At 37.9% G+C, this 72,089-nt stretch overlaps 1 protein-coding gene and 1 long non-coding RNA gene across 4 annotated transcripts; one reads left to right on the plus strand and one right to left on the minus strand.

Annotated features, from left to right (window-relative positions):
- Positions 1–13,022: 13,022 nt before the first annotated feature.
- On the minus strand, positions 13,023–23,497 carry NABP1 (nucleic acid binding protein 1). Of its 3 annotated transcripts, none has more exons than XM_033112878.1 (6): positions 23,362–23,497; positions 22,376–22,514; positions 19,759–19,830; positions 17,721–17,796; positions 17,201–17,267; positions 13,023–16,132 (listed from the first exon to the last, which is right to left on the minus strand). In XM_033112878.1, the coding sequence occupies exons 3-6, from the start codon at positions 19,818–19,820 to the stop codon at positions 15,963–15,965; spliced, it is 375 nt and encodes a 124-aa protein (XP_032968769.1). In that variant the 5' UTR covers positions 19,821–19,830; positions 22,376–22,514; positions 23,362–23,497; the 3' UTR covers positions 13,023–15,962. The 3 variants fall into 3 exon arrangements, with proteins under 3 accessions (XP_032968769.1, XP_032968768.1, XP_032968767.1); XM_033112877.1 differs by having other exon boundaries at positions 23,274–23,491; XM_033112876.1 differs by lacking the exon at positions 23,362–23,497 and adding an exon at positions 22,792–23,076 and having other exon boundaries at positions 13,024–16,132.
- A 5,814-nt stretch (positions 23,498–29,311) lies between these two features.
- On the plus strand, positions 29,312–52,492 carry LOC117026169 (uncharacterized). The gene is made up of 3 exons (XR_004423713.1): positions 29,312–29,404; positions 34,306–34,439; positions 51,990–52,492. It is a non-coding gene; the product is annotated as an uncharacterized LOC117026169 (long non-coding RNA).
- Positions 52,493–72,089: the final 19,597 nt, after the last annotated feature.

Raw genomic sequence — 72,089 nt, forward strand, 5'->3', positions numbered from 1 at the left:
AGACTTATGCTTTGTAATTTATATAGCTAAGTTCAGGTCCTTGTGGCAGCTTTATCACATTTCTACCCATTACTATCTGGTCCCCTTAAGATATGAAAAGAGGAAACAATCCAAGATGGTGAAGTAGCCATAAACACTGTGCTTGCCTCATCTCATACATCAAAATTACAACTAAATTATAAAAAAAATCAATCTGAAGAATCATCTGAAGTCTAGATGAATAGGAGTTTTGCAAGTAAGGATATAAAGAAGCCACATCAGGACTGGTAGGAGGGGTGGAGACGCAAAATAGGCTGGCCCCAAACCTCCATGTGGTGGATGAAAAGTGGGAGGAATATCTCGGCTGCAGAGGTTCCCCACGGAGAAGCAAGGGACACCAGCCCCACACCAGGCTCCGCAGCCCAGAGTACTGGTGCCAGGAAGAGGAGCCCTCACAACACCTGGCTGTGAAAAATAGTGGGGATTCTGACCATCCCTGTGGGACAGAAGGCTGCAGGAAACACAGGCCTCCTCTTACATGGGCCAGACAGACTCGTTCACAGGATCCAGTAGAGGGACAGTGACTCAGGGGGCTTCGGAGACATACAGGGAGCAGGCTGAGGTGTGTGGCTTCAAGTGAGGGCTAGAAGATAGTCATCATCTTCCCTGTGTTGGGTCATCTCTTGTGCAGCCAGCAGGCAGCCACCATCTTTCCTGTGTTGAGCCCACACCCACAGGCCAAATCTGAATCTAATTGGCCTGGTGAGCTTTGATTCTCCACCCTGCTGCCTCACCCAACTTTCATACCACAGGAGGCTTTATCAGCAGCCGAACCTTACAGGAGCCAGCTGCTGAGAGCAGACCTCAGAGTTACTCCCGACCCAGTACTGGTGGCAGCCTTCCTTGGTTCACAGCATGGCTTTTCCCACATGCCTCCAGGTCTAACATAGGCAGCAACCAACTGTGGATCTCTTTGTAGCCTCTACCAGATAGTCCTTGGCTGATCACAGGCAGTGGCTATCCTGGGCCTGCAACCAAAGCCCCTCCCAAGAGTCCTCAGAACCAACGTACTTGGAGTTTTGCTTTAGACAACAGTAGAGCACTGCCCAATTAGCCCCACAAGTGGCACACACAAAGGGTAGTCTCAAAAGGTACCAGAGCCCACTGGGGTGAATCCTGCGCCATTTGGTAAGCTCCGCCTGCCCCAGACAGCAGTCCTGTGGATGTGGCCAAACCCCATAGCCAGTAAGCCTGAGAGTCAATCCCACCCACTAATGTACCAATAGCAATCAAAGCTCAACTATAACAGGAAGGCACAAACAGCCCATACAAGGGACACTCCTGGAGCACCCACCACAGGTGACCAGGGAGACTGTGCCACTGGACCCCACAGGGGACCTACTACATAAGACCGCCCAGCAAGACTGGCCGACATAGCAGATCTACCTAATACATAGAAACAAAACAGAGAGGCAGCCCAAATGAGGAAACAAAGAAATATGTCCCAAATGAAAGAACAAAACTCCAGAAAAAGGACTAAACAAAATGGAGGCAAGCAACCTACCAGATAGAGAGTTCAAAACAATGATTATAAGGAGTCTCAAGAAACTTAGTGAGAACTTCAACAAAGAGATAGCAAGCATAAAAAAAGACATAGAAACCATAAAAAAGAACCAGTCAGAAGTGAAAAATACAATAATGGAAATGAAGAATGCACTAGAAGAAATCACCAACAGACTAGATAAAGCAGAGGACTGAATCAATGAATTGGAAGCCAAGGTAATAGAAAACCCAATCAGACCAGCAAAAGAAAAAAAAAGAATAAAAAAAAAATGAGGATAGTTTAAGGAACCTCTGAGACAACATCAAGCATAAAAACATTCGCATCATAGGGGCACCAAAAGGAGGAGAGAGAGAGCAAGGGATTGACAACATATCTAAAAAAATAATGACTGAATACCTTCTCAACCTGGTATTGACATAAGGAAATAGACATACGAGTCCTGGAAGTGCAGAGTCCCAAACAAAATGAACCCAAACAGGCCCACACTAAGGCACATTATAATTAAAATGGCAAAGGTTAAAGACAAAGAGTGAATCCTAAAAGCAGCAAGAGAAAGGCAACTAGTAACTTATAAGGGAGCTCCCTTAAGACTGTCAGCTGATTTCTCAACAGAAACTGTATAGGCCAGATGGGATTGGCAGGAAATATTGAAAGTGATGACAAGCAAGGATCTACAACCAAAACTACTCTACCCAGCAAAGCTATCATTTAGATAAAGAGCCTCCCATATAGGAAAAAGCTAAAGGAGTTCATCACTACCAAATCAGTATTACAAGGAATGTTAGAAAGGACTTCTTTAATACAAAAAAAAAAAAAAAAAGATAAAAATATACCTGTCAACAATTACTTTCTATGTAAATAGATTAAACACTCCAATCAAAAACATAAGGTGCCTGAATGGATAAGAAAACAAAACACTTACATATGCTGCCTACAAGAGACTCACTTCAGATTGAAAGATATACACAGACTGAAATTAAATGAAGAAAAGAGATGTTTCATGAAAATGGAAACAAACAAACAAAAAAGCTGAGGTGGCAATACTTATACCAGACAAATAGACTTTAAAACAAAGACTATAACAAGAGACAAAGAAGGACCCAGTAATCCCACTTCCTGGTATTTATGTAAAGAAACCCAAAATGCTACTTCGAGGGAACGTGTGCATCCATGTGTTCATTGCAGCATTGTTTACAATGGCCACGATGTGGAGGCAGCCTGGGTGTCCATCACTAGATAAAGAGGAGGCAGTACATATATACAATGGAATGTTGCTCGGTCATGGAAGGGAATGGGTTCCTGCCATCTGCAACAACATGGATGAACCTGGAGGGCATTGTGCTGAGCAGAGTATGTCCGACACTGAAAGACAGGTGCAATGTGATTTCACTTATATGTGGAATCTAAAGAACAAAATGAATGAAAAAACAAAGGAGAAACAGACTCAGATACAGAGAATGTTTTGATGGTTGCCAGATGGGAGGAGGTTGGGGGTGTGGGTGTAAAAAAATGGGAAGGGATTAAGAAGTACAAATTTGTCGTTACAAAGTAGTTATGGGGATGTAGGGTATAGTATAAAGAAGATAGTCATTAATATTGTAATAACTATGTGTGATGTCAGAATGGTATTAGACGTATCGAGGTTAGATGGAGGGGGTTTGGGGAACAGGGTGAAAAAGGTGAAGGGACTAATAAGTACAAATCGGTAGTTACAAAATAGTCACAGGGATGTAAAGTAAAGCATAGGGAATACAGTCAATAATATGGTAATAGCTATGTATAGTGCCAGGTGGGTACTAGACTAGTTAGGGGGATCATTTCTTAAATTATACAAATATCTAACCACTATTCTGTACACCTGAAATTAATACAAAATAATATTGAATATGAACTGTAATTCAAATTTAAAAAGAGGGAAAAATGTGAAGGGGAATGAGAGGGATAAGAGGTTCGGATTTCCAAGTATAAAACAAATAATTCATGGGGATGTCATGTACAGCATGGGGAATATAGTCAATAATATTGTGATAGCATGGTACAGTGTCAGATGGTTGCTGGACTTATGGTGATCACTTCCTTAGGTCTATAAATGTTGAACAACTATGGTGTACACCTGAAACTGATATAATATTGTACGTTAGCTATATTTTTAAATAAAAATCTTTAAGATAAAGATATGAAAAAGGTTGTTTTCCAGTAATCTTTGACCCTTTCTTCTTTCCCTAGATGCTACATTTAAGCTTCAACTGCACTTGTCAATGCTCAAACCATCCTGTTCTTAAGGAGCTGTTGTTGTTTTGTATGAAACAAAACAATAAATATTGAATTTTGACACACCCTCTTTGCAACACTGATTCAACATATTCAAATGAGGCTTTGGTTTTGATTCAGTATGTGTAATAGAAATCATACAGAGGAGTCATGTTTTATGTAGCGATGAGGATCTAAAGTCAGCATATGTAGCGCCTAAATTTATTGAAAATTCCTTAATTTGGAATGCATAATTTTGTGTATGCAGCCCTACACAGTAATATGTATCACTTTCAAATGATTCCACTTAATATAACAGACATGAAAAATATAATTTACAAAGTGTTTTAATTTCATAAGAGAGTGAGAAGTTGGTATTCTTCATTGAGTTCTGGATGAGGCAGCTGGTTTGCGTTTAGAGTGTTCTATTTTAAATAAATAAATAAATAAATAAATAAAAAAGCATGTCTTTAAGGGCTTGTGTGATTCTGAGACACACAAGAACTGAAACTGCCTACGGGAGCCCCAGTGTTGGTAGATGCACTACGAAAATAATATTTTTGTCTTTCTCTCACTTCTGTCTTGTTTTTATTGTTTTGCAGGCTGTTTGTTTACTAAGCCAAGCAATTTTAGTTGAATTCCCATAAATTAAATGTGTATGAAATGCAACTACACTGTACAGGGAAAAATATATATCAAGTTGATTACCTAGCAATGTTCACTTGTTCATCTACTTAATCTAAATATGAAGTTTGACTCTTTTTTTTTTTACCAGGGGATTGAATCTGAATCTTTCTGTTGCCACTGCTGTATGCAAACAGAGGTCCATATACACATGCATATAGGCGTGCTCATGTCGCACAAACACACACACACACACACACACACACACAGACACACACACACACACACACACACACTCCGCCATCCCCAAGGGGGCAGTAGATGAAAGACCTCCCTCCAACATCTTCAGTCAAAGTTCAAACAACTTCCTCCCACTAGCTGTTAAACTCTTCGTGCCTACAACACCCACCTCACCCTCACCACGTGGCAAGATGTCTCACCCACTTTCCTATGCCCCTGTAGGTACCTACATGATGACCACACTGTCCTTGCTGGTTCTGAGCTCCTCCGGGCCCCCATCAGCACCTGCTTCCATTCAGGGCCTTGCTGTGCCCTGAGGCTCTGGTGCCCATGCTGCGGCCTGCACTTTTGCAGTCGCCACCTTCCTGCCCTTGGCACTGCTGGCAGGCCCTCTATTATTGCTGCATTTGCTGAGGCAGGCAATGCCACTGCTGCCTCTTCCCCAGTAAGACAAACAGAGGGAAATGGGACACTCTTAGGTGATAGTCAGTTCCTTTAAGAGTCCAAGGTCTGAATTCCTGGGTTACCTACTAGCTCAAGACAGGAGGGACCTCACCAGCAGTAGGGCATATTTCAGGCTGGCTGATGGTGGGGAAATCATTAACGTGAAATAATAACAACAAACACTTACACAACAATTACAATATTCTAGGCACTCTTTTAAGTCCTTAATACACAGGAAATCATTCAGGGCAAATTTTGGCCCCTTTCAATGTTAAGAATATGTGTATACCTATATCGGCCCCAGCCCCGACTTACCAACAGGAGGGAAATCTCTTTCTCACCCATAATCAGGCAGTCTGCGTATATTCAGGTTGCATAAGATTGACAGACTAGTCCTTGATTGGTAGATTATAATAGAAAGCTTAAGCTTCCTAGAGACAGATAATATGTCAATTCACATTTTTTAAACGTTTTTTTATAATGAAAATGAGTAGGGAATATTTATATATACATGCATACAAATGCTTTTACATGTTTTTCTCATATGTATGTGACAAACATATAAATGTCTATTATATACAGCTTTCATACACATAAACATATGTATACCTCATCTATATGAGATAAACATATATAAAAAGTACAGAGAAGAGTATAAAAACCCTTGTATGCCAGTCCTCAACAATTATCAACATGTAAATAATCTTCTTTCGTCTATATGCCCACCTACAGGATTGTTTTGAAGCAAATTAGAGACATCCTTTCATTTCATCTATAAATACGTCAGTATTTGTGCCACTCATCAATTTAATCCTCCTTAGCTCTAAATCCACCCTTCTTTGTTCCTTGTGTGATGCAGAGCTTGACCCTATAAACATTTCTCTTTTGCCTGCTGGCAAGATGTTAAGCGTTGTCAGTAGACGACACCAGAGGGACTTTAGAAGAGGAAGGAGCATTCTCCTCCAGGTCCCGCTGTGCCCTCCCTTGCTTGTTCTTGAAAGCAGCTCCAGCTCTTGAGACACACGTGGCACTCACCTCCCAGAGAGTTTCAGCAGCACCCAATGGGTGGCTTTCCGGGGAGTTCTGCTGCCATCTCAGCCAGCTTCCCAGTGGGCCTCACAGGTGTCTTCCCATGGAGTTGGGTGGCCACCCCTAGCCTGTACCAGCGCAGTGAACTTCTCTGCCATCCAGTAGGCCCAGGAACTCAACGTCTCCGAAGAGATCTGGATCTCATCACTGCGGTGGGAAAGGTTGAGGGGAAGGGTTGTTCTTTACTTGGGTGTTCTGTCTCAGCCCTGGAAATATTGGCTATTCCTTGTATCTCCTCTTCTCTATTCTTTAGTGCTTGCTGTACCCCTTCATAGTTAATTTCCTGATACTAATTAATAATTATGTATATTAAACTTTCTCTGTTCATAGGACTGTGTGGTTTCTTTCCTGACTACATCAACTGATACAGAACCTAACTCCACAACATAAGGACTCTTTGAACATAGCTACAAAACTGTATTAAGAAAGGACTAAATTCTTAATACCAACATCTGATCACTGTTCAAATTTCCCCAAATGTCTAATAAATGCTTTTATCCAGTTGTTTCTCTTCCAGTCAAAATTCAAATAGTCCACATATTACATTTGATTGATGTGTCTTTTAAGTGTTTTTACAATCACCCACCTTCTTCCTTTGTTTTTCTCACACTTGATTTATTGAAATCGGGACTGTTGGGCTTGTAATTTCCCATGATATTGTTCAACTTGCTCCTCTGTACCCTGTATATCCTGTAACTAGTAGTTAGATCTAGAGACTTAAATAGACTCAGGTTCAATTTGTTTTCAGGTTCAATTTTTTTGAAAGAATACTGGTGTTAGTACTTCTTATTGCTTCATATCAGAATGTGCAAAATGTATGGTTATCTATTTTTTTCTTATTAATCAAGGGGATCCTGAACTGTCAACTAGATCTCTCAAAAAGTTTCTCACCAATTCTTCCAAAATTATTTTGGAAAATGTCACTTTTCTTAAGGAAACACAATATACTTCATAGTGATATTTCCAATTCAAATTTGTAATTATATTTAGAATTTAGAATTTTACTTAGCGTCTTTGATTTTATATTTGTGTGTTTTCTTGATTCCTAACACCATAAACAAATCGTGCATTTTATCGTGAAAAAATATATATAATCGATTTAGAATAACATTACCATTAATAATATTAATATTTCTTCCTAATTCATTTTTACTTTAGGATATATCCAACAAGAATGTATAGACAAATGACCGTGTTTTTAAAATACTTGAAATAATTCTTCTCTGTGAGTTTAAGCCATCAACAGAATTTTCATTTTGCTTTTGCTTTATATATGAATTTTTATCTTGGTTTTATATGTGTGTGTATATACATCTATATGTAAAACATTTCCATGAGTCTAAAATTACATCTACAAAACAAGGAATATTAAGTGAATTCTAGCTTCCGTCTGTGTCCCCTTCTTTTTCCTTTAAGAAATAATTTGTCAATTCTTCCATTTAAAAAAAAAGCAAAATGATTTACATTCCTCTTCTTGAATAAAAGGTAGTACATGCTATGTATTAGTCTATACCTTGTTCTTTTCACTTAATGTATCCTAAACATCACTTCAAAAAGTATGGAAAGAATTTCTACTGCAGCTGCTTAATATTCCACTGAGTGAATGCACTGTAGTGTATTCAACCATTCCTGAATTGGTAGACATCTGAGTTGTTTCCAGTCTTTTGCTATTATAGTCAATGCTTCAGTGAACATGTCTTTTCATATTTTTGCCCGTGTATCTTTAGTATTGTATCAGTTAGCTTTTGCTACATATAGCACACTACCTCAAAATTTGGTGGCATAAAGCAACATCATTTAGCTCAAGATCCGGTAGGTCAGCAGTTTGGGCAGGGCTCAGCCCTGTCCTTCCTTCTGCTGCTCATGTTCCTATTACTGAAGTCACCTGGCAACTCACTTGGAAATGGATAATCTAAGATAGACTCATTCACCTGTTGAGAGGTTGGCAGGCTGTCGGCCAAGTTGCCTCAAGTGGCCTCTGATCCTCCAGCAGGCTAGCTAGCACTCATTTATATGTTCCACTGGCACTCTCGGGGTTCCAAGGACATCAAGAAAAAGCAAGTCCCAATGCACAGTACCTTTCAATGTCTGCTTGCGTTAAGTTTGCTACAGTCCTGGGCGCAGGGTCAAGCCCAGTGTCATGGAGGACATGCGTACAGGCAGGAAATTCTAACAGCACTGGCAAACAATTTGCCACAGAGATAGGTCCCCAGGGGCAAGATCGTGGGGTCACATGGCAAACTCAAATGTAAAACTTCCAAACCCTCCCCCTCCACCAACCCTAGGGATTAGACAGCTTGCATTGCCTCCACTATGAATGAAAATGCCCGGTTCTCATCGTGTCACCAATAAAGTATGTTTTCAAACTTTTATGTATTTTGCCAATCTAAAAATGAGTAATGGCATTTTAATTTTCATCTCTCATTATGAGGTTGAGCATTCTTTTCATATGTTGGGAGCCATTTTAATTTTTTTCTATAAATTGCCTATATTTCTTGTCTATTTTCCATGTGATTCGTCTTTACTTTTACAAGCTTTTACTGTCTTAGAAATAATAGCCCTTTGTCAGTGGTATAAATTACAAATGTTTTTATCACTTGTCTTTATATTTTATTTTTTTAACCATGCAAACATACCACATTTCCCCAAAAATAGACCTAGCTGGACAATCAGTTCTAATACATCTTTTGGAGCAAACATTAATATAAGACCGGGTCTTATTTTACCATAATGTAAGACCCAGTTTTGTACAATATAAGACCGGGTCTTATATTAATGCTTGCTCCAAAAGACGCATTAGAGCTGATGGTCCGGCTAGGTCTTACTTTCGGGGAAACAGGGTAGTATGTCCCAGGCAGCCAACTCATTCCAGCACAGTCCTAGGACTGCAAGTCCTCTTGCTCAGCAGTTTCTGCCCCAGTCTAGGGTGCCAGGTGTAAATCTTGAGGGGAAAAATAGATATTAAGGGCAGAACTGGTGCTAATTGAAACAAGGGAAAAATAAAATAAAGCAAGGTCTTTGGGATTCCATTTCTGATGTGTGTGAGGTGGCTGGTTTGATCTTACTCTGGCATGGTTGGAGTTATGCAACTCAGTGAGCTCACGTTGGCACATAGGAAACATCTCCCTTTAGTTAAGAATGTTGTTTTTTTGTTTTTTTTTTTTTGAATATCAGCAGAGTGACCACCAATGGGGCTGTGGGGAAGGGTTTGACTTGGGAAGGCACAGGAGGGAAGTTTCTGGATGGCAATGTTTTGTATCTTGATAAGGGTTTGAGTTACACAGGTGTGGACATTTGTTAACTCACAAATGTCCACCAGATTTGTGCATTTCTTTGTATGTAAATTTTACACTAAAACCTGAAAAATATTGAACTCTAGTGAACAGGCATGCTGAAATATTTTGTGTACTGATGTGTGCAGTTTATTTGAAATGGATTAAAAATAGATGAATGGGATGGATGGATGGATGTGATAAAACAGGTCTAGTCAGCTGTTAATGGTAAAATCTAGGCGGTGAGCACACAGGTGCTTCCACTAAAATTCTTTCAACATTCCTATGTTTGAAATATTTTTCATAATAAAATGTTAGGAGTTACCCAATGCTTTATCAGAAGTGAATTAGTCTGCACTCGGGGTGTGCAGCGACCCTGAGGGCTGACACCGGGAATACAGCTTCCTTCCACTGTACCCCGTGCCTTCTCCTTGACCATCGACCTCCTCTCTGGCACAAAACCTGTCCTACACGTCCTCCCTCTTCCTCTGTACTTTCATAATCATGCCCTCACCCTTTGGGCAAAGGTGAATGGAAAAACAGCACAGGGTACTCAGCTACTGAGCAGATCTTTGTAAAGACAAGTCTGCATGCGGTCATGCTAAGAAGTCATCAGCATACCTGTCTGTGGCCAGAGAAGACTAAGAAATTGATGTGTTTTTTTTTATCCTAATTTCAGTCATTTATATAAATTGCTTAAAATTTCAAATTGTAGAAGAGATCATCTTCTAACAATGGTATAATGACCAGTATTTGCCTTATTTCCATTGCTCCTGGGAAAGAGCTTGCCATTTATTTAGCCCTAGAAAGGGAGACTTTTTGTATATTGCCTCACGGAGTTCTCATAGCTGTGGGAGTATGTAGCTCCATTATCCTCATTTTATAACGAGGCTCACGGTCATGGAGCCAGTAAATAGCAGATCCAGGATTCAAACCTAGATCTCATTGGCTCAAAACCATGTTCTTTTCACCAAGCACTGTCTCTAACATTTAAAATAGGTTATGGTCTGAAAAGCTAATACAACAAGACCAACAGTCATTTGGCCAGGACTTTACAAAATCCTACTAGTAAAGAAAAAAACCTATCCCACTTCGTTTTTACCAAAACATCACCCAGTGAAAGGTATTTTTAAGTTTGTATTTCCACAAGTGTTGACAAATGTTACTGAAAATACATTTCACCTTTTCCATTTCCTGTTGCGTTAGGGGCAGTTCAGGGTTTAAGGAATCTGCTGAACTGAGGGGAGTTTTTTGATGTCAGCGTTGCTTGTTCATAACTTAGAATTAAACAGATGGTCCAACTATCCTGTAATGACCTTTTGTATCATGCTTAAACCATCAGACAAAAACTCTTATCTAATGGGACAATGGAACCTTTTCCCATTAACCCAGATTCCTGAACTACGGAAACTATATAGTCATCACCCAGTAGATGGCACTAGCTGTGCTGACTACCGTTTTTATTCGTTTTCTACCTTTAGTCCGGGGACTTAGGTCAGAGATCTACTAGGGTTTTATTTTAAACAAAACCAGCACCACATGGCAGGCAAATGCCTTGCATATTGTTGTTGGTGGAAAACACTTATTGCAGCTGCCCATCTAGACAGAACAGGATGAAGATCTCTTAAGTGATGTTCTCAGTAATGTTTATCATACCTCCTACCCAACTACTTTCCGATTTGACCAGCCTCTCTCCACATAATAAAGCAGGGAATAGAAGAAAGCTCTGAAGGAGAGGAAGGTAGATGATGATGCAAACATATGTGCTGAGATAAGCAACAATAAAACCTATTTAATAAAATTTTAAATAGAAACCGAGGGTGAAGTTTCTTACTTTGATCTATATAGGCCTAGATAGAAATAGCTTGACTCCACTATAACAATTTTAACATTAATATAATTCTATTTTAACCCAATTCAAAACTCACAGGACTCACACCCAGAGGCTATCCATCCTGAAACTTGATTCTGTTTGGGACTACCTGGCTTTACCAAATTCTGCCCTTTGGAGGCGTATGCTTTTAAGTTTTCCATGTTTTACAATCCAGAATTTTGGTATATTCTAGCCTCACAAAGGTAACAGGCTCAGGAGCTATATACATGCTTCAAAATAAAGTTATTGCTGTGTTAAGGGGAGATGTCAAGGACAGGAGACAAAAATTCTTCATTCTTTGTTTTAAGTGCAGCTCATAAAATTCTTTCTAGTACAGCAAAGAAGCAAGTCACACTTCTACATTTCTAAGTTCCTGGGGTGCATCTCATATAGGTGGTTTATAAACCATTCTTTGAGGATTTTATTTCACACATATTCGATGTATGGACCAAGAACTGGACCATCTCTTTTATGTCCAGAATAAATTTTAAAGGAGTAAAATACACAAAATATACTTGCATTTCTGACTGGAAATGGTTAAAGAACTGGTTTTTGAAGACATGTCAATAGCCCTTCAGTTGAAGTTAAACAGTAAGTACAGCATGAAGGTGAGAACTGCAGTGTCAAGTATCGATTGTTACAGTTCAACAGCGAGTCACCAAGCCTTGGGTTGGCACACTCTTAAAACCTGGGGAGCCACAATCAAGTTGTGGGTTACCTATCAAGGACTTCCAGAAGGCTTAAATGTCTACTAGTCAAACTTGTTAAAATGTTCCTTTTCTTTACATCGCAACAGTTATCTCCTAGTGGTACATAGCTCTTATGTCCTTGATGAGAAAAAAAAAATGTAAAATAAATGGCTTGTCAGATATTCTGGACTTGATTTTCTCTGGTCTGCTCCTTAACCTGTGCTTTGAGAAACCATCATTAGATCCTTTTAGCTCAGAAACCTGAAGTACTTTGGTTCCAGTATTCGAATGCGAACTCTGGTGTATCCCTAATAAAGCAAACTTCAAGGAATTTGGAGAAAAGTTGAATATGCCTGGAAAGTACAATGTTTTCCTAGCTTCTCCCTCAGGGACTAATAACAGTGCTGTATTTCAAAGGTCACAACCTGACTTTCTCAGAAGCATACCTTAACTGTCAATCATTGTAACTACTTTGTGAAATGCAGACTGTTTAATTACCCCGAATTTAATCACTGGCTGGAACCTCAATACATAGATGTAGCATGACCAAATATATCTCTCTTTACCTATCATAGAACCCATACTAGGGAATAACTGGGAACCTCTTTAATACTAGAAATGTTCAGACTCTCATCAGATAGCATATAAAATTAAGATCAGGAAAAATAGATTTTTTTTTTTAAAAAAAGCCATCATAGGGCAAGTAATCCCAAGAATAAGCCTAGAGGAAAGAACAGACTTAAGTTTGGAAATGGGTTCCATGTCGATGCTGTTTTCAGGTTTGCTGTCTGTAGACTCTTTCCAGACACATTGAAGGATCTTCAGATTAGTAAGAGTCACAGCAGCCTAAAATTGCTTGAGCAGTCATTACCTTAATGACACCACAAAAGGGAAGTCATTTCTCTAACTAAACTAAAATGTCAGATCTATATAAACTTCAACTAACAACTGCAACTGTTGTCTTCAGACTGATATAAAACACACTCAATCTGTACCTTCTGAGGACTCTTTATAGGGCCAGTTAATCACCTCACTATCAACATTCTCGTATCATAAACTGTAACTTTACTAACTTCACATCTATTTGTGTTCAGCATCATTCCCTTGGCATTATTACTCAACCAATAAAATTAAACATTATTTTAAAATATTAAATGATAAAATACAAGTGACAAATACTCAGCACTGCAAATATTCCAGGTATCCTCAAGTTAATCTGTCCTCACATTTAAAACAGAATCCCTAAACCTACAGGAGCAAAGCAAGAGTTGGTACACTATAGGAAAACCTAACTGTTTAAATGCTAATGGGAAAACACACTGCAGCCTTCACTATTACCCATCATCATCATCTGGACTTAGGGTTTCATGTTTCCACTTCTGTACCATAGCAATTCCCTACAGAACCTGACCCAACAGGAGGGGCCAGCTGGTCCATGAGACTTCAGGCACTTCAGAACTGTTTTGTAGAAATGAAATGGGACTCAATCCTAGGAGTGTGTATTTCTAAACTAAATGGTTTCTGATTCCAGGAGGTGTTTAAACTGATTTAAAAATAAGTTGAAAGCTGAAAGCATCAGGAAAGAGGAAGGCAGGGAATTTGCTTCCTCTTAACTTCTTGTTGAGTACTGTCCAAGCAGGCTGGTAAGGCAAATATTCATTATGGATTGTAACTCACTTTGCTTTGCTTTTGGAGGCTCCCCTTAAGAAAACAGAAATTTGTTAATAAAGAACACAGAACAACAAGGTTAGATTATCGAAGCAAGTGTCAATTACAAAAGTAAAAGCTTAGGTTTTTCTCTATTTAATCTCAACATGTTAAAGAGTAACAATACTTCTACACCTAACCTTGCATTTTTTTCTCTTCTTGAGGTATGACTAGACAACAAACACACAATATTCAACTGCTTATTGTGTGCCAGAAATCATTCTATTCACTTACATGGAAAATCTTAAGTAACTCTATAAGATTGTAATATTACTTACTTGCTTTTATAGTTGTAGAACCTAAGGCTTACAGAGATTTCAAAAACAATAATTTGCCCAACATCACAAATGAGGAGATAATGAGGCCAGAATTGGCAGCTCAGCAATTCACTTATATTTTAATTTTCCAAAACTCCAAAATTCTTTTAAAATCACCTTTAACACTCTCTTCTCCCATGAATAACTTAAGTGTTATTGTTCCTCCCACTACTTAGATTTAAAAGAGAACTTACATACTAATTTGATTTTCCTTGACTCCAAATGTCTATAATTTTGTAAACATCTTAAGAAAATATTAGTCAGGAAGCCAAATTAACTATAATCATCAGTATATAAACAAAGGAAAAACTTCTTTCTATAATATGGAAAGCCATTACTGAAGTGCTATAAACCATAAATGAGCTCCTTGAGATCATTCATTATTTCCTCTACCCCTAACTCTCCTCATAGTACCTGATACGTAGCATGGACTCAAGTATTTGTTAGATGCTCGGACTTAGAGCAAACAAATATTATCGGGTACAAATTTTATATTCAAAAACTATGGAATCTTCAGGAAACAAAGTCTACTTAAATTATTTGGGGATTTGAGGTGGGGGAAAGGACAGAGCAACAAATGCAGAGCTAAGTCATGGCCAGGCTGAAGTCATCATTGTTGCAGTAAAATGTACTGGCTCTCCATTGTAAATCACTGAAAGAGCAAAAATAAGGTAGGTCTGCTAACATCAACGCAAGTTTTTATTCCAGAGACAATATTGAAAGAGAGTTGAATTCTAACAAAGGAAAATTTTACCAGTTATCCACCCTACAATAAAAAGTGGAACTGGGGACCATTTACAACACATAAATAAACTCTACCTTTACATTTCTGAATAAAGCTATATTTGCTTCTTTGAGAGAGCCATGTCTTAACTTTTGCTGATAAGGCTTTGTGAACTGTGTTCAGAAACTATGAACACGAACACACACACACGAACACACACAAACACACACACACACACACACACACACACACACAACGTTCAAATAAAGTAAGTACCCAGGATTTCTACTCCAGGCTGAGTTTTTCCAAGTACCTAGGACCCTATAACTTAAGGCTGCGTATTTCTCCATGAATTCAATTTGAATTGCCTTCACTATGTTTATCTCCCATAATTTTTATAAATAATTAATGTTTATTACGACTTTATAACTTCCTCAAATTATACTTTAATATTTGACATGGTTGCTTCAAAAAATAAATATTCAAGGCCTCAGTTTTAAATTTTCCTTCAGTGTAATGCACAAAGTTGATGACAAATAGACTACCCTAAAATAAAGTAATTGTAGCTTTCTTCTAAAAAATCACTCGTTACACTACAGATCACATTCTACTCCATCATTCTGGTAAAGAACATGTGTTTTGGTACTAAAACAAGAGTTTAGGACGATTCTGACCTTGAAAACCTTAATGGCAGTCACTCAATGAAAACGTCAATCATTCCTGGGGTCACAAACACTCATAAATCACTGTTAGCACTGGTTTTTTGTTGTTTTTTTTGGTGGTTATTGCTTTAGTTGGCAACATCTGAATTTAAGACAGAGAACATCTCCCACTAACCCTTATTTTATATGTTACAAAATGTATGCAGAAGATAGACTCATAGAGGCTATAACGCTGATGTCTTGAGTAACTCACCCATGAAATGGGTGCAGGTGTTTTAGAGGATATCAAAGACTTATTTGCCCTAAAATTAAATGCCCCTACTTTTCAGTGTGTTCCCATTCTTCGATAGGAGACTTGAGCAGCTTAACAGTGTTGCTATAAAAACAAACCACCCTTGTTAACAAACCAAAACCATAAAAGGAAACCGATAAAGAACATAGTTTTCACAGTTAACAATAAATAAAAGTGCAGTAAGTATTCAAGTAGGGCATATAGTTTAAAAACCACATGTGAGCACTTGGCATAGGTCATCTTTTCAAGGCTCTCCTAGGGTCCCTGCCATTACTTAGTGTGCTCATGACCGTTTGATTAGCAGCTGTTCCTGGTAGCTGTGGGTTTATTGGTCCCCGGCCATTGCTTCTACCAGCATATGAAAATTGGCATCCCCTTGACTCTGGGCCAGTTTGAACCCCGTTTCCTAAAAAAAAAAAAAAATACAAAAATTCATCACCATTTTCAGATACTGATCTATAGAGTTCCACCTATTTGAAGTTCTAACACATGCTAGTAACGCTTATAAATAATAGGGGGGATAATGCCTTTATTTTTAAACTACTAGAAAAAACTCAATGTGGGTTCTAGGTTTTTTCAAACATATGATTACTGTAAATATATTAAGTTGATGCTGTATTAATAGGGAAAAGTAAAAAAAGAGCAACTTGGGCAAGAGAATGAGAAATTGGTGCGCTAGAAAAAAGGCACAGATAATGAATGCACTGCCTACGCTATAGGAGAAAAAGAAAGGGCAAATGGTGTATAATTACTGGCATTTGGTTCAAATGTGGTTAATAACGTTTCAAAGGAGACAATAGAATTCTAACTTTTTAAAGGAAAAGACAGTAAAGTATTTCCCCCCAATGTGATTGTGGCTGTGATGATCATCAGCTGTACCAAAATATGTGGCTATCAATTCAAATAAAACTTCACCCACCCTAATGAACTGCAATCACAAAATATTTTTCCTCAGTTATTTAAGACTTCAAAAAACCTTTAACATGGCTGCAAGAAGCATTAATATGACATCGGAAGATCTTTGAGGGGTAAAGGCTACTCTTTGAAAGAGGCAGTTATTAGCATGTGAAAAATTAAGCTGAGCTTTAGTCTGAAGATAAAAGGTTTTTTCAGTGTACAAAAATAACCAGTAATTCTGCATCTATTATAAATAAACACTAGATTACAGAAATTTTATAAAAGTCAATGGAAAAGTAACATGACACATCACCAAAACTTAGATTTATTATTAGCCAGTGTTCACCACTGTATTCCCAGTAACTGGCCCAAATGTTTAAATATATAATGTGCTCTCTAAATTAATAGGCTATCTGTTTTCTAGACAATCAGCTATTTGGGAATTCCCTGTTTACCAATGGTTCCCTTTTAGTTCTAATTTATGCCTAATGACAATTTTTTTCCTTTAAATTTTTCATAAGAGATATTCCCTTAATTCTTATAACTGATCACAATCATGGAAAAAAAAAAATCTTACCCACTGGTCCAAATGTACCTGTACCCATATTACTATTCATGGAATTATTCTTCTGTTCACTATGTGCCTAAAAAAAAAATTTATTTTTCATTTAACCAAACGCAGGTTTAAAAAAAATTTAAAAAAAGAAAACATGTTCACTTTATTATAACAACATTGTATCCTTTTTAAAACTTTTTTAAAGGTTTTCTTAAGCAAATTTTTAAAAGATTTATCCAAATCTATGCAATGTTAAAATATTCAGGAATGTTTCCCAAACCTTTCATCTTAGTGTATTTCTTGATATTACTCCTCACTCCTCAAAGTGCTAAATGGCACATATATTTAATATATGACACTACAGATAGATATTCAGACTCACAAAATGTACAAAATGAAAATGACTTTTAAAAGTTTCCTTTTTAAATTGTTTTCATTATGCTCTGGGTATGACAAGGTTGGCAACCTCGCCATAGAATTGTAGTACATGGTCAAAAATTAGCCTAATCCTAAAAATAAACTATGCATTTGGATTAATTACCCCTTTGTTTTGTTGTCCTCGATAATCTGGATTGGGCTCACTGAAATTTGGCACTTCTGAATAAACCATACAAAATCTGAAAGAAAAAGGACAAGTTAAATGACTTCTAAAATCAACTAATCAACCCTTCTTGCATAACTTACAGGAAAATGAAGAATTTAGGTGTCAAATGGATTAACTAAAAAGCAGCATGTTAACTAACTCTACTCATTTGTAACAGAAACTTCCTAAATGCTTATGTTCCATAAAAACACCAAATACTTGATTGCCTACAATGTACGAAACGTCCTATTTTGTATTTTAATTCTTCTATACTGCAAAAATAAATTGTGTCAAAGATTAAGGACAGAAACACATATTTGTCCTGTTTTTCCACATAGGCTGATGCCACTGAACCATGTTTAGGGTTCCAGAGTGGTTTTTCCAGCAGTGGTGATGGATTTGCACTGATCCATTCACACACTCTCATCCAGTCCCTCTTTTGACCAATCACTGTGAATCTGCAAAGATAATCAATCATTCGAGGTTAAGAGTGAATTCTCCAGGCATGAATAAAGACAACTGGCTATCAAGACAACAGTTTATCCCAATGCTTCTTACTAGTTGACTATGGTATATATTAACATTACACACAAGCATTTTTTTAGCTCCTCACCCCACAAATAAGAAATCAGAAATAGTTTTGATAAATGATAGACTGATCCTGACAAAGTCACTAAGAACTCAGTGACCCCCCAGTGGTTCTTTACATAACTGAGCTCCATTATAAATATTTCTCTACCATAAAAGTCAGGACAGGATACTAAATCTTTCGATAATACTGATGCTAAGACCTTTTATTACACATTGCTCTATTAGCACTCTAAATACAAACGTTAAATGAATCCTAATTTTCCTCCTAGCAAAGACAAAGTGTTACCAATTTCTGATCTTGAACAGCTAGCAAGATTGCTTATTTTCCCACACAAAGTACCTTATCCCTGCAGTGTGGAAGAGAATATGTTATGTATTTATTTATTTATCTTTTGGTGCCACTTGTGACTTTTCTCTTTAAGTATCCTCCAATTTAATGGGCATTAAGTAGATGTTTAAGCATTAACCAAGTAGAATGGACTAATAATTTGACTTATTACCTACACCATACTGTATGAATACATCCCAAATATCTAGGCTAGCACAGAGGCTGAATTACCTTTACACCCCTAGAGAGGATGGTTCCTCCAAGTCAGGGTGGAGATTACCAAGGTAGTAGTGTATGGAAGCTCGCAATGCGGCTGCCTGTACGGTACCTAGACTGTGGATAAATACAGGACTTCAATTGTCATTGCTGCAAGTCCTTTTACCATGAGTACACATTCACCCATCAACAGAGTAAAAGAAAATTTAAACATATGGTCAAAACCCATACCTAACTTCTTATGTGGCAATTTACTAAGAAGACAGAACCTATTTCAAATGGCACTTGTGACACCTGAAAAATGCACATTCCCAAAGCCTGCAGAAATGGTCTCCCTGGGGCTTGTCTCAAGTGCAGCTTCTTAATGCTCTTTGCCAGGAAAAACTGACATTCTCAACCACAGGAAACAGTACTGATAGCTGTTCAATTCATACATACACGGAAAGTTATTTTTATACTGTGTTTCCCTGAAAATAAGACCTAATCGGACCATCAGCTCTAATACATCTTTTGGAGCAAAAATTAATATAAGACCCGGTCTTATATTACATAAGACCGGGTATTATACTATATTATATATAATATATATTAATTATTATATCATATATTATATTATACCTGGTCTTATATTACATTAAAATAAGACCTGGTCTTATATTAATTTTTGCTCCAAAAGATGTATTAGAGCTGATGGTCCGGTTAGGTTTTATTTTCGGGGAAACACAGTAGTGACGTTGCTGAAGGCATTCAGTTTACCAGTCAAAAACAAGCCAAGGAAAAGGTTTATAGTTTATACCTACCCATTACTTTAGTAGGTACTTGTAATTTATTCAATTACATTAAATGCACTTTAATACTTACTCCCCAATTTTTTGAAGTTCTCCACCCCTTCCAGTATAAAGTGTCAGACATCCTTTCCACATGGATGCATACCTACAAAGAAAAGAAATATCAGTTCTGTAAAAATGTCTATTCCCTTCTATTTCAATCAAGTAAATTTTTATACTATATTTTTTATATTAGGTGTGGGTGGGAATCAAACTCTCTGTCTACCATACCAAATCAAAACAATTACTTTAACTTTGATTAACTTATTTATTAAGAAATATTACAAAGAAAATTCCACTACCAAATTTTGACACAGTCATCTAAACTGTAACTAACCCTAGAAAACAAAGTCTTTCTGCGAAGCAAGCATTATTATACTCCAAAGGCCACATCTTCAGTCAGTTAACAAAAGGAGAACTTATAATTGCAGATATTCAAGCAGAAATTATTTTTCCATCACAGGATATATAAAATCAACACCCTAGTGTTGTTTTACACTTATTTACTTGGTCTAATCAGATATTTATATAATTTTCCCTTTGCCTCCATAAAACACATAGGGTTCTCAAGCTACCAAAAATTTGGCAAAGTTTAATCAAGGAGCTAAAAAAACAAAGATCACAAATCTTTCACCTATTGCCTTTCCAAACCTACAATTTTTAGCACCAACTTGGCTGAGCAATTATTTGCTCTGAACAATTTTGAATGCAGACAGCATCATTAGATAAAATAACCTCATACACAAATCTAAGAAAAATGTAAATTCATATTATAAAATCAGTCCAAGGTTTGGTTTTCAGTGGTTCTTTGTACAACTACTGTGGTTAATTTCATGACTTAGACTGATAAATTTTAACTAAGTATAGTGATAATTCATCTTTTAATATAGGTAATAAAAATTTACTATACTCGTTCCACATTATATATTTATTTTTCTTCATTTAGTAAGGGTTATTCATTAAAGACTCCATTCACCAATCCTAGAGTAGATAGAAAGTAACTTAGGAGAAAGTGCATTAATATTTCACCTTACTAAAGTAAAACTTAATGCATATTTTGAGAAAAAAACTTAAGTTACTACAATTAAAACACTTAACTTTCATTTGTTTCAATAATGAGACCAACATTTGCACGGTTTTCTCACAAACATATCAATATTTAAATTACCATTATTTAGATGTATACCTGTCTTCAAAAGCCACTTTTCTTAGATTCAACCAGAATTTAAGGGCCTTACAATGGGCCACTCTGCTGAGTGCATTATTTTAGCATGATATAATTATTCCCATTTTACAGAAGAGGAAGTTGATGAAGTATAATAACTTCAAAGTCATACTGAAGTTAGGAAATAACAGTTTCTTTAGTTTTGAATTTTCCTTTAAATTGTATTCCTTGGTAACCATATTCTCCTTAAAATCTATAGATACTATATGTCTACTAAATTTAGTCTTTCCACAATTTTTTGGACAGACACATCTATGTACTTTCTGTGACTACAAAATATGAAATGTCTGAATTGCTGTTTACAGTATATAAAATACTTTCAGGCACTAGAAAGATACTTTGGCAGCCAGAAAAACTTTAATTATGCTTATCCTCACCACACCCTTCCAGGTAGGAATTCTCTTTTGTGTAAGTGAAAGATGTGGAAGTTTAAAAGGCACAATCAGTGTCATAATGAGTCAGTGTATGAAAATAAAATGTCTCACTTCCTTATTTGATGATACTACTCAACCTCACTTCCTGAAAACGTCAGACTTGTAAGATACTATCAAAGGGCTCTCAGCTTCTACATTCAGAGTGATCCAACACTTCTCTGAGATCCTATTTACTTATGCCAACATCAATTTCCATCCACTTTTCCTATAGCTATGACCAATAAATTATTACAATTTTATTGACCACAAAGCTTCCAAAATCTGTTTTGAAGACCCTTTTTTTGCCTTTTATCTTCCTAAGAAGGAGTTGGTCAATTTTTAAAAGGCAGTCTAATTGCCAAACAAACAAACAAAAAAAGGTGGAGCTACGTTATTTTTAAAAGCCAATTTCCAACTGACTCTTTTGGATGTAAGTATAGATACATGTCTTTCTGCCAAACATTTTCTGCACATCATTCTGGTTTTTGTACCACTGACCTTACAGCAATAGGCACAAGAATCATTTTCGAGAATGTGCCTTCCAGATACTGTAAACTTCCCCTCTAAAATAAGTACAAGTAAAATATTGGCAGGGTTTCAAGTCATTAAAAGGGAGAAAAGGTTGGAAAATAACTGACAACTATATTAAATTATTTCTAAAAAAGGTAAAGTATTGACTACAGTAATCTTTTCAACCTACTAAAGACTCAATAATCCCAGAACAGTATTTAAAAATCTATTTAACCTGTGAACTGAGGGGCAGGGACTGGGGAGGCAGGGGTGCTAAGATTCCTGGCTGAAACTGGTGCTTTTAAAGGCAAGGTTGTTACATCCCAACTCTGTCCACCATCCAAAGTTACCATCACAGGGGCTCAAAACTCCCCGGGAGTGGCCCACAGAAAAGACACGGAACTTCGGAACTTGCCAAGGTCCTAAGCGTCAGCCAATTCCGACTCCACAGATTGCTACTTACAATCACTCTCCCCCACACCCCCCTTTTTATGCACACCTACCCTCTGGTCAACCGAATAATATCCCCTGGCTGTATAAGACCTCCGATTTCGTCCCACACGGAAATAGTGATGCTGCCCGTTTTATCTGCTACTTTGCATGATCTCACTTCATGGCCGTCTTTGGTTTTGGTCACGCGTCCTATGAGGATTTAAAAATCAAAAGGGGGGGGAGAGGTGTATTATTAGATAATGAGGACTTCCAGAAAGGCTAACTCCTCCACTGGGATCTTAATGCATCTGAAAGGTGGGAAATCGAGTCCTGGGAACTCCGCGCAAGTAGGATCTGAGCCCTGGCGGGGACCACGGGACCACGTGGATGGGGGAGGGGAGGGGAAAGGGAAGGGAGGAGGAGGGAGTCCCCGGCTCGCGGCGGCGACGCACAGGGGCCGGCGGGGAGGGCTATGGACCCCACTTACCTATCTCCAGGACAATAAAGACGACATTTAAGTTTTTCAGTCCGGGCTTAATATCTTTTATAAAAAAAGGTGGGTCGTTGACCCCATTCATATTGAGGCAGGTGCGGCTACGGCTGCGGAGACGCGGGTGGGAAGGGAGCGGGACAAAGCTTCCCACCCTCCTGGGCCAGGGGCAAGGGCGAGGGGCGACCTTGGGCGGGGGTGGCGAGAGAAGGGGCAGAAAGCGGTTAGTCAGGGACCGAGGAAACCAGCCCAGATGACACTGAGCCTATAAAAAAAAAAAAAAAAGAGAGAGAGAGAGAGAGAAAAAAAAAAGGCTCACAAGTTTCAAAAAAAAAAAACAAAAAAACCACTCCGCACACCAACCCCGCTCCCAACCGGGGGACAGGAAGGCAAGCCTGCAAACTGCTCCCTTCTTTGGATAAAAGGCAGAAAAAAAAGCAGTGAGGGGGACGCCTCTGCCCAGAGTCCCGCTCACATACACATGGGCGAGCGCCCAATCTGTCCCTGGGTCCGGGAAGGGACAGGCTGTCACAGCAACCAGAGAGCAGAGACTGAGCAACCACGCACCAAGCGTCCCAAACAGCGAATGCCGATCGCGCCCAGGCGCCCGCAGGACCCTCGGGACGCCCCTCCTCTTATGCCGTCACGAAGCGCCGGCACGCCCGCCGCCCCGCCCGCCAGGCCCGGGGGAGGGGAGGCGAAGGGGCGGGAAGGGGCCGGCGACTGCCGCCAGCCTCCCTCGCTCCTCCTCGGCTGTCACTGCGGGCCCCGCCCCCTCAGTCTTCCAATCCGCAGTCGGCACCGCCCCGCCCTCCTCCCGCATCCGTCGTCGCGGCGCAGCGTCCTCATTGCCCTGCCCAGTTATCCTTCTGCAGATTTCTTCCGCTCTGTCAATCCTGTTTTCTTACATTTTTCCCCCCCTTAAAGATCAGTCCTCCACCGCTGCCCTTTCGTCCCGCAGTCACGGGGAACGGTTGTTATGTTTAGAACCCAGTGCGTACGTCAAAAAGTATGTCCAGTAAGAACAGCTTCAAGCAAGGGTGGCTGGTGGGGGCGTTGATGGAAAAAACCAGAAAGGCATGAGTTCTTAGCTGCTTGTCTGGAATTTTAGGATCAGAAGAGAACTTGGAGATCAATTCAACCGTCTCAGTTTAACCATCTTTAAATTGAGATTCGGAAAGGTGAGGTAGTTTGCTGAAGGTCACCCAGCAACTTGTGAGCAAACGGGACTTCAACACAAGTCTTCTGACCTGGTCTTGCCCTTTTCACTCTACCATAATTAGGAAGATACATAGGGAGTTAAGTTCCTTTTCAAACTTCTTATTTTTCGTTATCCCTCCCTTGTCAGATTACACCCATTTGCTTTTCTTCTCTACACTTTTTTTTTAATGGGCTATTTTTTAGAGCTGTTTTAGACTTACAGCAAAATTTAAAGACAGGTACAGAGATTTTGCATACTCATATACTCCTTACCCCCACACATGTGTAGTCTCCCTTATTACCAATGTCTCCCACCAGATTGAAATGTTTCTTACAGTTGATAAACCTACATTAACACATCATTATCACCCAAAGTGCATTATTTACCTTAGGGTTCACTCTTGGTGGTGTAAATTTTATGGATTTGGACAAATGTTTAATGATGTGTATCCACCATTATAGTGTCATACAGAGTAGTTTCACTGCCTTAAAAATCTGGGTGCCACCTATTCATCCTTCTCTCTCTCCTAACCCCTGGTGACCACTGATCTTTTCACTGTCTTCATAGTTTTGACTTTTCCAGAATGTCATATAGTTTGAATCATATAGTATGTAGATTGGCTTCTTTCCCTTAGTAATATGCATTTAAGTTTTCTTCATGAGCTATCAAGTTATGAACCTGTTTTTACATATCAAAACAAAAAACCACATAGTAGTAGGAAACCCTGAAACATTATAACCATGGGGTGGGGGTGGGGCATAAATAAAGTTTTCTTTTTGTCATGTAGTGAAAAGGTCATGTGCTTCAGAAACATCCCGGGCTCAAACTATTTACTAGCTGTATGACCTTTAGGACATTTGATTAAGATTTCTAGTTTAATTTGATCACCTGAAAAATGGAAAGATCTTGGCCGGCCCCGGTGGCTCAGGAGGTTAGAGCTCCGTGCTCCTAACTCTGAAGGCTGCCAGTTCAATTCCCACATGGGCAAGTGGGCTCTCAACCACAAGGTTGCTGGTTCAACTCCTCGAGTCCCGCAAGGGATGGTGGGCTGCGCCCCCTGCAACTAGCAATGGCAACTGGACCTGGAGCTGAGCTGCGCTCTCCACAACTAAGATTGAAAGGACAACTTGACTTGGAAAACAGTCCTGGAAGTACACACTGTTCCCCAATGAAGTCCTGTTCCCCTTCCCCAATAAAATCTTTAAAAAAAAAAATGTTAACAGTAGACAGAAAACTAAGAATGTTGAGCAGAGTTGGGGCCAAAAGTTTGGACAAAGAAATTTAGCCACTCCCTGCACCCTCAGTCATTTGTTCCCAGAAATGGGATTAGCTAGGACTGCTCAGACTAATTTCATTGACATTTATAAAGAAGAACCAGACACTCAGGAAACCAAGCCCCACAAAAGCAGAAGCTGGTGCTCAGAGGCACAGCCCAGCCCTACCCTTCCCCCACAAGGCAGAACTTTGGAACATCTACTTCCTTCCCTACTAACTCAGCAGTTCTCAGAAAGGAAATGGCAACCAAATGCTTTCTCATTTACCAAAAGTAAAGACAGCCTTGAGAAACAAGGTGATGTGGGCAGTGCAGGAACTCTTCCACCCAGGCCAGTGGGTTTCAAGTACCCCTGAATCCCTCTTCAAAGGTGGTGATTAATAAAAAGAGAAGGGGATGCCCAGAAGAAAAACTAGACAATCTTTCCTAACATTACCATTAAGAGAGATCTATCACTTGGCCCAGCCAGTTAGATCATAATGATTATATTGCCAATTCTTTACTACAGTCACAAGATCATGTCGTGGTCTTCTGCTAGGATTGCTGTTCCTCATTTTCATAGCCCAAACATAAACTTATTCTGAGATGAGGAGAGGTTTGTGATCAGAATCTCAACACCACTACTCCATGTAAAGAAGATATTGCTTAGTGAGACCTAGGACAATACAGAACGGCATCCATTAAAATCCTGTACATAAAGTCCCAGTTATCTGTGTCCTCACTGATAAAGGTTTTCCTGTAAATTTTACCTATCACCTCGTACCTATGCTCATTCCCAGGTTCTGGTTTCTGGGATCACAAAATTCATTTTCACTTTCTTTGCATTACCCACCAATTTAAAACTATTACAACATCAATAAAACAGCTGGCCAAGTACTGTTTGATACCACACATCTTGTGTGGTGAAACTAACAATAAAAAAAATTAACAAGAACTACAGAGTTCCCACATTATAGAGATAGTCCACTTTATAGTACAACTGGCACGGTAAAAAAAAAAAAAAAAGTCTTATCCTAATCTTCTTTTTAAAAAGGTTTAATCAAAAGACTCAGAAGTGATGTTTAGTAATATTAATATTTACAATAATAGCCACAAAAACCATCCCTATAATGATAAATGCTAAAACACATTGAACATTTGCTATGTGCCAGGCATTTCACACTTGTAAACTTGATATATTTATTAATATATTAATAATATGTGTGAAATGAATTTTTTCATTTTATAGTAAGTTATGGATCTGGGATTTAAAACCAACTCTGTTGCATACAAAAAGTTTTCTACAAAACAGGTTATTTGTCCTAAAAAGTCCTTTTTTAGGATTTTCTTGAAGACTTTGTAGTTCCCAGTGATAAGTGCAAAAACATTTTATCTGATTTCCAATGTCTAATTATGTGGGGGAAATGAAGTCAAATAACTTATACTTTCCCTTTGGAAGAAATGCATCCCCAAATGCATTAGTTCAGCTTAGCTATATTATCTTTTAAATGATAGAGTGAAGAACTTTGTCTTCTGTGTTCTAAAAAGTATTTTTCAAGTACATAATACATGTAGTAGCTTCCTGAATTTATTGTTTATCCAGCTGAAAAAAACAAAATGTTATTGGCAACTGAACCAACTCAAAACTAATAAAACAAAATTATCTCTTTATTGATGGAAGATTTATCTAATTGGACTATATATCATAGTCATACTTAGAGTAATATTATACTTAGAGTAGAACATGCTATAAGTCATATGTACAAAGAGAGCATGAGAAAGCTTCCGTGGGATCAAAAGTTCTTGTCATATTTTATGCCTAGACGCTTCAAAAAGAGTTCTCGCTACTGTTTACTATGTTTTCCAGTGTACTATCTTGCTATAGATTGAATGTTCCCTGCCCCAAATTCATATGTTACAATCTAATTCCCAATATGATGATATTGGAGGTGGGGCCTTTGAGAGGTGCTTACCCTGTTTCCCCGAAAATAAGACCTAGCTGGACAATCAGCTCTAATGTGTCTTTTGGAGCCAAAATTAATAGAAGACCCGGTATTCTATTCTATTCTATTCTATTCTATTCTATTCTATTCTATTCTATTCTATTCTATACCTGGTCTTAGTAAAATAAGACCAGATCTCATATTAATTTTTGTTCCAAAAGGCGCATTAGAGCTGATTGTCAGGCTAGGTCTTATTTTCGGGGAAACACGGTAGGTATCACACACATGCACGCATATACATATACCAGTAAATCACCAGGAAGAAACAGCAAATATTTTCTACAAACCCTTAAATAAGAGAATTTCCCATATGAACATAGAATGTCCCAATTGGAAGGATGCTTACAGATAATGTACTCAAACCCCTTCATTTTGTACATGAAAAAATACAGGCCCAGAGATGTGAACAAGATTACCACCTACAGCCCCAAATGAATTAGTGGATCTCAGTAATAGTAACCATAGGCTACTAATATGACAAGAGGGATAACCAGTCCAAACCAATTAAATCAGAGTCTCTGAAGGTGGGACTTAGGCATCAATATATTTTAAAACCCCTCAGGGAATTACAGTGTGCAACCAAGTCTGAAAAGCACAGCAGGTTAGGAGAGATTTTTTTTCCATAATATTTTCTTCATTTTCCACATATCTATTAATACTCTGCAACAGTATTTCCCTTATACTAGCTAGCTTGGGAAATCCTGCATTGAGATAAATTTCTGGAAGTGAAATTACTGAATATAGTAGTTAAGACTTCTGGTATGTATTATAAAATAAACTTTTAGGAATTTTGAAGCGATTTACACTTTCATTTGTCCTTTGTATATTTATTAAACATAATCACTGATTTATTCAACAAACTTTTATTGAACCACTACAATGTGCCAGCACTGGGACTGCATCAGTAAAAAAATAATACAAATAAAAATTCCTGACTTCATAGAGCTTACATTCTAATGTAAATAGACAGACAATAGACAAAATAAATAAGTAAACATATAGAGTGTATTAAAAGATGATGAATACTACGGTGAAATGAAGAAAGGGAGGAGTTAGGGATTTAGTAGGAGTGGCTACACAGAGTGGGCGGGGAAGGTGATATTTGAGTAAAGATATAAAGGAGGGGAGGGAGCCACTGAAAAGGCCCAAGCTACCTGGCTTTTTCCAGGAAAAGCAAGAAGGCTGCTGTGACTAAAGCAGGGTGAGCAAGGAGAGAGTGTAGAAAATGAGGACGATGAGGGGAGCACATCAGATATGAGGACTTTGGCTTTGATTCTGAGATAGGAATCTCTTGGAATGTTTTCAGCAAAGACCTGACATGCTAATCTGATTTATCAGGATCACTCTGACTGCTGGGTGGAGAACAAAAGGATCAAGGGTGGAAGCAGGAAAATCATTTAGGTGGTTGTCTTATTAATTCACTTGAGGTGAGTGGTGGCTTACACTTAAGGTGGTAGCAACAATGATGGTAAATGTGACCAGCATCTGGATTGATTTTGAAAATAGAGCCAACAGGTTCTCTGGTTGGAAGTGGAGTATGAGAAAATGAGATGAGTCAAGTATGGCTTCTGGATTTTTGGTCTGAGCAACTGGAAAGATGGAATTATTCACTGAAATGGGGGAAGACTAGAAGTGGAACATTTTGGAGGGAGGTAGAAAGACCTTTGAGAGGGGATTTTAAGAGGGCTATTTTAGACATTACAAAGGATGGCAGTAAGGAGAGTGGTGTGCTAGATGTGCCAGGTGAATTGAATGTTTCTGGGAAGAGGGGATGATTGTTGTGTCAAACACTTCTGACCAGGTGAGGAAAAGCTGAGGGTTGATATTGGATACAGCAAACATGCAGGTCATTGAGGACCTTGACAAGAGCAGTTGCAGTGGAGTTGGTGGGGATGAAAGCCTGAATGGATTGAGTTAAAGGGAGAACCGACGTCAAGGAATTGGAAATGGGAAAGCAAGTACGTACAGCTCCTTCTAAAGGAATTGCTGCAAAGGAGAACAGGAAAATGGGGCAATAAATTGAGGGGGAAGTGGGACAAAAGAGATTTTCTTAAGATGTGAAAAATAGTATCATGACTAAAGGCTGAAGGGAATGGTTCAGAAAAGAGAGGGAGGAATGAGACTTTCTGCAGACACGTTCTTATCCTTGAACAGGTGAGAAGGGGTGGGAGCCAGTGCCCTGGTGAAGGGGTTGATGGGAGCATACAAGTTTTTTCTGTAACAGGAGGGGAGTTTCTAACTTGAGTGGGATGATATGGTGGTGTGAGCTTGTGAAAATTATCTTTTGATTGCTACTATTTCTGAGTGAAATAAGCAAGATCATCAGTTTAGAGTGAGGAAGGGGAGGAGATACTGGAGGTTTGAAGTGTGAGAAGAGGGTATGAAATAGTTGGCAGGGAACATGGGAGAGTGAGTGAACTAGGCAAATGAATTACAATTTTAGAACAAGACTGACGTCTCACTTGAAGGCAATTAACAGTAAATTTAAAGTTAGAGCAGCGCACATGGTTTTGTATTTTTTTTTTCAGACACATTCATCTGTGAACATTTAGGCACAAACTAGGCTGAGAAATGGATTTAACCAGTATTGGAGTTTTGACAAGTGACAGCAGTAATCCTGTTTTTGGCAACATATGTTGTACAAATCTTCCCCAGTTTGTAATTTGCCTTTTCTTGTTATCTGTATTTTTTTTAAAACTACAGAAACTTTGTATTTTTTATGGTCAAATCTATTATCTTTCCTATGGTTTCTTCCATTGCTTTTTTGCTTAAGGAATCCTCCCTCATAAAGCAATGATATAAATTTCCTTCTATGGCTTCTCCAATTTTTTTTATGATTGAATTTTAACACTTTAATCTATCTGTATGTTTACTATGATGCAAAGCTCTAATTAAATATTCATCCAAAAGTTCCTTTTCCCCCACATTAATTTTTAAAGAAATAATTCCTTACCCTTAGAGTTGTAATTTCTTTAAAATGCCTTATTATCTTTTTATATTTTGTAAGCTCTAGTTACAGTTTATCACTTCTAGGTCACTGATTTATCTGTCTTCTCAGTATTTAACATGCTTTAGCTATTGTATATTTATAATTCTTCAGCAACTGATAAGTCAAGCACCAACTTTCAGCCCCATTTTTTATGAACATTCTCTAACCATTCTCATTTACTTATTTTTCTAGAAAAGTTTGTCATGATTCAAAAATAAAGCCCTCTCAGGGTATGTTTGGAATTGAAAGAAGCCTAAACATTAAATTTGGAAAATATCAATTTCCTTATAATATTCAAGTTCTCCATTCACAAACCATGCTATGATCCTCTATTCTTTTAAATCTTACTGAATTACTCGCTCATGTTTTTATACTCTTTGAATTCCCCTGAGATACAGATTTGCTTTCATTTTGATTTTGCTAAAATGATTCCTCAAGTAAATTTCCAACAAAGAAAAGCAGAAGGTAACTTTCTGATACTTTACATATCCCAATATGTCTATTTTTTTCTCATATACATATGATATTTTGGGCAGGTATAGGATCCTTAGACTGTAATCCTTTTCTCTTATTATTTATCACTAAGTCCAGTGGATAGAATGCTCCTTGAAACACTACTATTAGAAGGAAAAAAATGGAAAACAACTTAAATGTCAAAAAAGAAGAGATTTATTAAATAAGTTAGTATATCATTAGTAGAGAAGTTTATACATTTTTTTTAAATAAGGAAAATAAACATCCATTGATAAGGCAGCAAATCCAGGTGGAAAAAGGAGTCTGCATAATAATATGCATACTGTGATTAGATGTTTGAAAAATAAAACTACATGGATATATATTGGTATATCTACAAAGGGTGCCAAAAAATATATGTACACATTTTAAGAAAGGAAAAAATCTGCATTAAAATTATGCTGATGGTAACGACTTTGAGCACCTCTTGTAATTGCAGAAGTCAAACGTGACTTGTATTCATCTTTTGTTATCGGTATATATTGAGTATTACAATTTTAATACAGTTTTTTCCTTTCTTAAAATGTGTGTGTATTTTTTGGCACCCTCTGTATTTTCATATCTATATATTTGGAAGAATATGTACCAAATATTAACAAATCATAATGGAGATTAAGACTAAAGTGAGGGTGGGGGAGGAAGAATTTTCACTTTTTGTTTCATATACTCCAAATTATTTGAAGTTTTAAAATGATGTCTTATTACTAATTAGCAGGCATATAATTCTACACAGCCAGTGTACACATTTACTTCACCACTTTCCATGCCTTTATTGACACTGTTCACCACATTCCCTCCTGTACTAATACTGAGTTAGATGCCTCTTCTAAGTATTCCCATGACGCCCTATACTTATTCCAATTATAGAACTTTTCACTTTAATTTATAATTGCCTATTTTTTTGGTCTATTTTTCTAAGTAGAATGAAAAGTGAGGTACTCATCATTTTATGTTATACCTTACAAAGTACCAGTTCAGTAACTAGTAGTTGACAATGTCTGTATGATTTGAAAGAGAATGTGTATTATCTAGTTCTCTGGAACGTAAAAGAGGCCGTGTTCAGAAGGTAGAAAAGGGAAGTGTTATAGGCAGGGAGGGAAGTCCTGAGGGTGAGCCGTGTCCATTCGTTGATAGCCAAACCACCATGGGAATGGTTCCCTTAACTGCAATCTAAGTAGGTCAAAGGAAATAAGGTGGAGACTTGTGGGAGAACTTATGCAAGTGCATTAAAAAGATAACCGGCCTTCTCCATTGGGGGAATTCCACACTTAGGTAAGAGAATATTATGTAAATGCCTTTTTCTGGTGACCTAGTATTTCACATATCCCACATGGGTGGGATACATAAAAGTAGCATGGAACTCCTGAAGGGCAAATTGGAAGGCAAATATCACTGTAAAAGCAAGAGAAAACAGGACTTGCTTATTAGCTTAAAGATTAAGTTGTCCCCCAAAAGAGAAATACCAAAAATGCAGAGGCTTAAATAACATGCAAGTTCATTTCTTTCTCATGTTACAGTCACAAGGTAAGTGGTCAAGCTTGGCAGGGAGTCTCTACCCCACAAAGTCACTCAGGGACCCAGATTCCTCCCATTTATTGCCTCACTGTTCCCTAAGGTGATAATTTTATCCTCATGATCAAAGTTAGGTTGTGGGCACAGTCAGTGTTCCAACCTGTGAAAAGGGGTAAGAGAGGAACTCCAAGGCAAATGGTTTATCTTTTAAGGTAGAGATGACCTTACAATTTACATATAATCATCTCTAGTTGTGAAAAGAGGATGAAGATGTAGTCTCTAGCTGGGTATCCATGTACCTAGTGTAATCTCCTATTTCTATGGAAGAAGGAAGTGTGGATTTTGGTGAAAAACTAGAAGCTTTGCCATATAAAGAAATCGACATTGTACTCATAACCTGAAACTCTAGTGGTCGTCAAATGTTGGTGTAAGACTTACTAATGCATGTGCAGTGCAAAAATCAAAGACAATGAAGGGAAATGAAAGCTAACTGTATTCAGTTTAAGCAGTTGTCCTTTATTATGAGATAATGTCCTTCCTATTTTTTTTTGTTAAAATCTATTTAAAGTATGGTGATGATTACAGATAGCATTTTAAATATCCTTTAAAAAAAAGTAAAATGAAATATTGGCAACATTCCCCAATTTATATATGTGTGTTTGTTGAGATTTTACATATTCTTGAAATCCTTATCTGGGACCAATGCTCCATATGACAACCAAGAATAAAGGGTCAGCAGAGAGGCCAGTAGTTAGGACAATTATTACCCTACTCCTTTTTCAGCACTGAAGATGGCATCTCATCTCCAGGATAGGTTTCCTAAACTCTGCCCTCTGAACCCACCATCATCTGTCTCCCTTTCCATAGCCAGTTAGTTCACCTCCTCTAGGCTTCTATAGTAGTTAAATGGTTCCATCATAGCATGTATCATATTGCATTGTATTAAAAGTCAAAAAAAAAAAAAGTCAATGTCTCTCTCCTACTTGAATACGAGTACCTCAAAAATGAGGAACGTGTACTCATTGAAAGTGCTAGTTCTTTTTCAATATAAAAACATCGATATTAGTTCACTAGGACTGCCACAACAAAATACTGTAGACTGGGTATTTTAAGCAATAGAAGTTTGTTTTCCCACAGTTATAAAATCTAGAAATCCAAGATCAAGGTGTCGGCAGCATTGGTTTCTTCTGCGGCCTAGCTCTCCTTAGCACGCAGATGATGACCTTCTCAACACGGTCTTGACTCTGCGTACACAGATCCCTGGAGTCTCTTTATTCATTCAAGTTTCCTCTTATAAGGACATCAGTCAGATTGGATTAGGACCCACCATAATAGCCTCATTTTTACTTAATCACCTCTTTAAAGACCCTAACTCCAAAAGCAGTCATATTGTGCGGTCCTGGGGGTTAGGGCCTCAACATAGCAATTTGGTGGGTGTGGGGCACAATTCAGCCTATCATAATATCTTTATAATCTTTGTTGATTTAAAAAATAATCTATATTTTTAAAAGAAATTATACAGAAATATGTAAGTAGAAAGTTAAACTCTCCTATCATCTCATGAGAATAGCTCCCAACAGTTAGGGGTAATGAAAGTTTCTTGAATGAATGAGTGAGTGAGTAATGGTGTGGTCCCCATATTATACCTGAAGAAAATGAGGCACCAAGAGGGTAGTCAACTTTTTCAAGTTTATAAGATTGAGGAGGACCATATAACCCAGCTCTACCAATTTCTCACTCCGTGTTCCTTCTACTATCTTATTCTACTACTTTTTAATATTTATTATAATTATTGAATACGTGTGTTCCTCATTTTTAATGTTAAAGTGGATAAGCTGAAGATTGTATGTTTTCTTTAAAAGTTACCAAACGTAATAAATTTAGGTGCTCTTCACTTACATTTGCACTTGTCTTGGAATCTTTCTGCGGTAAGAAAGAGATACTTGCTCAGATTCGTTTTCAAGTATCTATTCTGCATAATAAACCTTGTCAAAACTTAGTGGCTTAAAACAGCAACGATTTTATTTTAATGATTCTGTAGGTTGACCATCTGTGAGTGACTTCTGATGGCCTTGCCTGCAAGCACGCATGTGGCCTTATTCCTGTGTCTAGCAGTTGGCGCTGGCCCTGTACTGGGGTGCTCCTGTTGTCCTCCACCTTGTTTCACTTCCTCTGGTAAGTTATGCCAAGCTTCAGAGCTTGGTGATCTCAGGGTTACAAGAGAGTGAGAGAGGAAGCTGCAAGGGCTCTGTGGCTTAGACTCTAGAACTAGCACAGTGTTACTTTTGTCACATTCTGTTGGTCAAAGCCAGTCACAAGGCAAACCCAGATTCAAGGGGTTGGGAGATAGCCTCTGCTTCTTGGTGGGAGGAGTGCCAATTCCACATTGCAAAGAAGTATGTGGACACAGAAAGGTATGATACATTGGGAGGCATCACTATAACGCTTTTCCACAGCTGACATTTCCCGTAGGATAACATTCTGCTTGCAGGTCCTCCTACCATGTCCACAGCTTCCTTTAAACAACACGAATAGTTCATATGATATCATGCTTTATACTCTGTAACTGCCACCTGGCTTCAAGAAGTCGGACTGGAGATTAGTACTTGTATTAGTAAGGAGTGAGGTGAACTTCAAGTGAGAGAACAACCCTACGTGGCTCTGCGTAAACAAGATAGAAGTTTATTTCTGGCTCTTGTCGAAATTCGGAGGTAGGTTCTTCAGAATTGGTATTAGCCTCCAATTAACTGGTTTCTTCTATCTTGTTGCTTCATTGACTATACCTGCCATTCCCAAGGTTGCCTCATGTTTGAAGATGGCTGCCAAAGGTCCAAGTATTACAGCCAATTTCACCCAGCAAGGAGGAAAAAATGGAGGGAAAATTGAACCCTCGCTAACTAAGGATACTTCCTAGAGGTTGCACACCCAACTTCTATTTATATCTCATTGGCCTGAACTTAAGTCACATAGCCACACCTATCAGCATGGGGGAATTTTATTTCTGGTGGCCATTTGCCCAGCCAAAAAATCAGGGATCCTATTACTACAGAACAATGAAAGAGTAAATCCTGATGTATAATCAGCAGACTTTGCCACAGTGCTTCATTTAAAGGCAGACTTCTGTATGCTGTTTATGGGATAGAATGTGGCCTGGTATGACAAATATGCTCAATAGAGTTGTGTCATTTATTAATTCATTCCTTTTGCAAACATAGTGTTTTATTGAGTGTTTTCTATGTGCTAAGCACTGTTTTAGCTACTAAAAAGAGAGCAGTGAACAAAACAGATTCCCTGCCTTTATTTCGTTATACTCTAATTGGTAAAGATAGTCAATAAACAAACAAACAAAAACAATACAATGTAAAATATTGAGCAGCGCTATGAATAATTCATCTGGATAAAAGGATAAACAGTATAGCATGTGGGTGGGAAGGGATAGTTATTTTAGATAGGTGACATATGAGGAGGGATATGAATGAGGTGAGGGACAGTCACACTGTCCTGGGAGAGAAGGTACAGGCAGAGGGAACGGTAGGTACAGAGACGTTGCAGCAGGAAACTGTTGGAATGTTTGAGGAGGGAATCTGGCATAACTAGAACAAGGGGATGGGGCGTGACAGGAGATTAAGAGAAAAAGGCAGCCAGAGGTCAGATCATAACAGGGACCAAGTAGTGGACTGTGAATAAGATTTCTTTTTTTCCAAAGTCCAAAAGCAAGGTTGTGTTGGAGATACTCAAAGTCATCCTTAGGTTCAAAGATTTACTGTAAGGACTCACAGGATTCAGCATATGGCTATACCCAGTTCAGGGCTATTGCAGTGACAGTGATACAGAGCAAAAGCAGCAAAGGGAAAGGTGTAGGGTGAAGTCTGGAGTAACCAAGCTCCAAGCTCCAAGAGTCTTCTTCCAGTAGTCACACAGGAGACACTTAATTCCTCCAGCAACAAGTTGTTACAACAGGTATAAAATGCTGTCTACCAGGGAAGCTCATTATAGACAAAAATCGGTGCCCAAGATTTTCATTGAGGATTGGTCATATAGGTACCCTCTTCCTGGCACATACCAAATTCTCGAATGCCAGAAAGAAAGCAGGTTTTTAGTCTAAACTATATTGTTTGTACAAATAGTTTAGGCATAATGAGCCACGCTTATTTAGCAAATGGTCAGAACCCTCCTGAAATCTAAGTTCTCAGATGCAGTCAAGGGCCAACCTTGCAAGCAGGTCTTTCTAAGAATAGTCGTCTTGGGCCTATTGTTAACTTTTTTCTGCACAAAAGCACACAGAGAATGAATCGCAAAACACAGTGGAATAGGAGCCAGGGAACTAAGCAGAGACTAAGCAGACTCCATGAGCTATTAGAAGCAATGAGTAAATAAAATCCACAAGACAAATAAACTGAGTAGTCAAAGGGCAGTAATAAAAGCAGGAAAGAGGAAAAAGCAGGAAAAACTTAATCAAGTGAATGGAAGGGTGTCTTCTACTGGAAGAACTAATGCCCCTCTATTTGAAGACAACCCCAGTATTGCCTTCGGAACATTAGAATTGCTATCTGATCCTGAAAACGAATAAACAATGCTCTGTTTCTTTATAAGGATGGGTGTTTCATTAAAATGTTTTGGCATACTTGCCTCCTAATTTCTTCTTCTATCTTTATAATACATTTCAGTCACCCAAGATCAAAGGCATATCTGTGCTCTTTGAAACCTGAAAGCACCTCACTAATATACCTGGGTTGTCAGCCATTCAAAGCATAGACTTTATAGAGAAAAACTAGTGTGATGGCCAAGGAATCACTGGCCAACTGGATCAAGGACCAAGAGTTGTAATATGGCATGAAACCTTCCCCCACCCACTGTCTTGAAGCCAACTTCCAGCCACAGCTATACTAAAATGCAAAGTGCCCTTTTATGCTTTTTGTTTGTTTGTTTGTTTGATCATGCAGTTCATCTCTGTCAAGAATTCCTGGTCTTTTCATCCTCAAAAAAAAAAAAAAAAACGAAAAACGAGCTCAAATGCTATGAAGCGTCTCTGACTACTTCTCTCCCCACGTTCTCCTCTGCACCCTGTGGAAGGAATCTTTCCCTCTGCACTGCTCTCTTAGCTCTTGATACATAGTTCTGTAGGAGCACATATAAAACATATTGTAATCACTATTAATATATCTGTCTCTGAAATAAATTTTGCTCATTATACTTAGCACGGTGCTTCACCAATGGCAATTCTTTAATAAATGTGAATTTGGTAAATGAGTGAGTGAATAAACCAAGAAACAACAAATGTAGTGAGTCACATATAGAAGGGTTCTGATGTCTGGAATTAAGGACCAAGCTCCTTGACAAATTCTTAATTCTCATACTTGAAAAAATAATATCTCTTATTTATTGGGGTACTTATTATTTTACAAAATTATATTGCTTTTGCACTACATTATTTCTTTGAAGGTATTGCTTTACACATATTAAATAGCCATGTTTTCATTGATTATAATAATTTCCCTAGTGAGGAAGCAAATTCATTTTTATTTTTTAATTATGGGAAGACCTAAATATTCCCCAATAACAGCAAAAAAAATGTGCTAAATATACTTAATTTTGTGGTATATGAGCATCTTTATACAAGTAAACACACAGAATCACTCACCTACTATGAAAGTACTTTCTATCACTGGTACTCATATATGTGTGCATATTTTTTAATTAAATTTTTCAAAAGGGAATATAATTTTAAGTAGTATAGTTTTTATAATCCACTACTTATGGCACTGAAAGTGAATTCCCTAAGAAATTTTACAGTAAAACCAATCATGGTCATAGCAAACATCAAATAGAATCTAAATTTGTTATTCTTTTTACAGATCTCTTTTGAGTAGTGGCCTTTTAAAATCTGATAGTACATTTTTATAGCTTTCCTTTTCCTATAGTTCCCAGAGAAATATTAGAATCAAGGCTTTTGTTAAATGCTTTGATGATGTGCTGTTAACATGTAAGAGATTGTAACAACTAAACAAAATGGATTCCCAGAAACTGAGTACAGATTTTTAAAATAGCATCATGTGAAACTGAAGCTAATTAGAATTAATTTTGAAATCCTAAGATTAGCCATCTAAGAGAGGGTTGCAAATATGTATGGATGTGATTGGGATGTTGCACAAATCTCATGTGTATAGCGAGGAGGATATTTTTGCAGAATTGGAGAAGAAAACCAACATTCTTTGAGCATTTTCTTTGTGTCAGGCACTTGATATACACTTTCATTTAATCATTACAGCACCCATATAAAGTAGGAGTCTTATCCACGCAGCTACTGCAGAACAGAACTGGAACCAAGTTTCTTTAACTCCAAAGTTTGTGTCTCTACCGCCCAATAGAGGAGACCAGACTATCAATGGAATAGGAAGAAAGCTAGGAAACTATAAACTTTTTCTGTTTTTCTCAGTTTGGGAAATTTCAAAATTTCTAGAAATACTCTTTAGACATGTCAAGCGATTATTGTGTGATGAACGTTTTTGGCTATTTATGATCAGTTGAACCTGTGATCATAAATACAAAGAGCTACACACATCACAACTACAAAGAGCTCTAATTAAATGTGACCTATTCTGGATATCATCCCCAAAATGGAGTTATCTTCTTGGAGTGTGAATTAAAAAAAAAAAAAAATATTTGAACAGGGGTCAGCAAACGACCCAAACCTGTTTCTGTAAATAAAAATTTATCCGAACGGTGTTACCCCTATGTGTTTGCTATGTTGTCAGGTGACTGCTTCCAAGTTGCATGGACAGAGTTGAGAAGTTGTGACAGAGACCACATGGTCCACAGAGCCCAAAATATTTATTATCTGATCCTCTCCAGAAAAATTGTGCTGACCTCTGGAATAGAACCTTTGTCAATCAATACCCAGTACGGTCCCAGGGAGAGAGATTCAATGTCAGGCAGATACTGGAGAGCTGTTCTGCTACAAAAGTGCGGGGGTATCTGCAGACTCATTATAAAATGAATCAATTTCCCTTACCTTGACCTATTGTCCATCAAGAAATCTCATTACAAATAAAGTTCTGTAAGTACCATAATAACTGAAAACATATGAAAAAAAACATAAATAATAGTTGCTATGAAGACATAACCTGACTATAAATTAGTAGAACAGAAATAGAAAACTAATACGTACAGCAAAACTTTTCAAGGTTGCTTTAGGCTGCCCATCTGTGAACCAATTAAACATTGGCAAGGGAGATGAAATTACAGTGATTGGCTTAAACTAATTTAAGCTAACCACTGGCAACCCAACAATATGACAGCTAATCTTTTTTTTTTTTCCCTTGTTTTTTTTATTTATTTATTTTTTCCCCAAGTCAAGTTGTCCTTTCAATCTTAGTTGTGGAGGGTGCCATTCAGCTTCAAGTTGTTGTCCTTTCAGTCTTAGTTGTGGAGGGCGCAGCTCAGCTCCAGGTCCAGTTGCTGTTGCTAGTTGCAGGGGGCAAAGCCCACCATCCCTTGCAGGAGTCGAACCAGCAACCTTGTAGTTGAGAGGACGTGCTCCAACCAACTGAGCCATCTGGGAGCTCAGTGGCAGCCCCAGTGGCAGCTCAGCTCAAGGTGCCATGTTCAATCTTAGTTGCAGGGGGCAGAGCCCACCATCCCTTGTGGGATTCGAGGAATCGAACTGGCAACCTTGTGGTTGAGAGCCCACTGGCCCATGTGGGAATCGAACCGGCAGCCTTCCGAGTTAGGAGCACGGAGCTCTAACCGCCTGAGCCACCTGGCCGGCCCAGCTAATCTTAAAGGTAGAGTTGAATACCTATTGACAGGCCAATCACCATATTCCCTACAACGAACATGATTTTCTGATGAAGGCAGGGTCTACTAATACATAGTGCGAAAAAATACAATCCTAATTAAGCAATACAGCTTGTCCTCGTTAATCTCCCATTTGACACTCACAGGTTCAACTGATCATAAATAGCCAAAAACGTTCATCACACAATAATCGCTTGACATGTCTAAAGAGTATTTCTAGAAATTTTGAAATTTCCCAAACTGAGAAAAACAGAAAAAGTTTATAGTTTCCTAGCTTTCTTCCTATTCCATTGATAGATATGTCATTTCCTATGCACAAACTCACACTCTACAAAACACTGCCTTTTCTTTAAAAAAAAAATTTAATTTATTTTTTGAGACAATAACACATTCACATGATTAAAAATTCAAAGAGTTCCAAAGTGTTCCTAGTGAGACATCTGTTTCCTATCTCTGTTCCCCAGCCACCCACTTTCCCATTCATCCTCTATCACCAAAGTTATTGTTTTCTTGTGCATCATCCCAGAGATAATCTGTGTCTTTAAAAGTAAATATGTGTATATATATGTATATATATACATATATACACATATATACACACACATATATATATATACATATATATACACATAGGGAAGAATATATATATATATTCTTTCCCTCCATCTCTTTTTTACAATATTCTGCACCTTGCTTTTTTTCCTTTATAATAAATATCCTAGTGATTTTTTCAAAGTGATACATAACTTGCTCATTCTTTTATAGGTCTTCATAATATCCACTGATGGATATACTGTAATTTATTTGATTAATCCCCTGTTGATGGACAGTTGAGTTATTTTCAGTCTTTTGATATTACAAAGAATGCTGTGATATATAAGCCAAGAAGTGTCATTTCACACATGTGGGAGGATATCTGTAGAATAAATTACTGCCTTTTCATCTTTCACCAAAATTTCATTTTCACTTGATGAACAACTTTTTCACTGGGTTAGAATACTCACTAAAACACTTTCATCTTTTGTTTGTTTGATATAAAAGATTCATTCATGTCATAGACTAAAACTACCTCCAAATTGTATATTCCACATGCTAATTTACACCAAAACTCTGTAGTTTGGTTAAGAAGAATCACTTTCTTAGAGTTTTGCTTGTATTGCCAGAACCAGCAATGGGAGACACACACACACAAAATAACAATACCATTGACTGTCTATGAAAAAAACTGAGAACAATACCAGGAAGATGAGCCCTACATGTCAGGCATTTTTTTTTTTTTTTGCCTCGCTCATTACCATATAGCAATTTACTTACTGGCCTCAGAGCTTTCCAATTCAAGTTGACATCTCAGCAAAGTCTCTAGGTTTGTGGACCTTCTGGGAAAGCTAATATACATCCAAAACTTTGTAAACATTTCCTGTCAGGGTTCTTAAAATTGTAATCCCCAGGATATTTTACAGGCTTCCTTTAGCAAGGATCAGGAAAGCTAAATCAAGTTTTCTAGTTACCAGTCCAGAGCAGAAGCCAAGAGGCTCCAAGCAAGTTCCAAACAGAGAATTTTATGTGGCTTATGCCACCCTTTGGCCCTTGTCAATGTATGTTCCGTCAATGCCCTCAGGAGCTATGTGATGGAATTCATAATAATACAATTATAATAAAAATACTAGCTCATATTTTTTGAGCATTCACCATGTGCCAACCACTATGCTAAGAGCTTTACACGCATTCTTGTTTTAGATTTTATTACATTGCTGATTTAAGGGATCATTCTTTCCCCTTTCCTCTCCCCCTCAAAGTAAACCTAACCCCAGACTCTCATTTGTCCCAAGAGCTAATAAAATGAAAATATCCCTGCAAGAGGAAACAATGTAAACTGAATCAGTCTTTGCACACCATTTTGACTGATTTTATCACATTCTTTACAGGATAACATTTTAATGGGAGAAGGAGAAATTGCTCAGTGGATGTATTGTAGAGACAGAGTGCTTCTGAGAAGGGGTGCTAAAAGTTACCCCAAATAATTGATTCATAGTAAAAACTAAATTTGCCTCAGAGTAGTCCCTGGAATATAATCACTGCCATCGCCCCTCTCCCAACTTTAAATCCCCCTTATACATGAGTTGCAAAGCAAAGGCCAGGATGGATGTGTTTTGACTCTGCAGTGTTATAATAATTAACTTTATTTAATGGCTCATAAGTATCAGCATGCTCAAGGATCAGTAACTTCTAATCAATGCATTAGACAGTCTTCAGAAGTTGCTTATAGATACTTTAAAAGGGTATTTGAGATTATGCTTTTTTTGTTTTTAATACAATCAGCTCCAAGAAGTTTCATAGTCGTCTGTTTTTCAAAAGAATTTTCTCAGAAGCTGATCCTCGGTCTTCAAGGATAGACTAAAAGTTATCTTGCACAGAGGTATAATTTATCAAGGCCTAAAACCACTCAGACTGAAGAAGACCTCTAACTAATTGCTGTGAGGGGTCTGCAAGTGGAGTGGAATGCCTGAAAAAGTGGGTCATACAGTTAATTAGACACAGGTTAGCCAAGAATTAAGCAAAAGGCAATCTCACTCTATCTCTTTGATTTGTATCCAGTCTGAAACTATCACTGGCAGTAACTTGGTTTTTGTATCTTCTGAGCTTTGGCAGGGGACTGGGTTGGGCTATATCCTTGGTGACCTCGCCTGGCTGGCTAAGTGCAGCTTGCTGAGTGATTCCTTAAACAGAAGGAGAAGAAAATTCTGTGGGTGCACCACTGGATATAAACCCTAACTAGAAGCATACAACTGGACTGTAATTACCATGCCCTCTCCATTATTTCCAGAGAATTACCCAGGAACATTACTGAAAATGAGCTGTCTTGTCCAGTCAGCTCCCATTCTTTCAGGAAGGTTAGAGCCCTGTGAATTTCACAACCTTTGCAGCTTCTTGGGAAATGCATTATGAGTTTCCAAATCTCTTGCTCAGCCTTGATAAGATTCCCAAGTGATTGCAAAAGTGAAAATAAAAGCCAAAGCAATTTTGTGCCTTGGTATTTATGAATAAGACAGGGAATTAAAATTGCATGCAAGTCACCTGGAGTTTATAATCCTATGGACGTTGGGGCACTTAGTGGAATCCACGGTCCCTATGTGGAAGAAATAAATATTATTAATGACACAGGCTTACTTCTGTCATATACCTCAGCAATTCATGCAATGTTAGGGATGGTAGAAATTCAAAGATCATCTACTCCACATCATCACAAATTTGAGGCCAGACAGATTAAGTCACTTATTGCCGGGCACTCAGTGCACATTGTAGAAAGAACACTAAGGTTAGAATGAAAAATTTGAACTTGAATCTTAACCCTAACCCTTTCTGGTGGTAGCTTTCAGACAAGCTAGTGAGCCTCAGTTTCTATATTGGCAAATTGGAGTAATTTATGCCCCAAAGAAGCTGTGAATGTTACTTTGTTTGGTAGGAAAAGTAAAGTGCCACTAGGAACTTGGAAACACACTGGCTTTTACCGAGCCAAATTAATAAAATTCATACATGATAGATGAGAAAGCTACCTTTAGAAATGAATCATGAAATTGTAAATTTATGACTAAAGAGTTTTTTAAATGTGTATTTTTCTAATTTTATAGAGTACTGTATGTCTATTGTATTAAAAAAAAAAAAAAAAAAAAAAAAAGAAACTCCAGACAATAAAGTAGAAAGTGAGGATCACTCATAATTCACTCCTCAATTTACAGTGGGGTTACATCCCTGGTAAACCCCATTGTAAGATGAAAATATCCTAGGTCGAAAATGCATTTAATGTACCTAACCTACCAAACATCATAACTTAGCTTAGCCTACCTTAAATGTGCTTAGAACACTTACATTACCCTACAGTTGGACAAAATCATCTAACACCAAACCTATTTTATAAAAAAAAAAGTGTTGAAGAGCTCATGCAATTTATTATGGGTATCCCTTTCGCACCATTGTAAAGTCGAAAAATTATAAATCAAACCATGGTAAATTGGGGACCATTTAAATTTCTAAATACGTTCTTGGAGAATTCTTCATTACATATGTGGGTGGGATCATGCCAGATCTGCTTTTGACACTTAAGATTTTGTTGGTATCATCTTTCAATGTATTTGAGAGTCCTCAGATTTCTAAGCCAAATAAATTGGGCATAATACCTGGGAAGCTGATATGATCTGAAATGTGACGGTAATTTGATAATCCTGGAAAAGACTGAGTGAATAAGGATGATTGGCAAGAGCACAGAAAAGGGAAGCCCCCAAACACCTAGTGTAGACCAGGGATAGTGCTAAGACTTTAGAGGCTCTACTGAATTTACTCCTCTCATCTACCCTACAGAATATGTACCATTACTATTCCCATTTTTCTGATGAAGAAACTGATGCTCAAAGAAATTAAATAATTTACCCAATATCACGCAATTAGTAAATGTTAGAAACTGGATCTGTGCCTAAGCAATACACTTCCAGAGCCTAATTTTTTTTTAAATTTATATTTCAATTTTACTGAAGTTACACACATATACACACACATAATTTAAAGAATCAAATAGTTTTTCAAGGTTTGTTTTGAAAACTATAGTCCCTAGCCCCTACCTTCCTACTCCATTTCTCACAACTTACAGGCAACTATTTTCATTCCTCCCTCCCCTCCAATAACTGATTCTTAAGGTATTTATCTCCATATTGATAAATAATATGCTTGAATTGTTACTTTATAAGGTTTCCATTTTAGGCATTTTCTATTGTCATCTCACTGGAAAGTGAGGATTTAGGCCTCTGTCTCCCTCATTCTCCACTCCCACCTTGAATTCTCATCCCCTCTGCCCATTTTCTCATTTCTGCTGTGGTATGAATGATTGTGTCACTGCAAAATTCATATGGTAAAACCTAATCCCCAATGTGATCATCTTTGACGGTGGGGACTTTAGAAGGTGATTAGGTCATGAAGATGGAGCCCTCACGAATAGGACCCTTATACAGAGGTCCCAGAGAGCTCCCTCACCCCTTCTGCCATATGAGGTTACTTTAAGAAGCACCTTCCATGAATCAGAAAGTGGGCTGTCACTGGACATTGAATCTGCCAATGCCTTGATCTTGGACTTCCCGGCTTCCAGAACTGTGAGAAATAAAGTTCTGTTGTTTACAAGCCACCTAATCTATGGAGGTTTGTTATAGCAGTCCGAAAAGACTAAGAGAATTATACTATGATTTTCATTATATCTAATATTTAGTGTTCACATTATTATTATTAGGTTGATGAAAAATAATCATGGTTTAAAAGTTTAAAAAAAAATTGCAAAAACTGCGATTACTTTTGCACCAACCTAATATAAACAGGCAAATGCTATTCATAGCTAATACCTACAGACCACCAGGACTACTTTTCCTTTACTACACAACCTTTTATTTTCTCTGGAATTATTGTCATGATTATCTTATTTTTGTTTACTTAGTTTTCTTTGTGCTTACTACAAATTCAAACTACCCCTCAACTGTGTTCATCTCCTTTCAATATACAAGCATTCAAATGCACTGAAGACTCTAACCATTTCATCTTCTGGAGGAAAGCGGACTTGCTCCAGTCTGGGTCAGATGCTTTCTAAAAGACTTAGTTCCAGTTAGAAAACTGGTGCCCCTTCATCCTCATTCTGGGGATTCTCTTCACCTCTCTTTAGTCTTAGATCCTATTTCCTGAGTCCTGTGTCTTCCTCCTTCTTGGTTTGTTCCCTTGTTTCAGTGAAGGACACAACTCAGGAACTTCCTAAGGAAGAATGCAAAGGCAGTAAATTTTTGAAACCTTGCATATCTGAAGACATCTTCATTCTACACTTAATACTTTTGTGGGGTATAGAAATCTATTTTTCCTCTGAATTGAGAAAGCATTTTCTCCATTGTCTTCTAGATTCCAATGGTGCTATTGAGAAGAGAGATGATGTTCTAATGCTTGATTAGTTATATTAAACCTGATTTTTTTAAATGGAAATTAGTAGTCTAATCTCTTTATCCTTTTTGTTCTGTATGTTTTGCTTATTCTTTAGTACAAATGTATTGATTTCCTACTATGTTCCAGGCATTATTTTAGGTTCTGAGAACATGTCAATATAAGTTTTATTATGATAGTCTCAGGGGGGCATCTATTTTTACCCCTTATTCTAGGCAGTTGGTGGTCCCTTCAACCTGAAAACTGAGATTGTAGGATATTTTCATTAATTTTTTTCTTTGATGTGGGCCTCCTGAACTGGTCCTCTAATTTTCATGTTTTCTCTCCTATATCTGTATGCTAGTCTTTTTACTCTACTTCCTGGGAGATTGCCTTAACTTTATCTTTTAGCCCTTATATTGAATTTCTCATTTCTAATGTTATATTTTTAATATCTATGTTTCTTTTGAGCTTGCTGGATATTTCTTTTATATATAACCCTGTTATCATTTCATATTTTATCTCTCTGAGGACAAGATAGTTTGTTTTCCCAGTTTTCTATTGGCAGAGTTTGTTTCCTTGAAGTTGCTTTCTTCTATTTGTTTCGGTCTCTTTCATTAATAAACATTCTTCAAATATCTGGTGATCACTGGCTGTCTAATTTTATTTTAAGAATGGGACATTGAAGAGAAGATGCTCTGTATGTATAACGGGATTCTTCATTGAGTTTGTTACAGAAGGATGCAACATAGGCCAACATACTGGGCTCCTATAAGTGTATTTTTTCTTAAATTAATTGGATTACCCACAGAACTCTTCCAACCTTCTGCCAAGAAAACATAAGCCTGGCTAACAGAGTTCTGGGAGTCAAATGGAGGAAGTTTCAACACATAATTTATAAACTTACACTTAATCCCCAGTCATCAATACTGTAGCCCTCATCCTTTCCCCATCACCCCAAACCAGAATCCCTCTGCTCTAGTCACAAGAATGAGCCTTCAGTTTCATTCTGAATGAGGGAGAGGTAAGAACAGGGGAGGGAAATTAGGGATCTACCAGCTTCTAATAAAGACTTTCCACCAAATCCCCCGTGTAATGCCTACTCTCATCCCCACTTTCTAAGGTACCTGTTGCTCCAATTTTTTAGGGATCTAAATTGTAAGTTGGGTTGGTTATCATGAAGTTTAAGATTTAGCTTCTTGAGTGTCCCAATTCAATTATTACTGTCCCTCTGCTTCCTAGTTTCTAAAATGTTATTGCTATTGTCTCCTTTCTCATTCCCTTTGTTCTTTTGCATTTATGTTTTGTTAAAAATCATTTTATTTTTCTCTTAGCTGGGTGGAGGGAAACGATTTGAATGCTTATATTCAATCTGGCATCTTTAACTGGACGGCCCCAGATCCTAAGCTATTATCAACGTTATAGGGAAGTTCACAAGATTTGTTTTAACTGTTATAGAATGATAGATACTAAACCTAGCAAACACAAACACATTCACTAAAGAAACAATATAACCATAGTTGGATGAAATGTCCATCAGGACTCACCATCTTTTTTTTTTTTTTAATTTTGATTCTATGTTCACTAGAAATCTTCTAGTTAAATGAAACTCAATGTCCAAGGTAAAATTCATAAACTAACACCCAGATAAGGTTGTCTTACAATGTTTACCATTTTTGTAAGTGGCACCTCCTTCTTTCATTTAGTCACATCAGAAACTTAAGAGTCATCCTAACACCTTCTCTTTCCTCAGCGCCCACATCTACCCATCACCGTATCCTGCCTGTAAGTATTTATGACACGAGTCCATTTCTTTTCATCTCTACTGTGAAGACCCCATTCATGTTACCAACACATTTCACTTACACAGTTGTCTCCTAACTGATCCCCCTGCAACCATTCTGGCCCCTTACCTATCCATTTCCTACACTGCAGTCACAGTCACCTTTGCAAAATGCAAGTCAGATCCTGTCCTACACAATCTGCTTAAAATTTTCAATGATTTCCCACTACTCTTGAGATAAGGACGACAGTCCTTAACAAGGCCTGTGAGGGCCTGGCCTGCCTCCTTCCCTGGCCCTATCTCACACTGCTCCTCCCCGTGCTTTCAGCTCGCCAAGCCAACTTTCTTTCTGATCCTCTTTTTTCTGAAGTCCTTTCCCTCCAAAGGCCCCTTCAAGCAGATTATCTCCCTCCTCCATCTGATCCCAACAGCCTAACGGCCCCCTTCACTTGGCTCAGGTTATCATCACCTACTTATTCCTTAGGTTTTGGTGGCAGTGTCACTTCCTCAGGGAAACCTGATGAGGTCAAACTTTTTACAAATATACTCACACAGAAGCATGCGTCATTTCTTTATAGCACTTATCTCATTTATTTAAGCCCTTGTTTTTTTATGACTATTTTATTAATATCTGCCTTCCCTACATATTGTAAGCACCATGAGAGCAAAGATCATATCTATTACTTTTCACCACTATATTCTCAGGACCTGGCTAATTACTGATTGTCCCTTTAAGAATGGTTTAAAAAGAAAAAGTAATGTATATCTTGGCTGACATCTTCCTCAAATTCAGAATTTTATTATAGTATATTGAACACCATGCAATCTTCCCTTTAAAGATTCAAGGTCATTGTTGTGGAAAAAAAAAAAAAACATGGTGTAATATAAATTCCTAGTCTTTTGAGTGTATTAAGGATACCTTGTTTCCCCCAAAAATGAGAGCTAGCCAGACAATCAGCTCTAATGCATCTTATGGAGCAAAAATTAATATAAGACTCGGTATATATTATATTATATTATATATTATATCATATCATATCATATCATATTTTATTATAGACCCGGTCTGATATTATAGTAAAATAAGACCAGATCTTATATTAATTTTTGCTCCAAAAGATGCATTAGAGCTGATTGTCCAGGTCTTATTTTCAGGGAAACACAGTATCAACCACTATATTCAATAGCTTTAAACTGATTATTCAGGAAAAAAGTAAGACAATTTTGAAGTTTTCAAAAGAGAATTTGAATTTTTTAATGCTTGGCAGAAGATTAAGTGATTGGTTCAATTACCAGCTTCAAATATAGGAAGCGTTTAGTGACTATCATTATCATCATCATTAAATACTTATTATGTGCCTGTAGTAAGCAAGAACTCTAAATACATTATCCATTTAATCCTCACAGCAACCCTCTGAAGTAGCTAAATGGTAGTATTTTTATTTACCGATGAGGAAACTCAGGCAGGGTAAGAAAGAGATTAGGAAGCTGAGGGTCCAAGTGGTTGAGCTGGTGCTCACACCCCAGGAAATCTGGCTCTAGAGCCTGTGTGTTTAATCCTTTTAATGAGAAAGGTGATGAGCAATTCTTTCCAAGAAACCAGAAATTCAACCAAGAAAAACCGATCTTAAATTTGGGAGGAACTTCATTTGGACACAAGGAAGAACAATTTAGAGGCACTAAACATCGAAATAAGCTGCTTTTAAAAAAACAAGTTGCATGTCTATTCTGATTAACTTTGAGAACCAGAATGGACAGGCCTATAGACCAGGAGAATCAGTTAATCAGGTGTGTCAAAGCAGGGCTTGGACCCAGTGATCTATTGAGGTCCCTTCCAATTCTCCAACTCTGAAAAGTTGTTTAGTGCCAAGTTAATTTTTGTCTTCAGCCTTCCCTGGTTGAAAGTTTGCCTAATGTAGTCCACTTTGTATTATCCCAGACTAGCTTATCCAGGGCAAATCTTGCTTTTATTGAGTTTAGTAGTCACTTTGCTTAATGACTTGCTGTGTTAACAACTTGGCATACGCTTCATCCACAGTCAGCACCTACTCAGTTTAATTACTTGCTTTGTTGACATTATACAGTCTTCAGGGGAACACTTTGAAATCCAAAATTTAACCAACTCCTGTAGTACCACTTCCCACATGCCCCCTCCCCAAATATGAGATCATAAATGCTACTAAATAGAAAAACAAAAAGAATTTAAAGAAATTGACATGATTGTCATGAGGATTTTGATGAACTCAAAGAACATACAAAAATAATGGAAGAAGAAAGTGTGACTCAATAAATCAGAATGACAGAAGTCTGTAAGAACAGTGTTAGAAAGACTAAATCATTCTTTAGAATATCGTGAGGCTAGCTAAAAATATGCTAAGGATACTTTAAAAAAACAGGTTATATTTTTAAACACAAAGAGAGCCCAATTTTAAGGGGCAAATGTTATATGCGTTGGCAGCTACCGTGTAAAAGGAAAGCATGCTGGAATTGGGGTCCTTTCACCTCTTTCCTGGACTCTCCATGGAACTGTCCTGTCCCAGGGAAGCCATTACTCTCCAACACCTTGTGAGGGTCGGTCCCATTGCCTTCACTGTTTGCTGGACTGCAGGACTCACACAAATGACTCATACTTGCTTTTGAGGAATACGTGTCTAAAGGCCTGAAAATCTATGTGCTCAACTTCACCAAATGCCATTATGTCTTCCTGCTTTATCTAAAAACAAACAAACAAACCAAAAAACTTCCCCTAGTGCTCTAATCTTTAGAAGAAGATGGGAAATGAAGGATGAATTTTATATCTATTTGGACCCTCGGCAAATCCTCTGCAGGATTGTCTTCACAATATCAGGATTGCAGATTTTTCCAGGTTATGAGATGAAACTCCCTCCTTTTTCCTTCCATTGTTTCTCAGACATCTGTTATTGTCCATTGCTTTGAATTATTTTTTTTATAAGACTCATTTCCCACTAAGTTGTCTGCATAAAGTTTATAAGTATCCTATTCATGGAACATGGCCAGCACTCAGTGGGTTTACTGAAAGCATGATGTCTAAACTTTCTAATGTTCACTCAAATTTGGAACAAGAACTAAAGAAATACCAGACTTATATGCAATACGAAATACATCTTGAAAAATGAAATTTTATGAAACAAAAGACAAAAACTTAATGTGTGTGTGTGTGTGTGTAACTAATGACTCTGAGCAGCTCCACACTTAGTGGAATCATATTTCCCATCACTTAGAATAGTTTGGGAACTGCTTTATTGCAGAGTCATAATCTTCATTCCATATAAGAAAGTCAGACATTAATTTTTATAAACTCACACACTTATTTTAATTTGTTTTTATTTTAAAATTAAAATTTGAAGAGAGAAAGAATAAAACACAAAACGATGGGTTTTTCATAGTTACCCTCTCTCATCTAGTCCACTATAGTGTGTCAACTGTCAACCTTTTGCAAGTAGGTGAGAATGTATACCAAGACATAATAATAGCACCACTTTCTCTAAGTTAAAGGATGCTGGTTTCATGAATGTTCCCACTAGCTGCTTACCCTTTCCCAGGAATATTCTTCTTTCCTCACTATGTGCAACAGGACATTGGCACTGCACAGATAGCTTAGATAACTATTTAAAAAAAAAGTCACACAGTAGGGAGTTTAGTCTGGTTTGTGGAATTTGAGATAAAAAAGTCAGGGACACCTTTGTGCAACAACTTACCCATGGGCTTTAATGTTTTACTAAATGAGAGCATTTGATATATATAACAGTTTTGATTGTCTTCATGGGACAGTGCCAGTGGCCCCAAATGACTAGCAAGTTTTCTCCGTTTAAAAGCGATTGATATTGTCATTCTTGCAAATACACTAAAGCTCTAGTTTTTAAGGTTTATCACACTTGGAATTATTAGTTTAATGTCTGTGTCTCATCCCCAAGTTCACTGCAGTTTTTGTCTGCCCAACGTTGAATGATGTCCTAGGAACTGCGTGATACCATAGGCTGCTCCTCCCATTTTATCCCCTAATCCCTTCCCCAGATCATAATATTTTATGAAGCCAAGGGAAGGCTATGACTGTCTTTTCTCTATTGCATTCCCAGTGGTATTTAGCAGGATTCTTGTCAAAAAATAAATACTTAATAACTAAGTGAGTGGATGAATGAAAAAAATAAATCAGTGGTCTCAGTGTGTTTTCTTTCTTTCCTCAGGACCCTAAAACGGACACTTAATCCTTATGTTCCCAAATCTGGCTGTACTTCAGGCCATACCTGGCGAATTCTTTAAAAAACAGGGATTGGTTCCCAGGCACTCCAAATAGAAGTTTACAAAGCTCCCATAAGTGGCCATGATGAGCTGCTAAGTTTGAAAAACAAGGATTGAACCTATCTGGCCTCATTTTCCTCATCTGGAAAACAACTGGTTCTGCTAAGATAAAACATCTTAATCACAAGATGTCATTAAGATCAACTGTGATAAACTGCAAAGTATTCTAACAAAGAAGAGCCTTTATATGACTATGCAAGGTAGGACAAGAATTGAAGGGACCAAACAGTCCTGCAAGAAAGAACAAACACTCAATGTCACAACCCAAGTGCTTTTCTATGGCACATACATGACCCATCAAATTCTAAGATTTCAATAAATCTGAACGTTTTCTGAACAAATCAACTCATCTCTTTGCCTATAAATCTCCTACATCTCCTTTCTGCTAAACTTGGCAACAAAGCACCTATTTTATATGGAAAGCATGGGAAGGTTATTGGAAAGATAGAGTAGTTTGGGGAACGACCATTCATTCATTCCTGGCTTTATTTCTCCATGTGCTCAACTCCACGAAGTCATAATTGGTCATTTCAATTTCATGCAAGCTGATGCCCCAGGCTAATAACCCCCAACATAGCATCGATACAATTGTTTCAGACACCGTTAGTGCTCCACCTAACTTCCCTGGATCCCCTTTATTGTTACTGTGTGCCCATCCCCCAGCTCCTGCACACTTAGCTCTAAGGTAACCCACTGACCACTTCTTCAGAGTCCCATAGGCAGGATGCACTGGTAGCCAGATGTGGAGTCGGGGAGTTGATGTCCACCAGGGCAGCAGGTAGCCAACTCCTGAGGATGAAAGCCCAGATCACTTGCCTTGAAGAATAAACTATGCAACGTCATTTACACTTCAGAGCTCCCCAGGGGATTAGGCTGAGAATGAAACCTCACCTGAAATTACACCTTGGCTTGGCTTCTTCCTCTTCCCTATTTACTTCCCCCACTCCCTCACTGGTTTCTCATTTAAGGACTCCCTCCATAATCATTTGCCCACAAATCTTCATCTCGGCTCTTCCTTATAACATCCTCATCTTGCTCAGCTATAGGTATCATTTGTATTTGTCTAATTACTGAGATGGAGTGTGTTAAGTCAGTTGATTTCTTCTTTTGTGATCTCAAGTCCTTTGTCCCCTCACTAATTCAGATTAGGTCTTTTTTTTTCCTTTTTGGAGGTTTAATGTACATACAGGAAAGTAAATAAATCTTAAGTGTACATCTCAGTGAAAATTTACGTATGCACACACCCATGTAAACACCACCCAGATCAAAACATAGAATATTTCCAGCACACCCAGACTCTCCCCCATGTGGCCTGCCAGTCACTAGTCACCACTCCCAACTGGCCACTATTTTAATTTCTGTTGTCATAGCTAAGCTTAACCTGATTTGTACTTATAAATGGAAGCATCATTTATGTATTCTTTTATGTAAAGCTTCTTTCATTCAACATTATGTTTTGGAGATTCATTCCTGTTGCCCATATCATTCATTCTGTTCCATTGCTGTGTTGTTTTCCATTATATTGATATACCATAGTTTATTTACTGATTCTGTTATTGATGGAAATTTAGGTTATTTGCAATTTGGAGCTATGATGAATAAAACTGCTTGCTACGAACATTTTTTCCATGTCTTTTGGCAGATACAAGCACTCATTTCTGGGTGTATGCCCAGGACTGGAATTGCTGGGTCATAGGTTATATGATTGGCTAGCTTTGGTTGGTGCAAACATATTAACTCTTTGTCATATTTGGGTAAATTTCCCCCTAGTTAATTGCTTGCCTTTTTAATTACAGTTATGTCCCCCCACCCGAGTTTTATTGCAATGTAAGTTTCACACATAAAATTTATCCCTTTTAAGTGTAAAGTTTTAAGAATTTTGGTTAGGATTACAGGCATGTAACCACCATCACAATCAAGATAGAGAATATTTCCATCACCCTAATTATCTTCTATTTTAACATAGGAATGTTTAGATTTTTGATGAAGTCATATATGACTTATCTCCCATTATTTCTCTATTTTTAAAATATTTTATCTGTTAATTCTTCCAGATGAACTCTAGAATTACTCTACAAAGTGTCAGAACAAGTGCTTTTGCCTTCTTATCTAGAAACACAAACGTGGTAAATTTAGAATCTTAGCTCTTGAGTTGGACTTGGCAACATAAGAATCCCACTCACCTACTTGCTGGATAACATTAGGCAAGCCACTAGCCTCTCTGATATTAATATCTTCTTCTGTAACGTGATTATAATAAGGACGCCTGTGCCACAAGGTTGTTGTAAAAAGTGATGGAAATAATTAATATATGGCAAGGGCTTACTATTTGCCAGGCACTGTTCTCAGCGTTTTATTTGTAGGGACTTATTTAAATCTTACAACAATCCTGTGAGGTACATATTGTCTTTCTCCCAGATTTATAGATGGAGAAACTGAAGCACAGAGAATTCAAATAAACTGAGTCAGGCTCAAGGGCCAGGAACTGGCTACTGCAGTGCTTCTCTGCTTCCTAGATAAGAAGGCAACCTAGGGAAAGTTGAAGCACGGAGCCTAGCATGAAGCACACAGAAATACTGACTTTCATTATTACAGTTCATCTTTTTTACACACTCAATAAAGTTATATAATTGTCTTCATATAGCTCATGTACATTTCTTGTTAAGGCGACTCACAAATATTTTATGCCCTTTCATGCCATCATACATGGGATGTCTCTTTTTCCTATTATGTCTTCTCATGGGTTATTGGAATGTAGTGAAAACCGTTGGCTTATTTATACTGTGTAGCTAAAAGAACCTCAGTAGCACATCAGAACCCTTTAAATTACCCCTCCCCCAAGCAATTTTAATTATGTGTAATGCTCTTTTCATATCAAATGAAGTTATTAAATAGGTAACAAGAAAAAATGGAGATTAGAAATAACATTTTAGATTCTTTCTCCCTTGGTCAAAGAGAAAAAGGAGGGGAAAAGTAGAAAGAAACAATACACCCATCTGAGAATAGTACTTAGAGAGCCATTGCAATTATCCCTCCCCTAAAAAAACCCCACTTTATTCTCAAGTTCCTTTTTAATGTGATACTTTAAAAGAATATTTACAGTTTAAATTGACTAAGTAAAATTTTTAATGTCTTTTCACCACTTGGAATATTCTGAGATGAGCAAACCCTTCTTCTTACCTAGATGTTGGTATGTTTTATCGGTCTTGTTAATCTGATGGGGGTCGGGGGATAAAAAAAAGGAGGGAGGGTATTTCTTTTGAAAAAATTGATTTCTCTTAAACATATAACCAAATATTGTACTTGTTGAGGGGATAAGTGAAAAGTTCCTCTTGGACAAACCATGCAAAGGTTTTGATCTTTGTAAAGTAAATACATTTAAAAGTGACTATGTCTGCTCTCTTGAGAACAAATTAGTGCACATGAAGTTATGCCTGTGTTAATATAACGGCATGACCCATCTGTTATCAGTCAGGAAGTCAATGGGAAAAGATGCTACAGTCAAAGAACAAGGAGTGTAACTGAAGAAGGGTTAATCAAAGGACTGTTTACAAAAGGTGTAGACAGGTAGAGGAACCACAAGGGATGGTGCCGTATGCTAGAGCCAGTAATAGTAAAACTGTTACCACCCCAGACCAGAAGGGAGAGGGTGAAGGAACAGTGACAGAAACTTGGAAATCTTATAGATAGAATCACTTTATGAAGATTCCCAAATGGACAATTATATCCAAATCCAATAGTAAGCCTAATATGTACTCAAAAGAAGCCCATTTATGGCACGAAAAACGATGGCATTTACCCATAGCCACTCAATACATGTTTCTTGACATTAACTTTACTAAACTTAAGAAAATTAGCTAACATATTAATCAAAACTTTGGGTTTGTAAATGACAAACACTTAACACAATTGAGAGCGACGTTAAGTGTTTGTCATTTAAGTCAAACTGACTTAAAAAATGAAAGAGAATTTATTTGATCACAACTGAGAAATTCAGGAGCTCAAGTGGCTTCATATGTAGGTGGAGCCAGGAGTGCAAATAATTGTAAATTTCTCATGATGAGCAAGCATGAGACAAGCCCCCTTGGTCTCCTCATTCATTTCTCCTGGGGGAAAAGGAGTGATCTGGGTCTGTAGGTACACTGGTGCAAAGTGAGTGAGTGGGACCTAAAATCTAGTAGCAATTCAAGTCCCCATACCATGAGCCATGGCCTGGTAGAGAGTTATCTATCTGGGGAATTGAGAAAAAGATATGGCATGTGGGCATGGTTCCTCTCTTCCAGTGCCCCTCGTTTTTTCTGACTAGGTCATCCATCTTCCACTTTGCTCTCCTAACTTGTGCTAAGCAGTCTGCAATGGAGGGCAAAGTCTAAAGATTCCAGCCATGCTGGTGACTGGTTGTAAATCAGATTAGCTCAGGAGTACAGGGTTAGAAAGCTCTTTTGGGAAGCAATCCAAAGACCTGAGCTTAGTCAGCTTCTCAGTAATAAAACAATTTCATCTCCATTTACCTAACCTCTGTGTCTATCTCTTAATTTAGGTAAAGAGGGGTATTGTATTTTGGACCTCTAAAAACTCCATAAACACTGTTATCAGGATACTTTCTCTTTCCATCTCTCAACATTCTTCCCTCTATACTTCATTCTCAGGCAGATTTTCCTCATTTTAGAGTACAGATGGCAAAACAAAGTTCAAGGTTTACATTGATCTTGTAGCTCACAATTTTTATGAAAAGAGAGCAACTCTTTCCTATAAGAAGTGGTAAATATCATGGAGAAATTTTCATTGGTTCAGCTTGGGTCATGTGTCTATCTCGGATGGGAATGGAGCACCCTGACTGGCCACACCTAGGTAACTCCAGTTGCTGGGGAATGGATCAGCCTCGCCTAAACCTTATGGGGTAAGAATGGGGAAGAGACTACATGCACCTGCAGATTGAGCAGACAGATAGTAACTGCTTTAGTTTCAGTTTATAGCTAAGACGTTGAAAAGCTTTAAAAAATGTTTTTCTTATTATTACTGGTTGTCAGCCTTGGAACAACCAGAGACCAATTAAACCACAGTCTCTCGGGGATGGGACCCCAGCATCAGTATTTTTACAACTCCCAAGGTGCTGCTGATGTGCAGCCAGAGTTTACACATATCGCATATAAAACATTGTTTCTTAGTCTGAAGCTGATTAAGGATGACATGAATCTTGTTCAGTAGCTAGTTATTAACTTGTGATTCAAAATAGGAAGCCTGAGTGTAGAGGGACATTCTAGGAAGATGGAAGCAACAGTGATGTAGCTTTTGCTTTTTTCTGTATTTCTACATAACACAGACAGAATAACTAAATAAAAAAAACCGAAAGCCCATCACAACATATGCAACCAAACTTGGCACAAGATATGCCCACAGATCACGAAGTGAAAGCAGGTGGTGTCCGTGTCTTTGTGGATGGATTCAGAGGATAAGCAACTTAGTGTCTAAAGGATGTGAGACAAGGAGATCCACAAAATAGTGAATTTGCAGATAGCAGTTCCCTTCCAGAACAGGGCCCCACCCAAAGGAGTAACTCCTGGTAGTGGAATCTAATTGAGCAGAACAGGGGCAATAATAAATGAAGGAAAGAGAAGGTCTTACCAAAGTGGAAGAGGAGAGTCAGGAACTTTCACAAAATAGTCAACTCCAAACTATGGAAGGTAAAACGCCAAACTTTAAAAAATAAGTATCTTTGACAGTAGAACTTCTGAAATTTTTCACTTTAACTTCATATGCTTCTTGCTATTTATTACTTTTTTCCAGTGAGCATGTATTGCTAGAATAGTGAGCGTGTATTTTGTAACAAAAGACATATATATATATATTTAAATTATAATATATATTTAAATTATAATATATATTTAAATTAATATTGTAAAACAGTACTATAAATTATGAGTGCCTGAACTAGCTTGTCTGTCCCCAAGGCAGTGCAGGTAGAACCCACTTGGAGATCACCAAAATGAAACCCTATATACCTTGTGAACACAAACCAGGTAATCAAGAAGGAAAGAGGGACTTTTCAAGAAAGAATGTATGAAAACAAGCTGCTGGTACCATAATCTTCCACTGCAGACTTAGTATAGTTTCAACATTATGAAGGCAATAAATGGTAACTAGCTGAATGAATGAATCTAAAATATGAGTGAATGTAGAGTGTAAAAAAATCTTTAAATCAGTTTTTTTAATGAACCTTGAAAATCAACTAAGTGTTTCAGGAAAATGAAAAACTAGAACCTTGAATTGAAGAGCACTATAGTGTTGGACTAAACTCAGTTTCAATAATTAGAGTTGCCTGAATAAGTAACTCTAAAATCAGCTCTTCGTCTTTTCTCTACTGTGACAAACATGAGACACTTTATGAGCATACATAATTTCTCACCATTTTCTGCATATTAGCTATGATTCCAGCCTCCTCTCTCCCTCAAAACAACATATTAGAATGCAAATGAAAGATTTTTAAGTTGCCTTTATTTAAAAAACTAGAGAAATTCTTGGAAAGCTTTAGTACAACTATTGTCGATAACTATGTAGTAGTTAATTAAGGTTTTGGCATTGGAATGGACCTATGTTTGTTTGATGAGCCAATCCATTCTCCAATTGATACCCCCAGGCAAATTACTTTGCATCTCTAAGCCTCATTTTCTCCATTTAGAAAATGGGTTTATAATAATTCTACACATGCTCTTGTGATAATAAAATGAAATAATGAGAGTATAGCATTTAGCTCAATGCCAAATGTTGGCTATTGATAACAACAATAATAATAACTTACTAGTGACAATCTCAGTTACTGGATGGCAACACACTAGTGTGAAGGTGAAAAAAAAATGCCATTGAAAACCACTAATGTAAATAGGGTAAGTTTCATTCTTAATAAAACTCTCTAATGCTTTATATGTTTTCCTCATACAGTACTCAGGTTAATAAAGTATTTATTACTCATTGAAAAAAACTATAAATACCTACTATGTATAAGGCACATGCACATTTCATGGTAATTAATAGAAATGGTATTAGCTTTTATTTGCATTATTATTTAAGTTTTAGGGTACTCCTCAAATGAAGGGTGATTTTAAAACCAAAGTAACACCCTGATGGGTGGGGACCTGTACAGACAACTTATCTTCTGTGTCTGAGCCTTGGCCGTACATGGGCGGGCTTCTGGGGGACTGGGCTGAGCCTGTAGTTGTGCAGCCTGAAGCAGCAATCCAGTTCCAGGGCTGGGAGGTGTGTAGAACCACAGATTCAGCAGCTGATTGTACAAAAGCCCTGAGTTCATCTTAACACTTGTGTTCTGAGTTGTCTATGCCCCGAGAACTTGGTAAACAAGCCACCCTCAATTTCAGTCCCTGGCATCAGCAGAGTATAGCAACCAGTTGGTTTCCTGTGCGTGGTTGCAAATGACTTGGTCTGAGTGATTTCTCACTCAGGTGACTAAATCTATTGGTGGGTTTAGGGTTTGTGTGGACAAAGATTTAGAACCTGTTTTGCATAGTGCAATTTTAGTGTCTGTGATCTTTCCAGTTATTTTTGTGTACAAGCCATTGGCCCTAGAATTATTTACATTTTAATTACAAGTACTCAGCCCCCTCTAGGAGGTGAGTCAAGCAGCTTATTTACTTCCTACTGGCAGGCTTCTGAGGAAACAGCTTAGCCAGGCTTGCTGAACCATCGAACCAAAATAAAGTAACTTGCAGTAGAACAACACCACACGTCCTTATCTGCTAGCTTTGCTTCTCCTCAGCTGGGACTTCTCGTGGGCACCAAAACTGAAATGAGCTGTAGGTAGCAATCAAAATACTGCCAAGGTTTTTCCCCTGCCTTTTTTCTGGATGAAGCAAACTTCTAACAGATTCTTTTTGCATATATTTATTGCACTCATTTACTGAGGATAGCAAGGGAGTTTATTCTCTGTGTGCCTTTTCAAATAAGTTTATCCCTTTAACCATTTTAACCTTTTCCTTCTTAAGGAGACCTTTAAAAATATTAATCAGCCTCATCTAAAACAGACAGACATTAAACAGAAAGCAAACTTTCCTTGATGACACGAGGACATCATTATGGATTAGTCATTGAGATAAATTCTGATACCCACAAGGGCTATGGAGGTGTTTACCCCAACACTAAATCAACCCACACTGCTCCATCTTGAGTTCTTATTACTGTCTTGATGTCTCTTTCTTCCCTGTCCAGCTGCCTGTCTCTCACAACCCGTTTCTCCACTTCTAGCATGCTATTTCTAATCTGTCGTGAACTGGGAAATCAGATAAGCCTATTTCCTAGAACTAAACGCCTGACATAAAGTTCCAAGAACAAAGTACATAAACTTCAGAGCACACTTGGCTATTAGTTAGGATGCTTGGGGCTCCAAATAATTGAAAATCCTGACTCATCATGATGTAAACAACTAGGAAATACAGTGTCTCACAGAACAAGGAAGTTCCAAGGAGGCTGGGGTTCAGGCACAATACTTCAGGCCTCCTGTTTTACTCCTGGATAAGTCTACCAGCTTTGCTTTCTTCCATGCTTGGCTTCGTCCTCCATTGCTGGCAATATGGCTGCAGTGGTTCCAGAAGCACATCCCAATATAGCAATGTGCCAAGGAAGGAGAGAGAACATCTCCTACACCTCTTTGAGAAGAAGCAAACCTTTGCCAGAGGCTCCCCAGCTGACTTCCCCCTCAGGGTCCAGAACTGCTCTTTCCTAAACCAACCAGTGATAAAGAGGACGGAACGATCAAGATTGACTTGGACTAATTAGCACCTGCTCTGGACAAAATTGGAATTCTCTTAGGAAAAAGAAGAATAAGAAGTAGACATTGGAAAGGCAACCAACAGTGTATGCTCCAAATTGAAATTATTGATCTGCTTAGGATTTTTTAAACAATTTTTGTAGATTTGCAATTGTGTCCATAATTAGTTCAGATTTGAAGCAGATCACTTTTAGAAAAGTAAGGTATTGTGTTAAAATCAAATGATTACAAGATATTTAGTGAAAAACTAACTTTGGGACTACATGCACCCATAAAAGGAGACAAAGTTTGGAGATTGCTTCTCTGTGAATATTATAGCACTTGAATGATTCAACCTAGAGTAAAAGATTACACAGTTTATTACAAGGACATAGAGGAAGGAGCTGTTGAGGGGGAGGAGTTGTAGAGATGACTGTGGCTTTTCCTGAGGGCAGACACCTCTCAAATGTCTATGCGGAAAAGCATTAAGGGACAGGAAGATCCCAGGAACCAATATTTCCTTCGTAGGGCACGTTAGGAAGGAAGCCTTAAGGCTTATACCACCACTCTTTAGGGTGTATGTAAGCAGTCATAGATAAATTAGACAAATTTGTTTATATCTTTTGCTTTTTTCTTGCAGTCCTGGAAAGTTTCTCCCTATGTGGGAAGCTCAAATGAGCATTTCTTCAATTAACAGAAGACTGCAGATGTAGGACTACTCTAAGTCAACTCATGGACCCTTCTCATTTTATAGTTTAAGCTTCCAGGAAGCTTAAACTTCTTTGACGTGGTCCCTGACTCTCCGCCCCCTCTCCAAGTGTGTTTGATATTCCTTCTCTTTGCTCCCTTAGCACTCTGTGGACACTTCCAACATCATATTTACCACACTGGATTACAATCTGTGATTTTTATTTGTCTTTTACCCTAAGTTCCAAATATCTTGACAAAAGAACCATGTTTTATTTATTTGTGTTTCCACAGAATCCTGGCATTTAATGATTACCTGTCACAAGGATGGATGAATGGATGGATAGAGAAACTAAGGAGAGCAAAGCCATCAAGATTTGTTCCAGCCCACTCAGGAAGTTAGCTGCACAGTTAGGATAGAACCCTAAGATTCCAGGGCTATTTTCCAATCCACAAATCTACTAGATCTAACCAGATGGGGTTTGGTTGGGGATTTTGTTTTTAAATAAATGTTTTAACACTATGCTAGGGCAGGTAGAGTATGGAGACGCTAGAAGCAAAAGGACTCTGAAGTCAGAACATCAGGATGTGCAGGGTTTTAAGAAGGGAGATGTGGTTCCAAAAAGATTTTTTATGAGAAATTAAGACTCTCAAGTCTCTTCTTCAAGGCACCATTGGTTACCAACTATTTAGAAGGCTGGGCCCTTAAGCCTGTCCCTTACCCCACCTCTACCTCCTGCCCCATCCCAATATGTACAAAGAGCAAGACGCTGTGAACATGGGATAACATCCACTAAAAGCCTCCATCATTCATTTAAGCTTTATGACTTCCCTGGAAACTCAACATCTTGAAGGACGAAAGTTTTCTATTGCAAAGTTCCAGTGTCACTTCAGATTTTAGTGAGATCATAGCACATGCTTTTCTTGGACTAGAATCAGGCAAAAAGTCTCAGTCAGTTACAGCCAGAACAGCCCTAAGGCTCATTATGGACTAAATGGTCACTTAAAGTAATGAAAGCCTGGAGAAGGGCTTATTCCTTTTTTTTTTTTAATTGAGGTATAATTGACATAAACATTATATTGGTTTCAGGTGTACAATATAATGATTCAGTATTTGTATATGTTGTGAAATGATCACTACCAATATTTCTAGTTAACATCCGGGACAGGGCTTGTTCTTGTTCCAGTTTCCATTTGACCAAAATTCTACTAGAGCCACATACCTGTTAGAACATTTATTCCTCATTGCAGAATGGAATTCTTGCTAGTCCCTGGGAAATGACCCATTATACTGAATGGTGGGCTTATTCCAGAAGGTAGATAAACTGCCTCCAAGACTGATGAAAGCATCCTTTTGCTTCACATTTCAGGACTCTTGTCAATTATCAGCACATCAAGCCCTGACTAGAAATGCCAATGTTTCAGATTTCACAAACTGCAGCAGACAATTTAACTGAAAACAATTTGGATAAATGAAATTTCACCATATAATTTGACCAAAAACGAAGTATTTATAGGTACTTAGTTTAAAAAGTAACTTGGCCAATAGGAAAATTGATAAAGTAATACTTATATGAAAATGAGTAACCACAATCACTGATTCTTTTAGTGTTGGTAGTTTTGCAATGTGTACCATATGGTGACTTTGTAGCTCTACGAATTTTAAGGATTTTTTTTTGATTACTGTAATCAGTTCCTATTTATTTATTTATTTATTTATTTATTTAGGTCAAAAAATTTTTTTTGCCAAATTTTTACTTATGCTCTTAGCTTCTTACAATGCTGAAAAGTTGGAAAAAAGAATTGTTTAACAACAGTGGAATAACCTTAGAGTAACATTGGTATAAAAGCAATATTATACAATACAAAACCAAATTTTAAAAATAGAAACATGCAAAAGGGGACATTATGAACACTCATATTTTTGCTTATCCCTTGACACTTTGAAACCTTGAGTTATTTCCTGCCAGGTTGTTTTAATGCACACATCTGCATACATACACAAACACCCCACCACATACATCTAACCCCTACAAACAGGATCCTGCTATAATAATGTTTCATATATATCAGCAGGCCACAAACTGTTGGATCTTTAGAGAAGATTAGAGAAAAACAAATTAGTAGTTATTATAAGGCCAAATAGTAGGGAAAAAATCTAATGTGTAGACACAAATGCTTAAAGCCATATAACGCGTTTTAAAACCATCCGTTATTAATAGTAATTACTAATAATTTTAAAATTCAGTTTCCACGATTCAGATTGCCCTATTGGCCAGTTTTCTTTGGATCATATTTTTAGTTCCTGTTTGCTTGTGGCCAAATCACTTTTGAACAAATTATTAGAAGGTACAATTTGATTTGAAGCTAGGCATTCTTCCCATGTCAAAGCTGCCAGAGATGTCCGCATCACTCACTTCCATCCCACTTGTTCTGAGGCTCACAGCCTCTGGGTGGCCATATTAGCGACACACCTGTGGGACTTGCTCCAGAAAGAATTTTAGGTGGCTTCCATAAATATGTTCAATAGAACAAAAATAAATGTAAAGCGAGTGGGGTGTAGGGCACAAAAGACCTCTCTAGTCTACATTTGCAACTTTTCTGTAAGCCTAAAATTAATTTAAAATAAAATGTTAAAGAAATATCCTGAAATATAAATATAAACATATTGGAGAGAAATCTTTCCCCCAAATTAAGAAAAATCAACTCCCTCCCCCTCCACACACAAAGATAGATAGTGAGAAGATGGGACCAACATGAAAATTAGTACGGAGGAGACAGGGTTTTACAATTACAATAGTTGAGCTGTGCCAAAGCAAAAAAGAAACATGATCCTTATAAGGATCATATTATCATCTGTAAAAAACATACCAGTTAAAGAGGAGAAACAAAAGTTTTCCTGCACTTAGGTCAAAGAGAAATCGTTCTGTGGGTTTTTCTAAAGTGAGGATGAAGTGCTGCAGGAGTTAACATTCTCAACAATACCCTAAATCTAAATAAAATAATGTCCTGTCAAAGCAGGAGTAGGAGCTGCCTGCGCTGTTTGTTTATTGGCTTCTTATTTCAGTCTTTTAAAAAGTGGAGGGGAGGCCCAGCCCATTCCAAGCAAAACCAGAAAGTAGCACAAACTATGTCTCTTATTTGCTTCCTCCTTGTAACTCTTTCCTCCCCTGACTTAGAAGAATATTGCCACCAGGCCTAAAGAAAGGAATGAAGCAATCAGCCCTGCATTCCTGAGGTCCAGCCTTGACTAGAGGAGGGGCTCAGGGTACAGTCCTGAAGAAGACTGAGGGCCTGGGAAGTGTGGACCCAGGAGCAGATGTAAACCCTAAAGAGGGCCAAATCCAGTGGAGCACAGGTGCCTCGTGTGAGCTCCAACTAGGAAAGAGAAAGAAAATCCCCCTTTCCTTTATTCACAGGACATTCCCTAGTGAGCCAAGAGTGGAGAGGGGGCCTGTTCCCACTTTAGATCACAGTGTTCTTGTGCCCTCTTGCCCCAAGAGATCTAATCCTCACTTGGTATTTACTTATTCTATAATGTGAAAGAGGTTAGAAACCAGAACTTCCCCTTAGGGAAGCTCCTAGAAGTCTATCCTGAAGTTTAGTGGGCTTGGGAGGGAGGCGGTATTGTCTGAGGACCCAAACTTCCAACCTTAAGACTTGGAGCCTAGCCCCCCTGAACACAGGTCTCCTAGCACAGCCGGTTCTCCCTGTCCTCGTCCCCTCTACCCCAACATCTGAATTATGCAGGGACCCTGTTCATGCAGGGTCCATTCTTACTGCAATTCTTCTCCAGTTTTTGCCCTTCTGATACTGAGTTCTCTTCACCTCGTGCCCCTCCGCATGTGCCCACCTCAAGCATGGCAACATGGCCTTCCTGTCCTGCACTGATCCTGGTTCTTTTCAGAGTGTAGGGTGCAGCTGCATGGGGAGGAAAAGGAAGTGAAAAGAAGAGTCTCAGCCGTAGCTGAGCTCAGCCATTGGCAAGTGAAGCAGGGACAGGAAATCCTACAGCTGCTGATAGCAAATCATGATGTCCACTTCCTCATAATTCAGATTCAGAAAGTTGAGGTTCCGAGTGACTTGTTCCAGATTACTCATTTATTTATTGTCAGTGTCAAGACTAGAGTTCAGCTTACACAGATATCACCCAATTGATGTAGCTGCTTCTACCATGCCACATAGAAACAGAAGGTGAACCTTGATCTTTCCAGAAATGCCCATGCTAATTGGAGTTTGGGGAAAATATCAGAAAAGGTTTACAATAAAACTATTTATAGATACTATGAAACTAACAGAAAAGTCCAAATTAATTTTTTCAAAAGTTTGCTTTATCCATATAAAATAATATTAATTAGGGGTATATTCACACAGAGCAAAACACTTTATAAATATCATTCACTAGTGTGAATATTGGTTACATATATTCATAGCAACAATTAAATAGATGGAATTTCACCACCAGTTTTGCCTTCCTTCCTGAAATTAGGCATTTGTTTGATAAACTTTGTCAACTGAAAATATTCTCTCTATATATGTCAAGTTGGTAAATGTTTTTTAGGACAAAGATTTTTTTCTATTTTAAAATTCAACCACAACACCTAAGTACAGACATCAGTTTCCAGAAGAGGAGCTACTTAAAAATACTGTATGGGGTCTATAAGCCATTTCATCAGTTATCTCCTTTGCCTAAGAAAGTAATCTGATACTAAGCAAATGATTTCATTAATCAGTCCAATTAAACAAAATGTTAGTTTCTGTATGGGACACAAAAATATGCTCCTGTCACAGAAGTAGCCATTGAGAGGGGAGGATTAGAAAAGTTCAGGGAGTTATCCTGAGAGACAAGGTAGAGTAGGGTAAGTGGGCAAGAAGAGTGCAAAGAGCTATGGGGATTCAAATGAAGAAGGAAACACAAATACTTGTTGGGGGAAAAAAAAAAACTGTGCTAGAAAAAGCACAGTGGAGGAAAAGCAGCTGTGGAGGTAGATAATTGAGACAAACCTTGAAGGATCAGAGAGATTGAAAACACAATCCTGAGCTTTGCTCCACAGCACAAACATTCAGAAAATGCAAATATTTAAGATAGCGATTTTTAAAAGATTGTGTGAAATATTTTCATTCCACTCCTTCCTTCTAAAAACACATCTCTTTCTACTGTGGTGACCTTATCCGAGGCACCAGGTCCCAGCCAGTGTGGGCAGATTTCCAATATGAACCTAGAGAGAATCCCACTTTTGTTTTGTGCCATAGACACGGCTTCCCCCTTTCTCCCCTCCCCGTAGCTCACATTAAATCTTCACTTGTGCTTGTACCAGGGATGGCATTACTTACAAGTTAATTCACTCATTCAACAAATATTTGTTGAACAACATCTGCTCTGTTTTCAGGCATTGCCAGGCACTAGAAATACAAGAGTAAATACAAATCACCAGGGAAATGCAAAATCACAACAACTTTTTCTGTGTGACTTATTTTGCTTAGCATAATAATCTCAAGATCCATCCATTTTGTTGCAAATGGCACTATTTCATCTTTTCTTATGGCAGAGTAGCATTCCATTGTATATATGTACCACATCTTCTTTATCCAATCATCTATCGAAGGACATTTTGGTTGTTTCCATGTCTTGGCCACCGTAAATAAAGCTGCAATAAACATCGGAGCCCATATATCTTTATGGATAAATGTTTTCAGATTTTTGGGTATATACCCTGGAGAGGGATTGCTGGGTCATATGGTAATACTATTCTTAATTTTTTGAGAAACTACGCGAAATAAGTCATACAGAAAAAGTCGAGAACCATATGATTTCACTGATATATGAGATATAAAACTGAAAACAACAAAGGAACAAGACAAACAAATAAAGAAACAAAACCTCACAGACACAGACAATAGTTTAGTGGTTACCAGATGGCTATTATCAAAAAAACAAACTATAACAATTGTCAGTGAATATATGGAGAAAACAGAACCCTTGTGCAGTACTGGTAGGACTATTAAAATGATGTAACTGCTATAGGAAACAATACGGAGAGGGTAAACGGGGTCAAATATATGGTGATGGAAGGAGAACTGACTGTAGGTGGTGAACACATAGTAATGTGAGACATAGATGATGTATTACAGAACTGTACACCTGAAATCTATGTAACTTTACTAACAGTTGTCACCCCAATAAACTTTAGTTTAAAAAAAGAAAGAAAACAATATGGAGTTTCCTCAAAAAAGTAAAAATAGAATTACCATATGAAATAGCAACCTCACTTTTGGGTATTTGTTCAACATAATTGAAACCAGAATCTCAAGGAGATATCTGCCCTTCCACTGCAGCATCATTCACAATAGCCAAGATACGGAAACAATGTAAATGTCCATGAAAGATGAATGAAGAAAGAAAATGTGGTATATACATACAATGGAATATTATTCAGCCTTTAAAGAGAAGGATGTCCTACAATATGCAACAACATGGATGAACTTGGAGGATGTCATGCTAAGTGAAATAAACCAGACACAGATAGACAAATACTGCATGATTCCACTTATATGAGGTATCTAAAAGAGTCAAATTCATAGAAACAGAGAATAGAATGGTGATTGCCAGGGTCTTGGGGGTGGGTGAAAAATGGGAGTTGCTGTTCAATGAGTATAAAATTTCAGTTATGCAAGTTGAAAAAGTTCTAATGATCTGCTCTAAGACATTGTACCTCTAATTGATAACACTGTATTATGCACTGAAAACTTTGTCAGGAGCATAGTTCTCATGTTAAGTGTTTTTACCATAATAAAAAAAAATTGAAGTTAAAGAAAAAAAGAAGGGTAAATACTCCTTTAAAAAAATAGGTACACACAAGAGAATCAAAGAACACGGAAACACAAAGGTAGCTATGGTCCCAGGGAAGATGAACTAGACCACCAGGGCAAGACATTCACTAGAGGTATTGCTGGAGCAAGTTAAGCTACCCAGGCTATACTCTCAGGCCCATTATTTTCTAAGTATTCCAAATTAGAACAATGTGTACTTTCTAATTGGCTAGTTTGACAGGCAAAAATTAGTGTGTTGTTTCCCCCCCAGGTCTGGCACAATATCAGAGACTCCTGGCACAAGTTCGTGTTCTACCAACTCCTGGCTGGTCCCCTTATGGGAACTGCTATCTTATATTTCACTGTTCAGGAGCATGCTCCAGGATATTCTTCAAAGGCAACTTCACAAGTCCAAGTTAAAACCAGAAAGTTCCCTATGGGCTTTCTCTTCTGTTGTGGCCCGAAGAGAAGACGTTTGGTAAGAAAGAAGTTAGTGGTCAAAGAAATGATCTCATCCTTTAAAGTACGACTGGCTCCAACAAGGAGTGTCTTTGTCCCCTGGAATCAAGATAGTGCAATACCCTATATCCAGTACAGTTCCTCCAGAATGCACATGATGACGCAGGTGCACACTCCTCCATAGAAACATCATTCCCTCCCAGGGACAATTATGTGAAAGGAAGGGTGAATAAGCCATGGTTTTCCCTGCACACTTTGTGATTAGTATGTTCACAGCTCAAGAAAAATCTGTCAATGGATCTACAGATTTGTTGGGCCTGATCTAGCCCCCACCTCCTTACCATAATGTGTTTCCTTACCAACACATTTAGTCACTCCCCTCATCTATGAATAAAAAGAAAAGATGTGACTGGGTGACACATAGCCACATTAGGATTTTGCAATCACACAAGGAAAACCAACAGCTAAATAGAATTAACAAAGGCTTTTATTTGCTGTGTTGTTTTTTAAAATCTTCATTGTGGTATAATTTGCATACCATAAAATTCACTTATTTTTAAGAACCAATTTAATGATTTTTACTAGATTTATAGTTGTGCAAAATGCACAAACTTCCTATCACCCCTAAAAGATTCCTAGTATCCATTTATAGTCAATCTCTTTTCCTATCCATTGTCTCCAAACAACCACTATTCTGTTTTCTGTCTGTCACAGTTGGCCTTTCCTAGAAATTTCACATAAATGGAATCATACAACATGTAGTTTGTTGCGTCTGGCTCCTTTCGCTTAGCAAAATGTTCTCAAGGCTCCTCAATGGTGTAGCATGTATCAGTACTTCTTTTTTTTTTTTTTTTTTTTTTTTTTTTTTTTTTTTTTTGTATCAGTGCTTCTTTACTTTCTATTACTGCAGAATATTTCATTACATGGATACATCACATTTCTTTTTTGCATTCACCAGTTGATAGATATTTGGATTTTCTCCAGTTTAGGGCTCTTACGAATAAACCTACTATGAACAGTCCATACATGTCTTTGTATAGACATGTGTTATCATTTCTCTTGGGTAGATACCTACAAATAGGATTGCTGTGTCATATGGCAAGTTTATGTTTAACTTTTTGAAAATGGCTAAACTATATTCCAAAGTGGCTGCACCATTTCACATTTCCAACCACAATTTATGAGTCATCCGTTTTCCTACATCCTCACTAATAGTTATTTTCTCCTTTTTATAATTATATTCTTTTTAGTGGGTTTATTTGCTTTTAAGGCTCAGATTTCTGTCACCCGTCAAGTCCCAGAAACCAACCTTGGCAGAGCATAAGACCTGGATCATAATTGGGAAAGGGTTTTGAGACTGTGTTAATTTAGAGAAGAATTTGCTTGTGGGAGATGGACAACTACACGCTTATCATTTTAACTAAAAGGGGGTAAAACAAGGCCAGACACCTCCACTGTCCAACCTTTATTGTCTACGGTAGGGAAACTAGTTCTTCTAAGGACAAAAAAGTTTCCTTTACATTAGACATTATCTCAGTTAATTAATTCTCATGCAAGAATTAATGAACACTTGAAAGCACCTACAATGAGGGGAAAAGGGTATTTCCCACATACTACATGAAATGAGAGTTAATTTAACTTAAATATTTTTTGACTATTTGTTATGAACAGAACATCATTTTGGGAGATAGAAGAGTAAACCAAAATCCTTGGTTAAAGTTTAAAATCTGCTCACTCTGGTATGTGGAACTGAGGGAAAGGATGTAGGAAGGGGAGTGGATTGTACCACTGCCCTTCTTTCATAAAAATTACCTTAGCACGTGTCTAAGTAGTGAGTGTGTCAGCATGCAAAGGGGGAAGGAGTTGAGTAAAGGCTTGAAAAAATGATTTGGAGGGTTCGTGACCATAACCCCAAAGTCAGCCTGTACATATACATATTACTAATTCTGAGAGTTTTGAACCGCCTTCATATTAAGAAACTTCTAAGTAGATCCATTTTAGGATTCATTGCCCATGACTTTAAAGCTATTTTAGGGTTTGTCAAGATCTTCTGCAGTCAGCTGGGAAGGGCTGGGAGAAGAAAAACCTGAAAAATAAGACAGACTTGTGAATATGTATTACAGGTTTGTCTTGTGCAGGTGGAGGAGGGATTCAATGGGCTTCTCCATTCCTTACACAATAGCATTTCCCACAATCCCTGCGTGGTGAGCCAGCAATGTGTTAGAATTGTCTGAATTCTGACCAGCCAGCAAGAGCCACTTGTGGGCATCTCCCAACTCCACATTCAGAGAGGTCTAGAACCAGCAAACACGCAGAATCAGGCCATCCCCCTCACCACCCTCCTCAGAACCGGTGGTTAAACATTTACCACCACACACCACTGCAGTGAGCTGCTCACACTCTCTAGTCCAGCGATCTGGGTGATCCTCCTTTGAGCACAAGGACGAGTCCTGAGGGTTACCTTGGGAGGCACCTGCAACAAACACTACAGAAGACTCAAATGGTTTAACAAGTAGAATACAAAGGCCAGGTACATTTACACGTACCAGGTGGGAGGGGGGTGGCCACTGGGAATTAAGCTCACAATCTTGTAAGACGTATAACACAACTTTATAAATAACTATGACAGGAGACAGAAGGTGTCCAGAGGCATGACATGCAAACTGGAGGTGACTCAGAGGAGGGCGAGGCTGGGCACATGACACATTCCAGTGCAGGGCTTCTCAAGCTGAGAAATGTCTGGGTTGCTACCAATTTTGAACATGAAGAAAGGCCAAGCAAGGTTATAAAAACTGGTAATATTTTAAATGTTTTCACTAAACAATTCCTCTGTTTAACACATGTACACACAAAATACAATGCCATATAATCACACTATTCATAAAAACATTATAGAAGTTATTAAAATATTAATCTACTGCAAGACAGGGGTGTATGGCTTAAATTAATAGTTGTCTAATGAACATCTCCTTTGAGAACTGTTAGAGAATCTCAGTGACAACCTGTTAAACCTCACTGGCAGTGAAAATCTAAACCTAAGGACCATCGGGACAGGAAGTCCTAGCCCCCACCCCCACCCCCAGAGAATTTCTTAACATGCTCATGCTCAAGATTATAGCAAAATCTTCATGAATTCCAAGCAGGACTTGTCTGTCATCTATAGAAAGAAGCATTTATCCAGTAGAACTGGGAAATTTTAATTCTGCATAGGTGAATTACTCTAATAACTGAAGTTTATCTCCTTCAAGTGCCTAAACAATTTTCACTATAC

This window comes from Rhinolophus ferrumequinum, chromosome 8 (assembly GCF_004115265.2).
Source record: "Rhinolophus ferrumequinum isolate MPI-CBG mRhiFer1 chromosome 8, mRhiFer1_v1.p, whole genome shotgun sequence".
NCBI classification, from domain to species: Eukaryota; Metazoa; Chordata; class Mammalia; order Chiroptera; family Rhinolophidae; genus Rhinolophus; species Rhinolophus ferrumequinum.

Excerpts from the sequence above, each read along its gene's own strand:
- NABP1 (XM_033112876.1), bottom strand. The coding sequence starts at position 22,882 with ATGAATGGGGTCAACGACCCACCTTTTTTTATAAAAGATATTAAGCCC. Across the intron at positions 19,831-22,375 it reads ATTATTCGGTTGACCAGAGG|GTATGCATCCATGTGGAAAG; the intron begins GTAGGTGTGCAT and ends TTTTCTTTGTAG. Across the intron at positions 17,797-19,758 it reads GAACTTCAAAAAATTGGGGA|ATTTTGTATGGTTTATTCAG; the intron begins GTAAGTATTAAA and ends TTTTTCTTTCAG.